At 43.5% G+C, this 72,089-nt stretch overlaps 1 protein-coding gene across 2 annotated transcripts; it reads right to left on the reverse strand.

The window, feature by feature from the left end:
* Positions 1 to 12,889: 12,889 nt before the first annotated feature.
* On the reverse strand, positions 12,890 to 56,680 carry JCAD (junctional cadherin 5 associated). Of its 2 annotated transcripts, XM_090266673.1 has the most exons (4): positions 56,603 to 56,680; positions 39,454 to 39,792; positions 20,571 to 24,340; positions 12,890 to 12,960 (listed from the first exon to the last, which is right to left on the reverse strand). In XM_090266673.1, exons 2-4 carry the CDS (start codon positions 39,732 to 39,734, stop codon positions 12,926 to 12,928), a joined length of 4,086 nt encoding a protein of 1,361 aa, XP_090122799.1. In that variant the 5' UTR covers positions 39,735 to 39,792; positions 56,603 to 56,680; the 3' UTR covers positions 12,890 to 12,925. The 2 variants fall into 2 exon arrangements, with proteins under 2 accessions (XP_090122799.1, XP_090122800.1); XM_090266674.1 differs by lacking the exon at positions 39,454 to 39,792.
* Between the last annotated feature and the right edge of the window lie 15,409 nt (positions 56,681 to 72,089).

The following is a 72,089-nucleotide window of genomic DNA, read 5'->3' on the forward strand; positions in this document are numbered from 1 at the left end:
CTGTGATGCTCTGTATCAGGAACCACAAACTTATCAGGGACAGCACAATAGCATGTGTTTTTTTCACTGATGTCTGTGAGTCACCATGGGTGTCAAGCTACGGGTCTTCAGGTTGACTGAGGTGGCTCTCTGGGTGTTTCCTATTTTTCCGGAAAAGTGGGAATGCCTCGGGCACAGCCTCATGGTAACAGGAGAAGCACAAGAGGGAAAGTACATGTGAGCACATTTCAAGCCTTTGCTCAGATCACATCTGCTACTTTGTTCAACAGTAATCCAATCAGAGAAGGAAAACTCTGACTCCAAAAAACCTCCGCTGCCTTGCGGCATACCTCTTCAGGGGAAAGGCTAAGGGAGTAAACCCTGACAGAAAATCTGGAGCCGGAGTCCCTAAGGCGGTTTGACATTGTAGTCAACACCGGCAACTCCTGCGGCGCACCTGAAGCCAAGCTGTATTGACTTCGTCTTTCCCTTGGACCCTTCAGCTGCGAAGAGAGGGGGGGTCTGCTGCTTGGGCAACAGCAGACCCTCCATATCACCCTGCCCAGGCTCTGTAGCTTCAGCTTCACTGGAGAGGACACTCCAGCGTCATCGTAAGATGTCGATTCAACACGGGAGGAGACAGATACCGTGTCACTCCCGAGTCGGACTGCACAACCATTCTCGGCGGTGCAGATAGACACTTAAGAAGATACACCATCGTCTCTCGAGACGGACGGCTGCCGACGAATCCAATCACAAGCACCTTTAGACCCCAATTACCTTTGACCTAATCCGTGGCTGGGACACACAGAGCCACATGGAGGCCCATGCTGGGCTTCCTCTCAGGTGAGTGACTTATTGCCATGCCCAGTTTTAAACTGCAGGAGTTCTATTCATGCCTCAGAAAAATAATCAGTTGCTACTATTCATAAAGATCATTCAAAAACAAACAAAACTATGCAGGCCGACCTGGCAAAGGCTGCAGATGGTCCAGTTTCCTGGAGCCCAGAGCTTCATGCAGGCAGGGGCTCAGCATTGTCACTGTGAGGTTTCCTGTGGAGGTGGGTGCTCTGCGCTTAGGATCCAGAACTCCCTCCAGGAAGTGGAGGCCCAGAAGAGATTCTTCAATGTGCCATGATCACAGCCTGTTGCAGAAACCTGCCCTGAGCAACCACCTGTGATTTTCATAGGATGTACTTTCTCTAGCGTATGTGAAACCAGGATCTATGCAAAGATTCTGTGACTTGAAACTTCTCTGAATTAAGAAAAAAACGACGCCCTTCACAGGCACCACCCACTAGAGGTACTCAGACTTAACAAACTATTATAAATGAAATCAGTTTGGCAAACTTTAGCTTGTTTTTCTTCCTGGCACAATCATATGTATGTGGAATGGGTCTGAACCAGCTATAATATGGGTACAATTATCATTCTAACGGAAACCCTCTGAGAGTACTAGACTTTTATAATAAAGACATTTATTTAACAATAGTGATATAAACTGTGCGGCACCACATTGGCTTGATGCAGACACAGTATTCTTTCCACATTCATGCATGTAGGGCTTTGCAAAGGCAGAAATAGAGCTCTGGATAGTTTCTACTTGTTGTCCCAGAGTTGAAGACAGAAAGGACAGACCTTGTGGCAAATTTATGAAGCTGCCAAAATGAATGCTTCCAGGCTCCAGTCCTATATTTCTTCTTTTCCAATAGAAATCACAAAATTCCCTTTTGCTTTCTAACTTCCTTCTCAGTTTAAGTTCAAACACCCAGATAAAGTTTCCTATTTCTGCAAAATAAATCACCTCTAAACACAGCAGTTTAAAAGTACAATAAACATTGATTACTTCTCTTTGTTTCTATCAGCATGTAGGAGCAGCTGCGCTGGGGCGGAACGGTCCACTTCCAAGGTGGCCCACTCCCATGGCCAGCAAGCTGATGCTGGCTGCTGGAGGGAGGCCTCAGCTCCCCACCATGGGAACCTCTGCACGGCCGCTTGAGGGTCCTTCTGACATGGCAGCTGACTTCCTTCAAAGCAAAGTATCCAATCAGCAAGCTAAAAGCCAGTGTTTTTTTATGACCTAGTTTCAGAATTCACAAACCATAATTTTTGCAATATGCTCCATGGTTATAAAGTGCAGGCTTACTGAATGTGGGAGGAGACTCCACAAGGATATGAATATCTTAGAGTGAAGATTATGGGCTCATTTTGGAAGCTGGCTACCACAAATCCGGCTCACTTTCAGAGGCCCTTTTAAAAGAACCTCCTCTCTCCTATTAAAAAGAAAAATAACCTGATATCAACAGTTGAGTGAAGAGTCACATGAAACATCATGGGATTTTATCCTTAATAAAAGGCATTGTCCCATATTGAAAGGATGGTAGGCATGAGCCAGTAGGAATGGGCACCTCTGAAGTCACTTCGTGCTGACTTACATAAGGTGGGATTTGAGGGTGAAACTGGACTGGACCTGGTGAGAGTGAATGCATTAGAAGAGGCTGTATGTGCTCTGCTGGCTGTCTCCAGTGGTGGGGTACTTCCTATGACCAGTCCACATGGTCCATGTGTCAAGCCTGTGAGGGCCCAGCTCAGGCTGGATGGTTAAGAAAGAAAGTGTCTGCCAACCAGAGACGCTACAGGGTGCGTCCTGCCCTCTTCCTTCCCAAGCCCTCGGCCCATCTTTCCTGATGCCTGATACTGGATCCTCTCTGCTTTGCCAGGGAGACCCCGAGTCTCCCTCCGCACAAGTGCCCTTTCCCCAGGAGAATGCCAAATACCCCATCTTAACCCATGCAGCTCCTACTGAATCTGCCTACCACCTGAGGATCCAGTTCAATTCACTGTCCATTTTTTTCTTTTCTCTTTTAATTTTTCTTTTTTTCCCCCTGCAATAGCTGTTTCTTATGGAAAATTCAGATAAACAACACACACATGCCCATAATCCCAATTCCAGTGAGAGAACGATTGTTAATACTTTGGTGTAAACACTTCCAGACTTGTAAATTTTTGTGGTACTATGGTGTTCTCTTCCTGCTTTACCAAAATAAAATAGAGGACCTGGCAGCCCCTACTTCCTCCTTTTGTTCAGCTTCTGAATGGCTGTGCTCTGGCTTTAAAAAACCATTTGATAACCTATACTGTCAGTATGTGCCAGAACTGTTAGGCCCAGTGGACTCACAAGACAGACACAACACAAACCTTCAGGATTCTCATTGCCTAGGGGAGGGGATAGTGACATTTAACACTTTAAATACCCTCCATCCAGTCAGTGCCATGCCATTCAGCAGGGGGAGCATCTCAGAACTACCTGAACTGTCTTACTGTGTTTGGGCTGCTGTAGCAAAATACCACACGCTTGGGGGCTTATGAACCGCAGACTTTGATTTCTCATAGTCTTAGAGGCTGGACATCTGAGGTCAGAGGGCCAGTATAGTGGGGTGGGAACCCCCTCTGTGTGTGGCCTGTCATGGTGGAAGGGTCTAGGGAGTTTACTAGGATGTCTTTTATAAAGGGCACTAATCCTATGCCTTAGAGCTCTACCTTCCTGACCTAATCACCTCCCGAAGGCCCCACCTTCTAATACCATCACCTTAGGAGTTAGGTTTCAACATGTGAATTTGGGAAGACACATTCAGACCTTAGCCCCAGGCTCACCTGGTTAGGTCAGGGATACTGTTGCACCATGTGAGGCTTAAGTGAGATGAAGGGACGTTGTCCAGGAAGAGGCCTGAGCCAGGAAGGACCAAGAGAAGCTCCTGTGGCTGCTCTGTTGAACCACTTCTGAAGACTCTGAGAATTTCCCCAAGTGTCTATGGGACTGAGTGCACTAAAATCATGTGATGTTCTAGTTTAAAAAAGAAGTGTCTTAGTTCCCTTGCCAGACATACTAAATCAGTCTCCTTTTCTCTTTTAACAAATTCCAGGCATTGGGATACACACCCAAGTTTGAAAGCCACAGCCCGAAAGTCCTCACTGCCTGTGCAGATGGCCAAGTGCTCCAGGATCACAGATCTTTCCAGAACCAGCCCAGCAGGGGCCCCACCGGGGAAGACATGTGTGTGTGGAACCCCAGAGAGGGAGGAATGGAGGTTAGTTATTGCATTTACCAACTGTACAGACACATCTCTTTTTCACATCATAACATCTCTGAAATTGAGATGCATTTATAACCCAAGGAAAGAAATCATTTAATTAACAGTATTTTCCTCCTTTTTAATGATGAAACAAATAATGGCATGTCTTGTAGGTTTGCTGAAACTCGATAGTCATCTTTCCCCACTCCTGGCCTCTCCTCCTGCTTAGCTCAGCACACCTCCCTAGTCAGAACTCAGCTCTTCTGCTCCCTCTCAGACAGACCCACCAGGAGGCGTAGTATTTGACACCATGTTAATTTATGTTGCGTGAACATGCCTTCCATGACAACTGTTTTCTCTCTGACATCTTTATTTATTTATTTATTTTTGAATATTCTAAGAAGTAGATTTTATTATCTTGGAACTTGCTATGCAGTGACTTATAGTTCATATCTTGCTCTTCTGAGTTGATTCTGACATCTTTAAATGTTTTCTTGTGGTTTCTGTTTCAATTTTGCCTCTAGTCATGAAGTCTGACAAAAAAAATCAAAAGGTGTTTCTGGGCTACATCTTTTTCCACAGAGATATCTCTACAAGCAAAAATCTCAAAAACCCAGGAAAGAAAGTTCAGAATTCTTCCATTGCAACTGAAATAGTTAGAAAGTCAGAATATTCAATGGTAATACCTGCTATTGGAACTGCTCCAGGTTAGCTTTGGTTCCCTGTGGTAAACTGCAGGGTCTTCAAGGCTAAAAGAGTCTGATCTCGGGCAGAAAGGCAGTGGCAGGGCATCTCCTGGGACTTTCTAGTGAGGACACAGGTGCTTGAGCTGCTCCAGCTGACTTCAAGGCCACGGGCCCTGCCCCCACCCTGAGAGCTTCTCCTGGAAACTGCTGGGCCCTTGACGTAGACAGCTCCGAGTCCACAGCTTCTGCCTTTGCAAGAGGTGTGATGAGTGTCCACAGGAGAGTAGATGAGGATGAACAGATCTGTTGTTCTCAGAACCCAAGAACTTGGCACTTAGACTCCCATGTTTGCTGTTCACCTCACACATTTTCTCTTTACCGGGGGCACTGATGTGGTACGTCAGTTCCTTCCCCTGGAGGTACATCTCCCAAGAAAGCAAAGGTTTGCATTGATAGACTCTAAGATTGGTCTGCAAAGGTGGCTGTTTATAGCTGGCCCTTTTGGCCTTGTGATTGCTCACTCCTTGGAAGGAAGGCACTATTAAATACTCTCCATTTGGGATATGTTTAGTCTTTGATAAGACAAAATCTTCAGTGCTGCTTGCAAGGCTCCTGTCACAAAGCTTTCCACAGAAACATGGGAGGCATATGAACTGCTCTGTATTGCTGGTTGGTGAGCATCCCCACCCTGGGGCTAATGGTAGAGACTGCTGGTTGCCAGTCAACAACTATCATTACTCTCTTCCTTAGTAATAGAAATCTGATTTTTATTCAGACCCACAATGGTGCCTAGTTTTAAAAACTACATTTCACAGCTTCCCTTGCAGCTAGTTTCATCATAGGATTAAGTTCTAGCAAATGAAATATAAGCAGAGAAGTGTAGGAATGCCTGGAAGTCTCATTAAAGAAAGCTAAGGAGAATTCTTCCTGCTGTTAGCTACCTAGAAAGTGTCTAAGATGGCTATCCCTCTGGTAGCTATCTTGGACCATGAGGTTACCTTAACCCTTTGAGTGCCAATGTCACTGTGAACGACAATGACAAATTTCCCCAAGAGTGCCAGCATCACTCCCAGGGACTTTTTTTTTTTTTTTTATGGCTATATGTAAATAACAACTGAATAATTCTTACTTTATGTTTTGTTCTCTTTTTGTACCTCAGGTTATATATTGATATAATTTTTTCTCATGTTATTCCAAATTTCGAATTACGCATGGCACTCAAAGGGTTAAGGATGGAAACCACTGTGTGAGGATGCTGGAACAGAAAGAGACAAGGAGCCTGGCTCTCCAATGGCCATGGAGCTAACCTGCTGGACTGCCTGCCTCTGGATTCCTTTGAAGTGTGAGGGAAATAAGCCTTCATCTTGTTTTAAGTCATGGTCATTTCCAATTTTCTGACATAAGCAGCTGAAACTGACACTAACAAATGCATTAAATATTATAAGCTGTTACCTTTGAATTTCCTGACTCAACGGGTGATCACTCTCTCATCCTCCTGGGGTGTGGCAATCCAAGGTAAACAGCATGGACTTTGGGGTATTGAAATAGGTTTGGATCCCTTTTGCTAATTGCTGCATGTGTAAGGAATTATTCATCTTCTCTGTACCTGTTGTCTTTTGTAAATGGTGTGTATTACATTAATCAATGCATATAACATACCAGGCACATAGCAGGGACCCAACAATGTTAGTGTTAGTGCCCTGGTCCTCCCCTCATCCCATGTTGAGCACTTGTTTTAAATATGCCAAAGAAACGATAAATGCATATTTGGATTTATTTCTCCACAAGCTGACCCTATCATACTCTGAGGAATATGCCAGTGTGGTAAGGCAAGGTAAAAACATTCACAATTAACGCAGCAGGACGCACAGAATAGAGAAAGGTAGTTGAGAGAAGAAACAGTCAGTGGAGCCTCCATGTGCTCAGGCACATACCTCCTATAGCTCAAAGCAGCACTGGGCTCTCCAGCTGAATTCAAACCAGAGGTCCACAGGGCCTGGGAGGGCTGTCACTCAGTTTTTCATGGAGCTGATATCCCCAGAATTCTAAGCAATGTGTTGACTCACAGCATTTCCAGTTTGTGAAATACATACAAACTGACCGACCACCTGGGGGAAGATTTATGTGTAGGGTACTTAGGTGGTGAGACCCAAATATCTCTGAACCTAAGTACATTTAAAAGGGCCCCACGCAGCCCAATTGTGAGAAAAGCAGTCTACACAGACACTGGATGAATGCCTTGGGCTGATTGTCAGGCTCATAAACACCCCAGTGCCCTGCACTAACCTAAGAAAAATATGTTGGGAGAATTCAAGATTGTCAGCCTCTTGGTTGCTCCATGGCTATGGCGCGAGGGAGAGAAGCGTGATAAGTCACTGGAACGGGGAGTGGACCACCCTGGTGAAGGAAATAGTGGCAGGGCTCCCTGCTCTGGAGATGACCCAGCCCTCAGTCCTGTACAGCCGTGGTTTTGAAATCATTACTCTTGGGCCCTCCAGGCAGGGCAAAAGACACTGTGGACTTCCAATTCTGACCCCAAATAGTTATATAATCTTAAAGTTGAAAGAAACCAGCTTAGTCCAATCTCTCTTCTCCACTTATGAAGTGTTCCAGAGAGAGTAAGGGAGGTGGCTGGTCACAGCTAGTTAACACAGAGCCAAACCCAGGATTGGATCCCCTGATTCCTAGGTTGTATATTTCATCTTACAGTTTTAATTCGGTCAAGAGACTTCTTTTTCAGTTATATTTTAATATATGGATTCAATTACCAATTAACTGGGTCTTATTTTAAAACTCACATCTCAAGGTGACCTGAGATTTCAGACCACTGCACGGGCCCTGAACACTTGCGCTTTGAGACCTGCACATGTGGAGCCAAGGGAAGGACAAGGACGCCAGAAAACAATTACTGGAAAAGAGAAGCTTAAGTGGAAAAGAAGGACCAAACTTTAAAATTCGGAAACAACAGCTTATGTTTATTGAGCTCTGGAAACAAATAGTGAGCATGTGCCCCTGCGTCCAGAAACATGATACTAGAAACGAGGAGATGGATCTCTGAACAAGGACCAAGGCCTTAAAACCTACAAGCTGCCAGACTCCGATTTGCTCACTCCCCATCAAGTACAGGTCCACATTCACTTTCCATGCACTGAATGTCCACAGTGCGCCAGGGGCTTTTCTATATATTAAATTCTTATATTCAAGGAGTGAGGTAGATGTGGAAATGGAATCTGGGGAAGAGACATGTGCAAAATTCAAACCCAGTCCCCAAATTGACCCCAGGCTTCTTTCCGCCCCTGCGAGAGACACAAAGAGGGGCTTCAGCACCCAGGAAATACTTGGTGGAGACCAAAGGTGCTGGAATGTCTTGGGCCACCTGTCCCTGGGTTATTGACACCACCTGAGCCACGCCCGTGCACTGGTTGCCCTCTGAGATCAGCCTTTAAGGCCCACAGGGCAGCCAAAGACGATGAACACAGGTACTTCCATGCAATGTCTTTATTTGGAACATGTGTGTCACTGAGCAGGTCAGCCTTCCTAAAACAGTGAGCCTTTATATCACGCAGAGCAATCCAGGAGCTCCTTCAGGACATTCAAATGCGTTGTGCTGATGCCACTCGTCTTCACCCACCTTCCTCTCTCGTCACCATAAGGTCTCTGGCTCTGCCTGCCCTGGGGGCAGGACAGCAGCTGGCCTCTGGCCATACTGCTTGTCTTTCCCGGAACCCTCCCCACCTGCCTTGGCACTGATGGTGCCCAAAGAGATGCTGTGCAACTATGAAGTTCCCGTGGGGTTACAGGGCCTTGTCTTCACTGCATTTTATAAGTTCTTGTTCTTTTTTTTTTTTTTTTTTTTTTTTTGAGATGCTTCTGCTCAGCTTTACTTGTCAGGTCTGCATTTAAGGGCTTGAATTTCAGCTGGTTCAGGTGAAGAATAAGTACCTCATTGAGTTTATAATCTGTAAGTTACTGCTTTTGTCCCTCGCTATGACATACAGTTTTTGTTTCTAATTTCTGCCATGTGCTTCTCAGTCTTTGTCTCCCTCTTGCTCTGTGATGGTAAGTTACACCGTCTAGGCCCGCCATGGGAAGGCAGGGGCAGCAGGAGAGAAGGGCTGCCCCTCTGGCTCAGATGCTGGCTTCTGCATGGGGAAGGGGTAATAGTTGGGGGAGTGCTCCTCCTCACCACCAGTTGAGGAACTGGGACAAATGGCCACACTTGTCTTTGAGTTCAAGTTTCAGTCAGAGGCCACAGTACAAGGACGTCCCTGTCCTCTGTAGTAAACACAACTGTGACGGGGGCTCTCAAAAGTCAAAGCCAGGAATCCTCAGGCGCCCTGCCCACCTTGTCACACTGCTAATAAACCCAAGGATTGTTCCAACGGGCAGTTGGCTAGGCCACACCGCCTTTCCAAGAGGCCTCCATCTGAATTAGTCTTAACCATTACTTATCCATTTGAATTAACAGTCTTAACCACTCCTTATCGTGTAGGCTGGGGACTACTCTATCTTTAATGTTACTTTATTGTCTTCCCTTGGTGGGTCTCAGAGTGGACCTACCCACTATCTAGGAAAAGGACCTCCCAGCATGCAGGCTCTTAAAGGTCACTTGGAATGTGTCTCTAAAGTCTGTCCTGAGTAGCAACTCTCCTCCCACAAACAGATGTACAGAATCTGTAGTGAAAAACAAAACAGAAAATGCAAAAAATCTCCCAGGCCTGCTCAAGAAACACACTCCCACCCCTCACTCCATCCCTGAAGCTGCATCCCCCCTGCACAGACAGATCTGGCAGAACAATGGTCCAAACACTAAAGTAACTGCTTACAAGAACTTAGAAAATTGGAAGTGTTTCTCTAAGCTCAGATATTTAGAGAGAATTCTGCTGTACTGATCACTTTCCAAGAGAGGCTAACCTGACACTTAACTGTGTATTATTTAATCATTTTAAACAAAACAAACAAAAGAGCCAAAACGCACAAACACCATGCTTAGGGGTCACAGAAGAAATGGCAGGTTAATCTTATCTTCCATCACTCCCTTCTGCTCAGAGCTGGGAAGTGGCTGTGTCAACAGTGGGTGGGCTCATCATTTTTCCTCAGAAGCCCTAACCAAGCTCCTATCAGAGTAAGTCATTTTGTTGCCACAAAAAAATGGTGAGGGTATAGCTTCAGAATCATTGGAGTTTAAGCACTTGAACTTCCACTAATGCCAACCTTTCACCAAGAGTCAGATGAACAGGGAAAGTTCTTAGAATTTCCACATGAATCAAAACCTCAAACTATACTTCTAGTACAGATACCAGGATCTCAGAGAGTACACATTTTTAAGTGACTTTAAAAAAAGAAATCCAAATGGAAAAGGATTCTGAAGCTGCAATCTGGTGCTGTGCTTCTATGAAGTTTTCTGTACTTTGCAGAAACATAAGGCTGAAAATGATAATAAAGGTATTTGGTTTCAATCATTAAGAATTTTTCTTCAAAGAGGTAATTAGAATGCTATTATCAACATTTTCCCCTTCTTTTGCAAATTAAATAATGCAAATACATTTCATATGTAATTCCTCATATAATTTTTAGTTCAAATGGCAAAAATTAGAATTTTTAATTTAATTTTATAAGCCCTAAATCAATAAACACCAAAAGTTAGTCATACATGAGAAAAACAATGACAAACATAAAATACAAAAAGTTTTTTTTTCAGATACAACTAATACCAAAGAGGTATGAATGTATGAGCAATAGAAATAATAACAGAATAATTAGCATTAAGTTCAATACCTCTGGGAAAACTATTTCTGATTAGACTGTATTATTTACCGTAGAATACGCAAGTTTAAAAGTAACATTTTCAAAGTTACCTTCCCTCCTCCCCCAAAAGATTTATATGCAAGCTGGAATCCAGAAATGAAGCTTAGAAGTATGTATATTGATAATTGCAACTAAATTCAGAATGGTCTCAGAAAGCTATAATACAACAATTTAGAATAAAACAAAACAAGAATATCATATTTTGGTTTGTTTGTGATATACATAAGGTACAATGAATTTTTCTCTTTACCCTTCTCTTTCTCTTGAGGAATAACCTAAAATTTAATTATTTTCATTAAAAGAAGTCTTTATATGGGATCAACAAAATTTAGAAGTCAAAACAGAGTTCAAATATACATATGTACATATGTATGTCTATATGTATATGTATATATACGTATACCTTCATTCGCTTGCATTTAAAGAGGGAAGCAGGACACCCACAAGACCTCCAGGTAAGCACCCTTATTAGTTCTACCAGATGACCTAAGTGATTCGCTGACTATCACACAGTTATAAACCTCTCACCCAATAAAGTTTTCCTCTCTTTGGGTTGTGAAAACAGGAGCCTACGATAACTTTTCACAAGAGTCAAGCATCTGGGAAGAAGTGACTATGAGTAATAGGTAAGAACCAAGACTGCAGATAAGTGTATTTGAAGAGATTTTTCAGAATTACTTCAATTCTGTGTTGTTTATTACAGTCCAAATACATAAAGTTCTTATGAAACAGAATCATATGCTACAGATAAAAACAGGCCGTGGAAGCCCAGTCAGAGCTGTTTTAGGGCCAAATTGCAGACCACCCAGCAGTTCACATTTTAGTAATTTGAAACGTCTAAAAATAGATAAGGTGGCTTCTCAAAAAAAAAAAAAAAAAAAAAGGCAGAAAAAAAGAAAGGAAAAAGAGAGAAGTAAAGAAGGAAGGAAAAAAATAAAAGAAAAAGAGGGAAGAGACAAGAACCCATTCAGGAAATGTTAGCTAACAAGAATACCTTACTTAGAAAGAATAGACAAATGTGTAAAAAAATGCATAAACTTTGTGCAGGTTAATGCAATAGTAAACACAGTAGAATACATAGGCCTCATAATACTTTTGTAATGACATATTTATAATGTCTCTAGCATTTTAAAAAATATGCAGAGACTAAGGATCATTCTAGATAAAAATACGTATTTCTTAAGGGAGCATGGGAAGAGGAGAGGAAAGTACGGTCTCAGGGCAGACCCCCATAGATACACAGAGATGAGATGATGCTTTTTGGTAATTCTAGTGGACATGGCAGCAAAAATTGTCATAGGGTATTGGCTGGCTTTGAGAAGGTTATATAACCTTATAGCTATATTTATAAAAAAATTTCTTTGTGAAAAGTTTATTTGACAAACCCTGTAAAATGTCTATATTGACATCTTTTTCTAAGATAAAATAATTATAGCAGAGTTGTGAATGGGTAAGGGATACATGCATTAAAGCAAACATGAACCCTCTCTGGGTCCCTCTCACACAAAGGGATACAGATTCTTAAATAAAATAATACTTCCTTAAAAATCTGCCACCTAACAACTGTTTACATCATAGAAAAATAGCATTTTTATAAAAAGAAATAGTCATTTTGTTAAAATGGTCTATTTTAAACCAGCAATTATTTTTCATATAAAGAATTTCTAAATGTCCATACAGGAAATAAAAATATAGATAATACTGAGTGCAAAGCAGATGATGGCATGTTTGCAAACGATCAAAGTATTTCATTATCAAATAATACTCTTAGTACATTATAGCAAGTTTTAATCCTTTTGAAACTTAGAAAGATATTGCTTTTAGTCTCTGATGGCAAGTTTCTTATAAGTTAAGTTACTTCCAGCAGCAGAAGGCCAAATTGAGTAGAAATGGATCAGACATACTCATTCACATTTCCCCTAAACTCAAAGTGCAGAAACACTGGGTAACAGCCTATGTCCCAAACTCTCTAACATGAGCATGGGCTGCAGGCCCTGGGGACATGACGGGGCATGCATGACATTCACAGTCCTTTCAAAATCATTCACTCTATCGTCCATGTTCAAATTGTCACAGAACCAGATTAACACCAAACTGTTTTCCAGCTTGGCTAAATCCATCCTTCAGGAGAGTCTGTGTGACTCTTCTAAATCGGTATTAACTCTTCATGTTATAAAAAGAGATGGTTTCAACAGACTACTCTTTTGTTTCCACAAAGCAATTCTGTAGGCATGATGAGTCCCCTGCTAGCAGTGGTAGTGGACGTCACAATGCACCGAGAGCCAGCAGTTTCCAGCAGATACACGGGCAGGCTGCCTGACGGACAAAGCCACAGGGCAATCAGCAAACACAGCGGGCCTGCACATCACTGCTGGCTCATCACACCCGCTCCACTCTGCTAGGGTCATATGAATCTGTAAAAAAAAACAAAGAAAAAGAAAATTAGTGGGAAATTCAACTGGTCTGTTTCCAGTTTAAGTCTCAGAGCAAAAATAAATATATTTAGGAAGCAAAATCCATTTCAACAATCTTGTTTTCACTGAGAAAGCTATCGTCAATAAGCTGTTTTAAAGGGACATGTATGATCTTTATCTAATCAGAGATGAAAAAAAATGTGAGTTGCTCTTAATATTTTGATGGTTTCTGCCTATTGTTCATAGTGAAACATAATTAGCATTAAACACGATGCCTGTTAAGCAGCAGAGGTGTGCTTGACTGGTGCTAAGGAGTATTTATTTATTTATTTATTTTTTGTAAATTATAACTCTAATGAAAGTTGGCTTTGCAACATGCATCTTTGTGATCCAGTGCTGTCACTGGGAAGCCTGAGGACCCTAAAATCCTGACTGCTGGGCCTCTGTCTATGAATGCCTCCAGCCAGCAGGCTGGACCAGGGCTGGACATGGGCCTGTTAGCACAGTCCTCTGGGCTTCCCCCCACACAGGAATGCCCGAGTCTGGGCCACCCACAGATCATTCTGTAGCCCACACTGAAAAATCCCAAACTGGGCCCAGATGTGATTCACGGACCAAGTGCCCATCAGGCTAAAGCCAGTGGAGTTCACGAGAGTTGGTGCCTGCTGATGTCTCTCACAGAACACCACCCAGTGGGGCAGCAGAGGATCTTGTTGGCTGAGCACCACACTTCTGTGCTCAATCAGCCTCACGGTGAGCTGATTCTGAGAGGGACTGCCCACTGGGAACGAGGTCCCTAATGGATGACTCTAGAAAGGGTACACTGCAGCTGTGAGAGGTTGGGGAGACCTAGAGCAGTAATTAAGCCTCAAATTGCACAGACACTGGCCACTGACTGGCCCACTCAGGGCCAGGTTCATGGGGACACCTCCAACGAACACAGCTGTACCCCACTGTTGAAGCTAAAGGCCCAGAGGCAGAGAACAGGAAAAGAATTCTGTAGAACATGGGCTCCTTCCTCAGATCATGGAGGGCCTAGGTCCATTAAAAATGGGCTACATAACATTATTTTACATTTTCTAGTAGCCGTGCTAAAGCAACTAAAAGGAAACAGGTGAAATTAATTTTAACGATGTATTTTATTTCACCAAATAAATCCAAAATAGCATTTCAACAGGTAATCAACATAAAAATTGAAACGTTTTTGATTATTTCTGTACGCTCTGAACTCCACAGTGCGCTTTACACTCATCTTGATTTGGATGAGCCACATTTCAAGTGCTCAGCAGCCACATGTGACGGACTGCTCCCCTGGTGAGCCCAGATTCAGGCCACCGAGGATTTGGAATCCTGGCTCCTGTGGGCAATAGTTCAGGTGAAGAGAAGTCTGCCACAGTGGATTTTTTGTATAAGAACACCTCCTTAAAGACATGCTGACGTCTAGCCTTCTTTCACGTGGCATCGTGAAACCTCCCCAGATTTGTCCACTGAGCCCTGAGGCAGAGTCTCTCCTCATTCTCCTGCCGCATTGCATTAAAAGAGTATATGGAAGTTGATGGAACCAGAAGGTTCTGAACCAGTGGAGATGGGCTTCCATTCCATGAATTAGTTTTGAGCCACTGATTTCTTAGCCAGAGCCCAAAAAGTCCCTTGAAAGATGTTAGCTGAAGGGCCCATCACCAGGCAGAATAAAAACACTTTAGGAAGCTAAGTACCACAACACAACACAGATAATCAAGCTCTGCAAGGGCATGTGTGTGTGTGTGTGTGCCGGGGGGTGGGGGGGGCATCATTTACAAATAAACTTGGAGTATTCTTGGTCTGAATTCTATAACAAAACCTAAATGTATGTGGGCTGTGCATTCTGGAACAGTGAAGTGCATCTGACATATTGGGGGTGGTAGAGGAGGGGCTGGAGTGAGGATTCTTGTGTTTAAAAATATGGCAAAAGGAAAATGAAGTCCAAAAGTTTATCAGCAACAAAGCAACAAGGATTTATCCTAATTTGTAAAGCAATAAGGAGGAGAAACTTTAACATATGTCAAAAGTTCTACTCCTGCAGTCTTAGGACCTCTTTAAAGAATTAATTGGAATAGTGCAGCCTGGGGCCATCACATGAAAGGCTGATGGAGCTTCATCTAGGTGTGTCCTGCTATGCAATTACTTAGGAATGCTTGAGGTAGCTGTCACCATCATAAGTAGCTCTCTGCTTTCAGATTTTTTGGTCATTTTACTGTCTATTAACAAATGCATCAGAAGACAAGAAGAAAAATAATATTTCTATTTGTTCGTAACTATGATTTTAAAAAATAAGGTCACAGATATGGTGTTTTTAATGGCTAAAATTAAAATTGGCATTATCAAGGTGTTTTCAGATACCTATCCCATCCCGTTCATATGCCAAATGATCAAGCTAAAAATTGAGGGAATGCTTCAGTCAACTAGAAATTTTATGTTACAAAATACTGCCTGGGGACTTCCGGCCAAGATGGAGGCATAGACAGACACGCTGCGTCTCCCTCCACAACTAAGAAGGAACACAATTACCTCAGAACTAGAGACAACCAGAAGTTCCAGAAAATCGAGCTGCATGGAAGTCCAACAAACAAAAATATAAAGAAGAAATACTCATCTAGACAGGTAGGAGGAGCAGAGCCAGGGCAGAGAGGATGCAGTGTGGTGGCAGCGGCAGTGGCAGCAGCGGCAGCAGCAGCAGGGCAGGCCGGCGGGAAACACAGTCGCACGTTTTAAAAAGTTGGAGGGACACCTGGGGAGCGTTCCCAGTGCCAGACCAGGCCACGCAGCTCATGGTCCCAGCGCCGGGGACAATAAAGCCTCATTGCTTCTGACTGAGCAAACCAGTGGGGGGTGGGGCGGAGGCAGAAATTGCCAGTCTCTCAGTAGAGTCCGCTTGTTTAAAGGGCCCCCATGGTCCTAGAATGTCTGCAGACCCACCCACTCTGGGAACAACGGCCAGGGCAATAGCTAGAGAGGTGCCAGTCCCATACGAAGGTGGCAGAGGTACCTGGAAGAGGCGCGAGTGCTGAGCTGCTGGCATTGTTCCCTCTTGGACCCCCTCCCCAACAGCACCAAAAAGTGGTGAAATGGGTCGCCCTGTATCGACGAATACCTAAGGCTCCACAACTTACAACTTAACAGGTGCAACAGCTCTACCTAAGACACAGAGGCAAACAAACACAGGAACCTGGCAACATGAGGAGACAGAGGAGTATGGCCCAAAAAAGGGAACAGATCAAGGTTCCAGTGGGAGAACTAAGTGATGAGAAGATAGCCAACCTAACAGATGAAGAGTTCAAAACACTGGTGATAAAGATGCTCACAGGACTGACAGATATGCTTGAGTATGGCAAACACATAAGGGAAGAAGCTAAGGCTATGCTAAATGAAACGAAGGAAAATCCACACAAAACCAATGGCAAAGAGAAGAAAACTGGGCTTCAAATCGATGATTTGGAACATAAGGGAGAAAAAATCAGTCAACCAGTACAGAATGAGGAAACAAGAATTGAAAAAAATGAGGAGAGGCTCAGGAACCTCTGGGACAACTTTAAATGTGCCAACATCTAAATCATGGGAGTGCCAGAAGGAGAAGAGGAAGAGCAAGAAATTGAAAACTTATGGGAAAAAATAATGGAGGAAAACTTCCCAAATTTGGTGAAGGAAATAAACATACAAGTTCAGGAAGCACAGAGAGTCCCAAAGAAGCTAGACCCAAAGAGGACCACACCAAGACACATCATAATTAAAACACCAAAGGTGAAAGATAAAGAAAGAATCTTAAAAGCAACAAGAGAAAAGCAGAGAGTTACCTACAAAGGGGTGTCTATAAGATTGTCAGATGATTTCTCATAAGAAACTTTGTAGGCAAGAAGGGACTGGCAAGAAGTATTCAATGTGATGAAAAGCAAGGACCTACAACCAAGACTACTCTATCCAGCAAAGATATCATTTAGAATGAAAGGGCAGAGAAAGTGCTTCCCAGACAAGGTAAAGCTAAAAGAGTTCATCATCACCAAGCCATTATTATATGAAATGTAAAAGGGACTTACTTAAGAAAAAGAAGATCAAAACGATGAACACTAAAATGACAACAAACTCACAACTATCAACAACTGAATCTAAAAATAAGAACAAAATCCAACTAAGCAAATCAGAATAGTATCAGAATCATAGGGATGGGGATCATTTGCAGGGTTATCAACTGGGAGGGGGAAGGGGGAGAAATGGGGAAATGGCGCAGGGATTAAGAAGCATAATTGGTTGGTACAAAATAGACAGGGGGAAGTTAAGAATAGTATAGGAAAGGGTGAAGCCAAAGAACTTACATGCATGACCCATGGACATGAACTAAGGGGGGGTGGGACTGCTGGAGGGAAGGGGGGTACTGGGTAGAGGCGAGCAAAGGGAAAAGAAATTGGGATTACTGTAACAACATAATCAATAAAATATACTTAAAAAATAAAATAAAATAAAATAAAATACTGCCTGAAATATGTGGCCATGGACTGGGACACACAAATCTTTACAAATTAGTGCTTTATTTTAATAGGATATGTCTTATCTTATTTTAAAGTTCTTATAATTCTCAGGATGAGATAGAATTAATAACATCATCCTGATTTTATAGATAAAAAAAACTCACTTTAAAAGCCTACAATATCTTTTTAACTAGCACTTAAAAGTGAGGGAGCAAAAAAAAAGTGAGGGAGCATATTTTGGGGGGAGTAGGAGAGGAGGAATCATGCCGAAGACTAATAAATTACCATAGCTCAAAAAACAGAACGTGAAACACTTTTTCCATGTTCTTTGTATTCTCATCCTCAGCAGAAACCCAATTTGTCAAATGAAGTGATCCAAGAGGGCCCTGAAAAGTCAGTTATTTCAATAATGTAGTATTCCACATAAGGAACAGAGCAACATTGGCTAACAGACCTAAGAATCATACTGCATTTCTGGGAAAATTTAAGAAGTGCCAAGTAGACTTTTTTAACAAAAATTTCTGGATTCTTGTAGCGGAAACAAGTGATCTTTTCCATCTACTTTTAAATTCTTGGATTTCATCCTCACTGATATGTTCAATTAATCTGCGACAAAGGAGGCAACGATATACAATGGGGTAAGGACAGTCTCTTCCATAAGTGATGTTGGAAACACTGGGCAGGAACATGCAAAAATAAAATTGGATCACTTTCTTACACCGCATGCAAAAATAAACTCAAAATGATTTAAAGACTTAAACGTAAGACTTGAAACCGTAAAACTAAAGAAAACAGGCAGTAAACTCTCTAACGTTTCTCTTAGTAATATTTTTTCTGGTATATCTCCTACGGCAAGTAAGGGAAACAAAAGAAAAAGTAAACATATTAGACTACATTAACCTAAAAAGGTTTTGTGTAGCAAAGAAAACCATCAACAAGAGGAAAAGGCAACCTACCAAATGGGAGAAGATATTCGCCAATGATACATTTGATAAGGGGCTAATATGCAAAATACAAAGAAACTCATATAACTTAACACCAAAAAAAAAAATTTTTTTTAAACAATCTAATTAAATAATGAGCAGAGGACCTGAATAGACACTTCTCCAAAGAGGACATACAGATGGCCAACAGACATATGAAAAGAGCTCAGTATCACTTACCACCAGAGAAATTCAAATTAAAACCACAATGAAATATCACCTCACACTGGTCAGAATGATTGTCATTAAAAAACTGACAAACAGGAAGTATTGATGAGGATGTAGAGAAAAGGGAACCCTAGTGCACTGTTGGTGGGAATGCAGGCTGGGGCAGGCACTATGGAAAACAGTATGAAAGTTCTTCAAAAAATTAAAATTAAAGCTGCTATATGATCTAGCAATTCTACGTCTGAGTATTTATTCAAAGAAAACAAAAACACTGATTCAAAAAGGTATATGCAACTCTATGTTAACTGCAGCATTATTTACAATAGCCAAGTGTCCATCAGTAGAGACAAGTGGATAAAAAAAGATGTGGTACATATATATATATAATGAGATATTATTCAGCAATAAACAAGAATGAAATCTTGCCACTGTCACAGCATGGATGGACCTAGAGGGTGTTATGCTAATTGAAATAAGTCAGATAGTGAAAGACAAATAACGTATGTTTTCAGTTATATGTGGAATCTAAAAAAACAAACATGAATAAAGAAAACAAAATAGAAACAGTCCCACAGACACAGAGAACAAGCTGACAGTTGCCAAAGGGGATGGGAGGTGAAGGAAATGGGTAAAATAAATAAATAAATAAACAAATCAATTAAGAATTACCACAGAGATCAAACCTATTTCAAAGCAAGGAAGAGGAAGCCAGAAAAAATATTGCCATTCTGAACTCTAAAAATGGAGATGTTTAGATGATGTCTGTCCTTATGGAAAAGTAAATAAACAAATAAATCCATCCTTGGATTTCAAAATAGAAAACAGAGGAGCAGGGCGAGGACCCACCTGCTGGGGCAGCACAGGCAGCCAGAAGGGCCTGGCTCCGAGGCCAGGCTGGGTCTGCGGTGCGGTGCTGGAACACTCTCCCAGGGCGGGCTGTCCCTCACTGTGAGAGGGTCTGAATTAATGACTTAAGGTCCCTTCCAGCCTGTGGTTTATGACGCAGACCTTTTGATAGCTACCTCAACTCTTCTTCTGATCATTTTTGGATATGTAATTACTAATCTCCAGCCCCTGACAAAGCATCTGAAACAAAGATGCCAGGAGTTCTCCTGGCCGCTGGGACGATGAAACTGTGCTTGAGGACAATCACAGTTACTGTCATCAGGAACCTGCCTGGTGGCTTCAGGAAACAGAGAAGGCTCTCAAGACACCCTAAGGTGAAAGGATGGAGAGGCCCAAAGGCCTGCAAGATGCTGTTGCCTAAACCATCTCACCGGGGATTTCAAAATCAGAACTTAGGGGCTTTTAAGAAACAGAGTTGATGAGTAAACTTTTTAGGGGTGAGGTGCTGAGGACAGGAAAACTTATTTTTTGTCTACTAAAGTTTCATAAACGGTGTGGTAGTGGAAACATAAAATTGGGCGGGGGGGGGGAGCAAAGGAATTTGGAAGGTGAAATGTGAGTCACAGCATCATAGGGCAAGTAGTTTATTTAAATCAACCTGTATGTCTTAGGTTAATAAAGAGCAATGAGGGTTGGCTGGGTGAATGCCAATATCTGGGAGAGAGTACAGAGCACAAAACGCTATGGTGTCCTTACAAGAGGCACCAAGGTGTCTGCACCAAAGTTAGAATACTTTACTGATTCATCTCATCCCAGTAAGGGGCCCCAAAAGTTGTTTGTATGGATACTTTTATTTAGTAATCTATGCAAATAACTTCGATAAAGACATAATCATTTAAAATATACTCCAAGATCTTGATTTTAAAGAAAAGCTTCTGGATAATTCTTTGTAAAATGAAAAATCTTTTGGTATAATAAGTCACAGGATTAATTCAATCTTTTCTGAATATTCAAATTTTCATTATATATCAACCTGCTATTTTTTATGCCCAAGGACACCAAATTAACACTGAACCCCTGCCGCTTGACCCCCGCCGCTTGCCGGACTCCTCACCTGGGCACCAGAAGTCCTGATACAAGTTCTGCTCCCTTCCCGCTGCCAGATGCCTGCTTTCTTCCAGGGAGCGGGCGCCCTTGGAGACAGAGAGTGCATTTCCCACCTTCCAGGCCAGGTCCCCAGTGGTCAGAGACACCAGGCCTCCTTGCTGAGCCCCTGGGCCGCTCTCCACCTCCGGCCCCTCAGCATACTCCATGGAGTCAGCGCTCCGGGAGCTCAGGAGCCGCATCCGAGACATGGAGCTCACCTCTTTCATCCTCATCAAGCGGTCAGAGTCAGCTCTCCTCGTGGGGGAAGCCAGTTTCTCTTGTAAACTTTCAATCACTTTGGAAGTGCTTCTGAGCCTCTTTTCTGAGCCTGCCACACTTGAAGTCCTTTCTATAAAGTGGAACAGGGTGGACCTGAAGGGCGGTTTTGCCCCCGTGTCCTTGTCATTGAAGGGCTTGGACTCTGGGGCACTAGGCTGAGATTCGGGGTCAGGGGCCTGGCTGGGGGTGGTTCCATCCATATCTGAATGCTCAGAAGTCCAGGGAGCCCACTGGACACTGTCTCTTTCCCCTACAAAGAGAGGGCTTTTGGTCCAGCCACACTTCCTCCTGCCATAAAAGGCATCTGTGGATTCTGTGGGGTCATCTGGCTGTGCTGAGCTGGACACTGACTCCTCCTGAGGGGACATCGACCTGTGGGCACTGCCGTCACGCTCCAGGTGCTGGTTATGACCTGTTGCCCTGGCACCTGGCAGCAGGGACTCCATGGCCACCTCGATGCCCAGGATCCTTGCAGCCCTCGCTTGAAGGGACTCATTTGGGGGGATTTCTATTGCACTCGCTTCACCTGAAGACCAATCTAACTCACTGGCACTCTGCTCTTGTGCTGGGGTCAGCCCTACAGACCTCAAGTCTGGGGCCGAGAGTCCTCGAGGTTTGTCGGCAAGAGAGAGAGGGACCACTGTGCCCCTCTGTTCCCCACCACCAGGCTTCGGAGGAGTTGCTTTGCTCAGCTCCACAGACCTTAAAACACTGGGGAGTTCCTGCCTTTCCTGGGGCTCTCTCAGTTCAGCTGGATCAGATGAGGACACTGTGTCACTTGGCCTAGAAGACATCATTCTTTTCACAGGACCCGGGCTGACTGCTAGCTCCTTCATTCTTTTCACAACCTCCTGGTTTCTGTTCTGTGTAATCAAGCTGCCCTGTGCAGACAGCAATGCTTCACCTCTGCTGTCTTCCACCTGCCAGGGGCCCAGGTATTGAGGACAAGCACGCTGGTGACAGGTGGCAGGCTTCTGCTCCTCACTCCAACTCTCAGACTTACTCTTCACTCTTCCTGACCCAAACCCAGGCTCCTCAAGCACCAGCCTCCTTGGTGGCTCCTCCGCCCTCCTTTCCTGGCTGTCTTCACCGAAGTCCAAGTTCTTGGCTGTGCAGTCAGCATGGCCTTTTGGCTGCCATTCAGTCTCACTGTCCTCACTGCCACTGCTGCTATGACTGCTCTCTTCCTCTTCCTGAAGCTCCTTATTAAAACTTTCTAACTGACTTATCAAATCCCAGGGACGACGACTAACTGGCTTTAAAAGAAACTGACCAAACAGCTGCTGACTATTACAAGGACCTGTGGTTGCCCCCTTTACCACCTCGCCTCTGGACACAGGGCTGGCTCCATCACCATGGCCATCTATGCACGACTGACCCTGGCCCACTTTTGGCACAGGGGCCTGGTCTGTGAATAAGGAAGTCCTTGAAAAAGCACTGTAGCTAGAAGGGTTGAGGGACAGTTGACCTTTTAGGTGATGAACATTTGGCCTCTGGTACTGGTCACTGGAAGTTAATGCCGCATGCACCTGAGCTTTGGAGGCAGTAGGGTCTGGAAATTTTGGAGTCGGCACTGCATGAGATAACCCTTCTGACTTTTCAGCAGGGAGCAGCTGTGGGTTTTTGGATTCTTCTGTGAAAGTGGTTTGTGTTTGCTGATCTCTGTACTGGTGCCCTGGCCAGGAGCCAGAATACTGGAGTTCTCTGTGTTTCGTGGGGTGAATGAATCTGAGCTCATCTGTTTGTCTGTCTTCTTCTGGTTCCCCCAGACCTTGCTTTGGGAACTCTGCTCTCCTGGCCATGCTTCCTGTGAGAGCCTGCAGCTCCAGGTCAGTGGAAGACATGCTCAGCAGACTCTGTTCTTGCAGAGCCATGCTCTTATCAGGCCCATGCTTTTTATCAGTACTCTGTTTTAAGTCATTGTTGTTCGTATCTGTATCTGGCAGATGTGATTCTGATTTCACTGGGATGGAAACCAAACAAAATATCGTCTCGTTCATTTTTTTCTTTGAACTTTTCTTGGTCTGAATCCCAGCTTCAAACTTTTTGAGCTTGGTTCGGGTTTCGCAGGTACTCTCGCCCTGTGGGTTTGGGGAGGAGACTTGGCTTTCTGCTTGTCCATGTTGGCTGCCTCTCATGTCAGGCCACTGTCCTCTCGTGACACAGTGGTCTCTTTCGTCAGGAAGGCCACCATTTTCTCCATCCCTGGGTAGCTGGCCCCACAGCCACCGGGGGCCAGGACTGGCAAGGGCAGGGTCTCTCTCCCTCCCCGATGGGGGCATGATGCTCTGTGGGTGCAAAACAGCACCACCAGGGTGCATATTTCCACGACCTGGCTCAGGGACAGCGACCTGACCAGAGTTGAGCAATTTTTCATCCACCTTTGTTTTTTCACAGAAACCCTGGGGTCGGGCCAGTTTAATATGTCGTATCCGTGGATCATCAAAGGGAATATAGAGAACAGAGCCATCGCAAGCAGTGATGGGATGGGGCTGTTGCGGGAACCTCTGAGGAGAGCGTGGGCTCACACCGTCCTCGTTCCCAGTCCCAAGGGAACCAGAAGGAAGCTGACAGCTGGCAGCAGCCTCCTCGGTCGCGTGACGGCGACCATCACACACACGCCCGGATGCCGCATCCTCCAGGTAGGGGTTTGTGATGTGCTGGGGTGGCGACCTGTACGATGGCGGAGGCACATACATGGGTGGCTCCAGACCAGCGTCAGGCAGCCCCAGCTCCTGCCGGGAGTTATTAGTTCTGGTCAAGTAGGAAACACTTGGGTCTGTCTGCTGGCTTTCCAGACAGTCACTGTTTTCCAGTCCTCCCCTGGAGTGTTGGTGGGAGTCATAGGATGGAGGCTTCAGGGGTCTCCCGAACCTCGGCCATGGTACAGGGGCCGAGGAGCCACCCTTCTCGGGGTTCCCTGTGGATTCCAAGTTTGGTGCACAATTGGGAGGGTAAGATGGCATTTTAGGGACACCTGGTAAATGCCCATGGCTTAATGGAATTTCCATGCAACTCAGGCTCTTGGGGGAGAGAACTCGCGGCAACGACCGGGATTTTCTTTTGCTTTGGGAATTCAACACATATTCTCCTTGCATGAATGGGTACAGCTCTTGAAACAGTTTCTTCCCATCACCATCAGACATCTGCCTTCCTAACTTCCTTGGCTGGTTCCAGGTTTCCATGCTTACGTTCTGCCATTTGGCAGGACCCACCACTCTCAGCTCTTCTTCCCAAACTGCCTTCTTCGTCACTTTCTCTGTCCTTCCTCCAACTTCCCATGGACCCTCCCTCATGTGGACAGGCAGACTGTGAGCTTGGGCCATTCCTCTGACCTCCAGGTCTTCTCGGTCCCTGGAACCCAACAAGCCACTGGCCTCCTGTCCTCTTCTCCAATAGGCGTGGTTGTGACCACTCTGGTGCTGTGAGGACCACGCTGGCATGGATGGATGATAAAACCTGCAAAACAAAGAGGCACAAGTTAAACCAAGGGAGGAAGCACACGCTGCTTCTGTGACTGGTGCTCCAAGTCATACGTGGGCCGATACTTTGAAAAACTAGATTCCTAACCAGAGTACTTGTCGACTTTAAAGAAAACACATCCCACTAATTATGGCTGGAAGGCAATCATGTGCTTTGCCATCCAAGGGCCCAGGAGTGGCAGCAACAGGCTGCCCACAGACATCAGGACACTGGTTATACTTGAGAGATGTCAAGGCCCTTATAACTTTGAATGCCCACTGGGACAAGGGTGAACCCGAGAGCAATGATTCTCAAGCGTGGTCTTGGGCCACTGGGAGTTTCTTCTCAGCTCAGTCCAAACCACTCACTGAGTTCTCAAGGAGCAAGTCCCATCCTATAGCAATGGTTCTTAAACTCCAACATGTGCTGGAATCACAAGAGGGTTCCCTAAGGCACAGACTTCTGGGTCCAATACCCAGTTTCTGGTTCAGCAGGCCTGGTGGGGCTCCATAATGCACATTTTTAATTATTATCTAAGTTTCAGGTATATAACATTATAATTTGATATCTGTATACACTACAAAGTGATCATCCCCAAAAGTCTAATTACTGTCCATCATCATAAAAGTGATCCCCTTCCCACCTTTGGCCCACTGCCAACACTCTTCCCTTCTGGCAACTACAGATCTGTTCTCTGTATCTGTGACTTATAAAAACAATGATATACTACTCAGCCAAAAAATAAATAAATAAAATCTTGCCATTTGCAACAACATAAATGAACCTTGAGGGCATAATGCTAAGTGAAGTTAGTCAGAGAAAGACAAACACTGCATGATCGCCCTCATATGCGGAGCATAATGAGCATTTCTAACAGGTCCCCAAATGAAGCTGATGCTGCTGGTCCCAGCACCCCACTCTGGAAACCATGACTGCCCGTGGTTGTCAACCATGACTGTGCATTAGTATCCGGAGGGACTGCATAGCTCCCGATGTTCAGGCAGTATCCCAGCTCCATCACGTTAGAACTGGGGAGGCAGGAGGGGGACCAGGCACCAGCATCTTTCCAAGCTCTCCAGGAATTCCCAGTGTGTAGCTGAGACAGAGCAGCCCCAGCGGAGTTCCCACACTTCCCTCATGGTGAGAATCATCAGTGGGCTCATTAGAGATACATTACCAAGTCTCTCCCCTGGAAGTCAGCTTCAGGTACAGGTTAGGGGTGTAGTTGCATTTTAACAAGTGCCCTAGGGGAATCTTCCCCTTCAGACAATGTGGGAAGTGCTTCTAAGGCTGACTCTGAGTCTGACCAGAGGAAGAGGGGCTCTGTTCATGCGCAGAGCTCTCTGCCAGGCAGGAAATGGCGCAGAGCACAGTTCAAGTGCCAGCCAGTTCCAAGCTGCTGTTCACCACCTAGCTGCACATTAGAATCTCCTTTGAGCCTTTGGAAAATTCCAGTACGGGATGGGGGGAGAGAGGGATGGGATGAAAGAGGATGAAGGAAATTAGTCAAAGAACATATATGCATGACCCATGGACACGCACAACAGTGTGGTGATGGCCTGTGGGTGACCCAGGAGCTGGGTGGAGGTGGGCAAAAGGGGGAAGGGAGACAACTGTAATAGCGTAAACAATAAAAAATAAATTAAAAAATTCTAATGCCTGGGGCCAATTGCCTTATATTTGGATCCAATCAGGCTAGGGGGGATCCCAACACCAGTATATTTCAATAGCTCCTCAAATGAGTCCAGTATGCATCCAAAGTTTAAAATCACTGTTCATATGCAGCTGAAGAAAAAATCTCAATAACACTGTTACAGTGTACAAAAATATTAAGCAACTGCTTACAAATCACCAGAGATTAGGACTTTTAACACAGAAAAACCATTAACTGAAAGGAAGCTTGGGGCACTCAATTATTTTGATTAACTATGGGCCAAGCAAAAAAAAGTTAACTCTAAAACTGTTGTTTGCTTTTTAAATTATAAAAGTAATATGTATTCATTGCAGAAAAACTGGAAAAATGTAGGAAAGTAAAAAACCAAACATCATTTTTCAGAGACAGTGACTTTGACACCTTCTAGTCTGTATGTGTGCAAGGATGTGGATTTTCAAATAGCCTTAGTATTCTACTAGGTGCCTGTTTTACATGAAAATTTCCTACCATCTGTAGTACCAACAGGAGGCACGTAGCTGTTACCGTGTACTAGATCCATACTAAGTGTGTTCTAGACATAAATTCACTTAAGCTTTACCAGCACTCCTTGGGTAAGACTACTCTCATTCCTATTTTAAAAAGGAGGAAATTGAGGCACAAAATGTAACTTGTTTAACACTAACATTATTGGGTACCTATGCTGTGTCAAGCACTATGCAAAGCATGCCAAATGAATTTTGTCATTCACTTTACAACCACCATTATTTGTCTATTTTCTAAATAAGGAAACTGAGGCACAGAGAGGTTAAACAACCCTCTCAAGTCACACAGCTTTTAAATAGTGGTAGGGAAAGAATTCAAACCCAAGAAGTGGGGCCATAAAGTGCATTCAATTAGCCACTCTGTTTTACTTCTTCCAATGTAATAAAAAATTCCTCAAATGGATTTAGTATTCTATCATATGTACATGATCTACTTAACCATTATTGGGCATCTGTGTACATTACATTCTAAAACACTTTGAGAAACATCACTGTTCACAAACACTAACTATGTCTTAGATCAGCGGTTCTCAACCTGTGGGTCGCGGCCCCTTTGGGGGTTGAACGACCCTTTCACAGGGGTTGCCTAAAACCATCGGAAAACACATATATAATTACATATTGTTTTTGTGATTAATCACTATGCTTTAATTATGTTCAATTTGTAACAATGAAAATACATCCTGCATATGAGATATTTACATTACGATTCATAACGGTAGCAAAATTACAGTTATGAAGTAGCAACAAAAATAATTTTTTGGTTGGGGATCACCACAACATGAGGAACTGTAGTATTAAAGGGTCGCGGCATTAGGAAGGTTGAGAACCACTGTCTTAGATTATTATTTAGAATAAATTCTTAGAAAAGGAATTAGTAGATCAGGAGCATTATGTTACTCACATTGTTAAATCTGACCTTAGATCAGCCATTCCATATGGGGTCGTATAGAGGAGAGGTATCTTGCTGAACCTTTCACATCTCTGGTTATTACAATCTTGTTTTTTCTTATTAGATGAGTGAAAATAACTTCTCAATGGTTTTAATTTACATTTCTTTAATCACTAGTAAGGTTAATTTTTTTCATGTGTCTACATGTCATTTGTGGCTTCAAATAATTTCTACAACACAGTCTGCTTTTCAACTGATAGGAAAGTAGAGTGGAGATGACAGGGGACAGGGAGAGGCTCCTGGGCCACCAGTTCTGTGCAATCACAGCATATAAAGCCTGGGAATGAAGCAGCTGCTGGGACTGGGCTGGAACAGGACCATTCCCAGCACATAGGCAGAAGGCTGCTGTTCTACTGGAGCCCAGATGGTAAATGAATAGCAAAAATCTATTATTATTATTATTATTATTATTTTGAAATTACTTCTTCAAATCCTGCCTCCACCCCCCACACCTGATAATTTGTTAAGCAGCCACTTAAAGCAAAACTGAATTATGCATTGAAAAAGCAGAAAATATTGTACTTAAAATCAACTTGAGGTAAAGCATCTGCCACTGAGCATCCTAATGGTTTCTGCATTTACTACTTAATCATGGTGCAAGCTGTCTTAACACTAGGCCTGGTTGAAGGTCAATTTCTTTGTTACTTTTGTTGTCATCAAAATCAGGTTTTGAACATTTGGGCTTTGAATGCTTAGCAGAGCACTTAGTGGGCCGGGTTCCATAAGGATTAGTCATTGCTTCACGAGGGGGACTTGCACATCTCCCTCCCTCCCACCCACCCAGGTGAGCTGGCAAATCACAGTCCAGAGCTCTGGAAGCCACAGTCCCTTCTCTTATAAAATCCTCTGTGACTCCCAGCCACAGCCTGAGAAACACTGTAGAAGAGGACCCATTTAAAAGTCCTCAGCACTTACTGGATATAGGGTCTTAGGTTTTATGCAAAGTCCAAGGGTAAGACAAAAATTAGAACTTAACAAGAAGTTTCAATTATCACAGATACAATTAAGAGAGGTCTAAATAAATCATTAGGTAGTGTGTGGTTGATGCCCTGCATCAGAGACTACTTTCTTGCTACCTCTGTTCTTCAGCTCATGGTGAGTGGGCTTTGTATACCACATAGCTTTAAGAAGCACCATACTTACTCCTCACAGTCTTACAAACATTTTCCTGCAGTGCATGACTTTGTGGAAGAAACCACACATGTGGCTTCTGCTCATTTTCTCAATGGATAATCTGTTTTCTTGGTAAATACATGGTGTACCTAAATGCCAAAGGTGGCTGAAATCCCAGGGTGCTACCTGTCTCTATGTACCATGAGCAAAATCAGAAGGAAAAAAAAAAGACATAAATAGGACAAGAATATAAACAGACTGAAACTACCTACACAAGTAATGTGGTCAGTTTTCTACCCCTCCCCAAAATGTTACATTATCACTTTGTCAAAACTGCCAACCATAACTAATGAAAAAGGCTAAGCATTCTAGGTTAAACTTTTTCTATTTGAACAATGCACCTAAATCCCAATTTAAGGAAAACACAGGTCATCTGGAAATTTTTAAAGAATTTATTTTAAAAATAGTCTACATTGACATAGAAAACTATAAAGCAATTATTGGGTTGGGCAAAAAGTCTGTTTCATTTTTTTCTATAAAATAAAAGACACATTTTTCATTTTTACCAATAACTATGGATTTGGATATTTTGAGTATGTTGGCTATCTCCTACTATTGGCTTCTAGTGGGTAGAGGCTGAGGTGCTGCTCAATATCTTCCAATGCATAAGACAGCCCCACAGCAAAGAATTATTTGGCCAAAATGTCAATAGTACCAAGAAACTTTGCAGACCACTTCTGACATGCTTGATCAGTCACAGCACCTTCTCCATACACTGCACAAATCTTTTTTTGCATTTCAGTTGTATTTTTACCTTTCTTGAAATAATAAAGCATAATATGCCAAAAATGTTGAGTATTTTCTTCCATCTTCAATACCAAAATGGTTACACAAAAATTCACCAATTTTGACGTTTTTCTTTTTTAAAAATGCATGCTGATATGACAGCTGTCACAATACAATCTAACAAAATTGTTTTGAATGAAGTTAAAGATAACTAAGCACTACTAGAGCAATTGTATGGAAAAAACTAAACAAACTTTTTGGTCAACCCAATATTTAATAATCATCTATTTTGAACCTAGTATGAGCCTCGCTTTTACAGACACAAGTGGGCCCCACAGGTGATAGTTCTGGTAAATTTCTCCTTCGGACAAGTTATCAAGAGTAGATATGTACTGGCTTTGATATGTGATATCTATTACCAGCTACCTCAGATGGCTTCAAAGCCAAGAACATATTTTCTAATACCTTTGAGGAAATAAGATGAAATGAATATTTTCTTCCTAAAAAATAAGACTAATAATTTACATTTTAAAAATGTTAACAATGGCACATTTTACAAAAACATGCTGAACACATTAATACAGGGTGGGAAAAAGATAAGGAAAGCAAAGCGGAATGCGATAGCCCAAATAAATTGTGTTGAAAAGTTCAATGAGACAAGCAGGGTCTTTATACAGAATTCCTGGGAGAACAGGACAGAGATGAGACAGAAGTTACACTTGCTAACAGCTTCGTGCTTTATCACAGAAAAGAGACATGATGCCAACAAAACAAATGATAAAAATTGTTTGGAAAAATATCTGAAACATAAACATATGAAAAACAACAATTTCAAAGAAAAACAGGTGAACCTAGGCACTGATTATATAAAAGCTATTGAAAAAATTTAGGAAGCTTGGTTAGTTCACATGACTCATTTTCAACCACAATACTGCCTTTCTTCTCAAAGTAAAAGCCTACTTAGAATGGCAATATTTGAAAACCTTTAAGTACGGGTTCACATGCTCCAGGATTACCTTTCTCAGGGGACTCCAAGATCTTTCATTGCCACACCAACTTATTACCATCTAGTTATATTCCTGACTGCCGATGGTCATGGGATAGATGCCCTCCCTCCTCCAGGAACAGAATCCTGAGTGTGGTCCTTGTGGGCAGCCCCCAAAGCCTAGTCAGCTGTGCTTCCCTGTGAGGTCTGGGTGGAGGGTGGGAGGCCCCACTAAAGTGGTCCCAGGCCCAGTGACTTCTTCCAAGTGCAGGTCTGCCAGCCTAGCAGAAGCTGGCACTGCCACTGCCTACAAACTCTGGCATCACTCCGGGACCAGGGTAGGCTGCAGCACTTTACTGCAGTCATTCCTCCACAAGTCACTCCCTTCCAAATGGGCCAGCCAGTCTTAGCCAGATGCACAGTCCAAGCACAAAGGTGGTGTGTGTCACCTAAAGAACCTCGCACTCCTCAGAGGAGAAGCTCCCTTCCTCTAGGTGGGCAGAGGTATAAAGGCATCTCTTTAGAGTGACTCATGTTCACCAGCCCCATGTTTGATGTCTGACATGTTTCTGTGATGGGTCAGATACCTATGTGTACAGAACATGCTCTAAATGGGCCCCGAGCCTGCAATTTGATCCTTCAGCATGCCTTGGTATAGTCAATATATGACACTATGTAAATCCTCTATATAAAACACCATCTGTGTACCATCACGATGGAGGGGCCTCCTGAGCCTGCGGAGAAACTGACCCCAGCGGGGGCCACATCAGACTGAGGGCCGAGGGCAGTGGAGATCCCTGGACTTGAGTTCACTTCAGGTAAAACCCAGGTGAAGGTCAGGGCAAGTGCCTTTCCTCCCTCCTTCAAGATGTGGGCCTCCCCATCTGAGTGGCTGTACCTGCATTTACCACAGGTTACTAATCACCTTCTGATAAATCCCCAAGCTTTAGGGAGAAAGGGTCGAGACAGATAAGAGTGGAATGAGAAGACTGTGCCTGCGGTCAGTCTGGGGGTGGAGAGAACCAGTGAGCATGCAGCCAACCCTCAGGGTCAACAGAATGGCCAAGGCTATGACACCTGCACAGGGCTATGAGACCGTGGGTGGCCTCAGGCTCCTCACGGCACCAGCAGAGAGCAGTGTGGCAACATTGCCGGAGAGTGTGGGCATCTGCCCTGGGTGCTGGTCAGACTGTGTGGGTTCAAATGCCAACACATGACTTCCTAACTGCATGCCTCCTGCATTTGATTCCTCATTTATATTAAGGGGATGGTAATAATTCCTTCCTTTTGAAGTCTGTTGAGAGGATTAATGAGATAATACATTTAAATTGTTCAGCAAAGTGTCTAACATAATAAACTCTTGTTTTTAGTTATTGTCACTATTGTTAACTCAGTTAAACAATTCAGAGTACATAATTCTGAAACTTTTCCTCACATCATCCAAGGAAGAGGGTGAGGGGCACAAAGGAAAGAAGGAGAAGAACTGTTTGTCTCAACCTGGTGATTATTTTAGATCTGTACTTTGTCTAAATCGTAACCTATAGGCCTTCACAATCACAGGAAGCAATGATATAGCTGACTGTCATAACAAGACTCTGCCCCTCCGGTGCCAGCTGGTCTCTAAGGAAGAAGCTACACCCGTTTCCATAATGATGATGTAGAACAAACCAATATTTAGTTTATGAAAACAAAGCAGGAAGTGCAAGCTACAATCCACGTTCTCTTGCATAAAGCCAACAGGTAAGGCAGATTATTTCTCTATTTTCCTATTTTCTCTTAAATAGGGTACATTATATTTTTACCAAGTTAAAATATCTTTACCAGTGTAGTCTGTACACTGTCACCATAGAAAATGAAAAAAAAAAAAAATCCTAGTTATCACTTCCACCCCTCACTTTTATAATTCATTCATTTATTCAACAAACATTCATGGAATGTTCTCTGTGCCTCTGTGCCTCTGTCCCTCTGCTCTTTGGAAGAAAGCTTAGAGCAGGGAAGAGTAGGGGTGGCAGCCACCAGGAATGAGTAAACCGGAAAGCCAGTCGTCCACTCTCTTCATAGACAGACAAGGACGCTGTGTCCTAGGGGAGCTAACTAAAGCCCTGAGTCCCCACAGCTGGTACATGTCAGTATGTCTGCTAAACTCTAGCCTAGGCTCTTTGCACTTTGTTAAGAACTCACAGAGATATAGTTGACCCATGAACAACACAGGGTTTGGGGTGCCAACCCCTGCACAGTCAAAAACCTAAGTATGACTTTGAGTCCCCAGTCATTCTTTGGTATCTACTGGGGGGCTGTTTCCAAGAACCCTGTGGTTACCAAAGCCCACAGATAGGTGAATTCCTTATATACAATGGTGTAGAATGATGCCTACATTAGACCTTCTGCATCTAGAGATTCCCAATCACTGATCAAAAATACTGTTTTCCATCATGGTTGAACCCACAATTCAAACCCACGTTGTACAATGGTCAACTGTAGTCATCTTTGAAACAAAATGAGTGGAACTGAAGACCCACTCAGCTCATTGTTAGATCCATGATTCATGTTCTTACTATTCAGTGTCTCTCCCTTGGGTATTTCCCAGCTGGCTAACTAATCCAATTCTCTAGCTAAAGAAGAAATGCAACACTACAACCCTCCTCTCACAGCTGACACAGCTACCTACATAACCGGAGTTCTCGGCTGTGCTGCTGAAGTCTTCCCGTTCTAGAAGTACTTCCTCATCACTGCTCTTCCAGGAGTCTCATGTTCAAAGGCTCCAACCTGCTTCATGTTGGGAAAAACATGACAACAAAGCAACAGAGAGTGTGTACAAGAGAGAGAAATGGAATTCGGGCACTTAGAGAAGGTTACAGTGCTCATGAGCAAGAGAAGAAGAAGGGTTTACAAAAAGACAGTGAGAAAAATAGGAGGTCTGAATCTTCATGTGCGTACATGAGCGAGCGTAACAGCTCAAACAATTCAGCCTTTACTCTGTGACAAGGTCAAAATAGCGACACCTAACACTTAGGATATGAAGCAAGCGGCTGAAAGTAGTGTTTGTGGAAGTATGGTTTTGGAAAGAGAACGAGCTACATAGAAACAGATGTTAAGCTTGAAGCATTCCTTTTTTGGAAAACCATTATAAGCAGGATATGATTTGAGAGAAGCTTAAAAAGCCTCTGAAAATTAACTGTTTACCATATCCAGTAGCACTATCTAGAATGGATGTTTGCTGATCAAATATAAACCTCCCAAGATGAGGCTCCAGATCACCGCCACATCAAAGACTCTCCTAGATTGCTAAGTCTCTAATTAGTTACAACTGCCACTGATGACAAGAGATAATTACAAGCCATTCTCATGGTTAACTAACAAAAATTTTTACCAGAATTCCTGGGGCTAAGCAGAGACAACCTATTATGGTGTCACTTTTAGATGCAAACCTTTGCTGTGTTACTTTATTTTACAGTTTCCTCTGATTATAATATTTCAAAAGAAACACATGAAGGAAACCGTGAATGCCTGATAACAGGGTTTTACACAGTTGAATGGTAGCTAAGTATTATTCAGTTACAGCTACTTCGTTTTAAGCAGCAGTTTCCTACATATTTAGATAACAGCTAGCTTTTCCCCTTTGTCTCCTCTTTTGCCCCTTAATCTATGTGTGTGTGTGTGTGTGTGTGTGTGTGTGTGTGTGTGTGTGTGTGTGTGTATGCTGGCAAGCAAGGCTTGGAACAAGATAGTATGTGCATAAATGGTTAAACTTAGTGCAAACTGATGAACTAAAATAATACTTCTCATTATAATCTTGAACACAGATATAAATAGAAGCTTTCAGGAGCCTCCTTTTCGTATTGCCAGAGAGCCAGAGAGAGGACAGAGATGTCACATATAAGATGCATTCACATTCAGTAAGTATCTGTTGTTGATTATATGCCAAAAATTCAGACATAAGAAAAATCTAGCATTAAATAATTTCATCTATAGAATGCTGGCTAACTGTCTGCTATTTTACAGACATTCTTGTTTCCAGCTCTGCACCTGTGATTGCTATAGTAACATCTGACATGGTCAATGAGGTTTTTTTGTAGCTAGCATGTGAGGGACTTCCATGCAAAGCCTTCAGCCAGTCTCAGCATCTCAACCTGTTCACAGACCACTTAGGGTCTAGATGAGCTCTGTGGAGTCAATGACTCAAAGGGGAAATGCCATGTTTTTAGAGTTACTAAATGAATGGTCTGTGAAGAGAACAGGTTTGGGGTGCATGGTCAGCACCCTCACCCAGCCTGGAGACTGCCCTCATCCAGAGCCCCTTTACCCACAGTGGATAAAGCTCGGACATCAATGTCCAGTCCTTCTCTCCCCCTGTCCAACTTCCCTTCCGCTTTCCAGCCCTACCCATGCACCCACTGCCTGCCACAGCACCCACTGGCTCTGCCAAACTATCCAGTCTTTCTCTCAAAAATCTAAGAAAAATGGGCAGTGGTCATCAGGGGGCTCTGGATTTAAACCATAACATAGTGGCAAGAGGAGAACAAAAGTTACCAACCATGAGCCCAAGTTCCTGGGGGGAGTAACTGTCCATGAAGGGCAGAAGCTGGTAAGCAAAGGGGGAAGCAGAAGTGCAGGGAGATGCAGAGAGAAAGACAATGTGGGACAGAGACCCAAAGAGTCACCCGGGGGAACAACCTCCAACCCAGAGAGACAGCAATGGAGAGGCCAATCTTGGCTCCCGGCTTCCTCATCCCCACATGGGGTGAGGCCTGTGAGTCTATGTTTTGTACCTGTGGATGGTCCATGAGATTCCCCATTAGAGTCTCACAGCTGCCCCCTGTTCACTCAGGTGAGCTCAGCTTCCTGCACCCACACACTCCTCAGAGGAGGGACACTTTACCACCAGGACTAGCTGGCCTCCTGGGAGTTTTTCGGAATCTGTTACTGTGAATTTCCTCACCCCTACTGCCTTGCTCAGCCTCCAAGAGTTAGTGTGTCTGAATGAAGCCATCAGCACTGCCACTTGAACGGTCCAAAAGAGAAAGTCAAGACTTTTTACTACGGAACCTCCCCAAAGTAGCCTCACGCAGGTCCTTTCACTGGCAAAACCTTGTCCACCTCCCATCTTACAGCAGCCAATGATCTGAGCACTTACACAACTGCCTTGCCATAAAGCAACTAGGGATGAGCCAAGGTAATGATTTCTGAAAGATGTTTGAGTGTTCAATAAATGCAAAATTCTTCAACAGGAACGAGCAAAATCAGAGATGAACGCAAAATGGTGTCAGGCTTCAGGAAGCTGACAGTCCTGGGGACGAGGAGAACGTGCTGGAAGAACATGTGGGAGAGAGTAACTTTAACTGGGGAAAGCTGAAAAAGTCCAACTGGTAAGGTGTGTTTCCCAAGGAGATGGGGAGGAGAGGGTTCTGGGTGCTGCTGGGCAGGGCTTAGGAAGTGGGGAGCACCCAGGAAATGAGAGAGGACATAGGAAAGGCAGGTGTGGCCCAAAGGAGGCCTGCAGGGCCCGCGAATGAGCCAGGGGCTGACGACGCAGGCAGTGGGGCCCAGGAAGGCCCCTGAGCAGGGAGTCTCACAATGCGGGTCAGAGTCCTTCATCTGTACTTGAAATGCTTGTGAAGTTACCAGCCCTGACACAGCCAGTGCCACACACTGAAAGTAGCTTTGGAAAAACAATCGCTCTCTAGGCATCAGTTTGGATAAACAACTATGTAAGGCAAGAGTGGACTCTTGGTCCTGAGTTCACTGCTTGAGCATAAGAGCTTTCTAGTATGTTCAGCTGGTCTTTCACCTCTCCTCACAACAGAACTGTCCTTCTCATCTCATCTTGGGTGCCCGGTACCACTTGCTCTAAGGACAGTGGGAGCTCAAAGCACAGCCTCTTCAGCAAGTTAAGAAACACATATCCTAAATGCTTAGAAATCTGGTCAAATCTTCATTATCTGTATTCCTTTTTCTTTTTTTTTTTTAAGTTTTATTCACTATAACCAGCCCTTACATAAATTCTGTTCTAAGCTGATGTTAATTATCAGAGGGAAAGAAATAATCCTGATCATGCACCCCAGCTTACGAACACCACCACCTTCCTTTACGTAGCCCTGAGCAATGTCACACAGAAGCAGTGTGACGTGAATGTATCTGATTGAGGTGTGACAGGATGAGTTCCTCTCGCAGCTCCCAGACAGGAAAGGGACGCAGCTGGGCCCGGAAGGCAGTTACACATCCATGTGAGCAGAGGACCAGGAAGTGCAGAAGTGCAGTCCAGCACTGAACAACTGTGAAAGGTGCTCAGAGGCTTGAGCGCCCTTTCCAAATTGGGCCAGGCCTCGCATGGGACAGTGTGGCCAGAGCCTGTGTTGCGTCAGAGTGTCAGCCACTGCAGGCCTGGCAGCCCAGGGCTCCTCTCCACTGCCTCAGTGGCCCTTGCCAAGTCACCGACATTCTCTGGGTTTCACATGCTTTGGCTATGAAATAAAAACATTGCCTGCATGCCTACAACTCCGCCATCCTGCCAGAATAAAATAGACCGCCTCTGCTGAGCCCCTGTGGCTTTCCAAATGACTGGAAGTCAGTGGAGCACTGAGGACTGGCCCGTGGTGTAGGGACACACTCTAGGGTAGACCTCAACCCACCAGAGAAACTGCAGGAAGAGGGAGCCTTTGTGACACATCCCAGTCACCCTGATGGCTTGGAGTCACACAGGGCCATCCTGAGCCCCACCTTCCCCCCACACACCTGGAGGCCAGCCCAGCAGGGTCACTGCAGGGCAGGCCAGGCTGCAGGACCATCACAGCACTCATCCAGTGACTGAAGGCTGGCACCTGCCATGGTACCACTTGTTTATCCAGATTCAGAATTTCCAGAAGCCAGAGTATTGTTGGTTTAATTTTTCCTTTTCCTTGCTTTTAATTTTGAAGCTGTTAACCATCAGCACCTATTTGCTTTCTCCAAAAACACATTTTTTTTCTGAGAAAAAATAATCCTCCTCCTGCCCACCTTTCTGTTTACCTCCTGTTTTCAGTTCTCTATTGGCTGCTAAGAAAACAACAAACAAACAAACAAAAAATCATTTAATTACAACACAACTCAGCCAGTCTCTGAGGCTTTGGGCACTCACATGGATCTCTGCAAGCATGTACTATGCATTTTCTTTTTCAACCCTACCAGGCAACCTTCAATCCAAAAGCTAGTATACACTTCCCAAGTTAATCAGCCAACCACAGAAATGTGGAAGAGGCCTGATCTGCCAAGATCTCTCTCATCTGTATAAAGACATCCCAGAACTATGCAAAGCAGTTATTCATGACAGAGGGAAAGGTTTCTGGCAGACAGGCTGACACCCACCTACCTGGAGGGTGGGTTGGTGGGCCCTGTGGTCCTCAGGAAGCTGTTACCACATAGGGGCTAGAAGGTTCTGAGCGAGCTGTGGACGAGGTCGGGAGCCATGCTGCCCATGCAGAATTCTAAAGGAGATTCTATCACCTCCCACTTGGGGACCCACCGCTCGCTTCCGATCCAGACCTTCCAGATGGAGGGAGACCCCACACAGCCGACATGGCATGTTCGCATGGGTCCCACAGCCACTGTCAGCACCTCATTAGAAACTGAGCCTCCTGCTTCCCAACAGTTGTTAGAATGGTGGGAAGAATGAATGGCATCCATGAACATACAATAAACTCCCCGTATGCCTGTCACTGTAACAAGCTCTTAGGACCCTACAATTTAAGGTGGAAAGTACAGATATACTTGGCACAAAACTAGAAGCAGCAGAAGGCAGGATAAAATCAAGCACAGGCCTGTGTCAAAATAACTCCGCTGTCCTAATTCTGAGCCAACTCATCCATCCATAAGCACCCTCTTCCAAAGTCCATGGTGGGTGTGTTTTTCAGGGAACATGGCTCCAAAGAGACTTAAGCCCAAGGCAGCAGTGAACGCAGGTGTGATTTGTGAAGGGCAAGGTTATAGAAAAACAGCTTAAAGTTATTTTCCATCCTCGTTCCCCATCTGAACCTGGCTCCATCAATGAAACTCTTCCTCACCAGAGAAATGGTCTGACTTGTCCACACAAACCCACTTTCACTACACTGGGCATGAAGATGGGCGATCGCCTTTGTTTTTAATCCATAACCAAGGTGTCAGATGCTCTGAATTATGAGAGAGAATCCCTCCCGTTTTTTGCCTGAAAACTGCCAATGAACAAAAAAGATCCTTTCTGTAAAAAGGTGACTTCTAAGCATTAAAGGCTATTTCAGCCCCTTTAGGCTTAATCCACTTGCCTTTCTATGTGCTTTTTTGCTTCCCTTAAAGACAGGTCTATTTCTTGCTGGTTCCACACAGTTTCACGACATGCTCAATACGGGCAAAGTCCTCCTTCCCTGGTCTGAGCCTGGTCCCGACACAGCATTAAAGACAAACAGTTTTATGAAGTGATGACAAAGGTTTCCTCAAGGTCAAAGTGGCCTGGATGAGATTGCAGGGCTCCTCTCCCATGGGGGCCCTGTTCCCCCAGGAGCCACCCTCCTCTGTAATCGAAGCAAACACCCGCAGCTGCAGCTGCATTCAGATGGAGACCCCCTGGGCCTGGGGTGTGTGCAAGGAAAACATGGGTTGGGAGCCAGTGGAATTATATGAATACACAAGAAGAAAGGTGTTCTTCCTCACAAATGGAGGGGAATACAAACCTCTTTCAACTCAGTTAATGTACCTAATACTGAAACACATTAATAAGAAAGCCTAATGTACTAGGAATGTGTGCCTGCCACAAACTAGCTTTTACAGAGTTTTTAAATGGTTTCTAGTTGAGGAAGTATCGAGAGATTGTAAGGGAAGAGAGAAGCTGAGTACTGAAATGCAGTGTTTAGCAGGACAGAGTTCGTTTCCTCACCACTGTTTATTGATGGCTTACTGGGGCCCAGCCCTGTGCTCAGTGCTCCTGGAACATCCCAATACCTCAATGGACAGCAGCATTCTTGTCCCTCATCCACCTCCCAGATCCCAGCCAATTATAAGGAGTAGGAGGATTTTATTCCACAGTCACTGCCAAACCCCCAAGTCAAAAGAAAAGAGTGGGCGCACACTTACCCCTCCTCAGACATTCTGGCCACAGAGGTGCTCAGGGGCTCTCCGCGGGTTCTCAGTGCACGGCGGCCATTGTCAGAATCACTCCCGGGTCCTGTCCCCACGTACGCCTCACTGTGTGGGAAGGCAGCAGGGCCATCCTCACACCCGTTCAGCAGGCCATGGCCCCCTCTCGCTCTGGTCCTTGCTGGCTGGCGCTCCTCATAGTGAGCCTCCTGTGGTGCCTGAGCATCTCTTGACAGCTTGTATCCATGAGAAATCAGGAGGTCTTCTACACTGTACATAATGCACCAGCCTCATCAAAGCTCAGCTGCTGGGACGATCTCTGTGGCAGGACCCACACTGAGGGGACAACAGAGAGCATTCATGAGGACTCACCAATTCTCCCTGCAGCTGCGTCCAAACTAGTCCCTGGTTATGGACACAGCACAGCACCTGTACAGAGAGTGAAGACATGGATCGCTGGCTGAAATGACTCTCCATCTCACGCAAGCAGAGCGCGTGGGTGCAGTGGCACTCTGTAGGATGTGGTGACTATTCTGGGGCCCCACCCTCGGATGACTGCCTCTTGTCGAAGAGTCTGGAATGGTGTTTAAGCAATGAAATGATCAACAGTGTCCACCATCCCTTGCCCCAGTCATCTGAAAACAACAGGGATAAGGAGAGAGGCCAAAAAACAAACACAGGCTCAGGAGCTGCAATTACTACTCGGTATTTCTAAAAAGAGAAACTACCAGTGTCCAGTTTAATCTTATTATACTTCCCTGATTTCATCTTGTAGGCATACCATTCACTCTAAAAGGGCAGAACGAGATCCATAATCAACACAGAGCCAGCACATACTTCAGTACAGTACGCTGAGCAAAAGCAGCCACAACGGGAGGTCAGTCTCTGAAAACAGACCTTCAGTTTTTAGGCTCATCCTGAGAAAACGCACGGCACACTGATGAAGGATTTCACGCCCAACCCACTGCAGAATCCAAGACTTCTCCTTCCCACGTGAAACTTTGAAGAGTAAAATTTCCCCCCGATAGACCTTGGGGAGACATTCTGCATCTCTGGGCCAAGGGTATCCACCTCCAAATCCTGCTATGGTACACGAATTCACCGACAGCTACTTCCCCAAGCTAACTGTTCTCAGGCCACAATACAAAAAAAAAAAAAGATGGACAGGAACTTGCTTGAGAGCATATGTGTGAAAGCAGGTGGGGCTGCCACATGTATTTTTACACAAGAGAATCTTCTTTCCTATGTCTTCTCATTGTTAATAGGATGCCAGGCAGTTTGGTCAGCCCGGCCTGGTTCCCCAGAGGCTGTGGCACAGGCCTGGGCAAGAAGCACACCAACACCAGGCCGGTTAGAGCTGGCCAGCCCCAGTCCCGCTCTGCTGGTGGACGGAAATAGCGCCACAGCAGCCCCACGAACAATGGCCAGGAAATGCCTGCTGCCCGTGTGCAGGTGAAAGGGGACACATGTGCTTCCTATCAGTGGGTGTTTCTACCAGGGCTCACAATTCTCTGACTGCGCATGTCCTTCCTCCTCATCAAGAGCTAGATAACAGCAGCAGCAAAGGCTCAGTTATCAGCATGGAGAGTATCAGACTCTGGAAGGCTCCAATTTTCCCTTAGGTTCCTTCATATTATGTGAGGCTGAAAACTCTGGCAGCTGCTGGACTAGAGGAGAAATCTCCGTAGCAATTCTGCCATCCTTGACACGCCTGCTGTGTGCCTTTTAGGGAGTCCACTTAGACGAAAGTGAAAGGACCAAAGAGGCAAGTATTTGTTCTTGGATTTAGTTGAGCAGCCACAGAGCTATATACTACAGAGGAAAGAGGGTCCATTACAGACACAGGGCTTGGGGACAGCGAGGCAAGACTAGGAAGGCAGGGTCTGTGTTTGATGCCATATCTCCCAATCTGGCACATAGTAGGTTCTCAAAATACCTTGAGTGAATTTGCAGGTGAAAGGGACATTTGAGCTAGGTTTTGAAGAATGATTAGGAGTCACTAGATAAACAGCATGTTCACATGTATGAGATGGGGAACTGACATTTAAACAAGATTTTGGGGACATTATGCCAGTAGTAAAGAAATATCGTAACAGAATCCTGGTAGCCTAGACCAGGGTCCCTAGGCTCCCTGGCTCAATGTCACACATCCAATCAGTACCACAGTTAAAGTTAGAGTTTAGGTCTTGTGACACTCAGTTTCTCACTCTTGCTAAGTCAGGCTCTTTACAAGCAAAATGCACTGTACTCCAACTAGTGGTTCCACACACTGAGGAACAGGTCAGTGTCCACCACAGAGCTGGTTATGTTATGTCCATTATTGGACTGGTAAGCAATGACCCTCACCAAACATGTAAGTGCCTTATTTTTCATCTGGGGTTAGGTAAGTTGGTCCATTATGGCTAAGTCTGCAGCGTAATTATATTTAGCAAACCCTTAAGTCCTTAAGTGGCAAGACAACCCAGGCCAAGCCATAAATATTTTTCAAAAAAGATTCAAACCCCTAAGAGCCATAACCTGACCTGTAGGTCTGAGGTCAAAAGCATATTGATTACTGGAGACTCCTAACTTTTTCATCTTACAGAGACCAGAGCCTGTAGGGCGCCAGAGTATGAAGCATGCCAGCTTCAACACGCAGGACTTGAAGCCAGCAGGAGAAAAGAGAGCAAGTGTGACCTACAGACCCCAAAACCCAAACAAATGTTCCCAGCCACCATCTAATATTTGCCTCACACTCTTTACCTTCTCAGTCCCAAGTCAGAGCCTGGGCTTCTACCTCATCTCCACCCCCAAGCTAAACATCACCTCCCCCTTACATAGACTGCGAACAGCCACACGGTTTTTCTAATCCCTGTCGTGGTCAGCTTACTTTCTCCAGCATTCAAACCTCCCTAAAATAGAATGGGCTGTCTCACTGACATGTCCATTACAGCAGTCACCAGGAGGGGACACTGGGGGCTGAGGAGAAACCTGGCCCTTCTAAAGTTTCTTTCCAATCCCAAGACACCAGCACTCAACATCAATAGTGTTTAATCTCATCACCCACCTACACCTCAAAGGATTTCTGAAAAAGACAGACACTGAAAATGATCAATGCCAGTTATTATAATAGTAGGTTTCACAACTTGGCAGATACGTGTGCAGCTCAAGTAAGCCCTTTTAATCCCAACATTCATGCAGATACACAGTTCCAGCTGTGATCTTTGCAGCAAGTCATTAACCACACCAAAAGTCAGTTTTCTGGTCTGCAAAAGGGCAGTGTCGCTATCTTCCTGTCTCACCAGATTGCTTTGGGAGTCAAATATGAATATGTAGGGCTTCCAGTTCAAATGGCGGCATAGGTAAACTTGGCTCGCCTCCTTGTATAACCGCATCAAAATTACAACTGCATTATAGAACAACCATCACTCAGAACCATCAGAAATTGAATTGAATGCAAGTCCGACAACTGTGGAATTAAGGAATTCACAGCCATCTAGAGTGGTAGGGTGTCAGGGATGTGGATAAAAATTTAGGAGGAATATCTTGGGATCGAAAAGTCCCAACCCCATACAAGGGCCCCCTGCCCAGGAGATAAATTCCCATGACTTCTGGCTGCAAAAACCAGTGGGGACTGAGTCAGTGGAAGAAACTAATGGAGTCCCAAGCAGTTCCTCTTAAAGAACCCACACGCGTACTCTCTCAGACTCACTCCCTCTGAGCTCCAGCACTGGAGCAGCAGCTTGAAAGACACCAGAGGCATACAGGGAGAAACTGAAGTGTCTGGCATCAAGGCAAGAGCTAGGGGACAGCTTTCACCAAAACAGAAGGGTGGGCAGAGACTACTGTCCCTTTTTGAACCTGCCCCCCTGCCCCCAGAGCCACAGAGCCAGCATGCAGGTGCCATATCTGAGGTTCCAACAACTTGCTAACACTGTTCGCCCAACCCTGGAGATCCCCTGAGCCTCAGTCCCACCCAACTTATAGGCCCGCCCAAACTGTTAATGGTGACTTTTCTGTATGAATGGCTGATCTTAGTTCATGCTTCACAACTTCCTAAATCTTCTCAAACAAGCAACAGTTAGCCTCAATGAGCCCCCAGCCCCTGTAACTCTTGCTAAGTGACCCCAGGCCCACACTAGTAGCAACCAGCCTAGATTCACAGTTTGGCTTCGTCTGGGAATCTTCGAGCCCAGGACAAGTAGCAGCCATCTCAGACTGCTTTATAGCTCATGCAGGGTGGCCCCAGGCAGAACACAGGGGGGGATTGTCCTTGGCCTGCACCACCAGGGAAACCCCGGGGTCTGTACAATCAGTGGACAGCTACCGACCACATCGGAACACCACCACCCTGTCCCTACACAGCTGATCCTCTGTGGAGGGCAGAGGTTGGTGGTAGGTGGTCACTTACCTAGCAATGGCCTGGGTAAATCCTTTCCATTGACCTGCCAATACCAACCAAGGCTCAACTACAAGAGAAGGGCATACTCATCCCACATGAAGCGTGCACCTCCAGTACCCAGCTGGATGATAGGGGAGGCTATGCCACCGGACCCTACAGGACACCTACTACATTAGGCCATGCTACCAAGACAGGGAGTCATAGCAGCTCTACCCAATACACAGGAACAAATACAAGGAGGCTGCCAAAATTAGGAAACAAAGAAACATGGCCCAAATGAAAGAACAGATCAAAATGCCAGAAAAAGAACTAAACAAAATGGAGATAAGCAATCCATTAGATGCAGAGTTCAAAACACTAGTTATAAGGATGCTCAAGGAACTTAGGGAGGACCTCAATAACATAAAAAAAGATCCAGTCAGGCCCTGGCTGCTGTGGCTCAGTGGACTGAGCATCGGCCTGCGAGCCAAGTGTTGCTGGTTCGATTCCCAGTCAGCTCCCCAGTTGGAGGTGCGAGTGAGAGGCAACCACACTGATGTTTCTCTCCCTCTCTTTCTCCTTTCCCTTCTCTCTAAAAATAAAATAAATAAATAAACAAATTAATTAATTTAAAAAAAACAGTCAGAAACAAAGGATTCACTAATTGAAAAAAAGAACAATTTACAGGGAAACAACAGTAGAGTGGATGAAGCCAAGAATCAAATCAATTATTTGGAACATAAAGAAGCAAAAACAACCAATCAGAACAATAGGACAAAAGAATTAAAAAAACAAAACAAAACAGCCTCTGGGACAACTTCAAGTGTTCCAACATTTGCATCATGGGGGTGCCAGAAGGAGAAGAGAAAGAGCAAGAAATTGGAAACCTTTTTTGAAAAAATAATGAAAGAAAACTTCCCTAATTTGGTGAAGGCAATAGACATGCAAGTCCAGGAAGCACAGGGAGTTCCAAACAAGATGGATGCAAAGAGGCCCACTCCAAGACACATCATAATTAAAATGCCAAAGGTTAAAGATAAAGAATCTTAAAAGCGGCAAAAGAAAAGCAGTTAGTTGCCTACATGGGAGTTCCCATAGACTGTCAGCAGATTTCTGAAAAGAAATTTTGTAGGCTAGAAGGGATTAGCAAGAAATATTCAAAGTCACGATAAGCGGGGACCTACAGCCAAGATTGCTTTATACAGCAAAACTATCATTTAAAATCAAAAGGCAGATAACGAGCTTCCCAGACAAGAAAAAAACTAAAGGAATTCATCATCACCAAACCATTATTATATGAAATGTTAAAGGGAATTATTTTTAAAAAGAATAGGGTCAAAGCTATGAACAATAAAATGGCAATAAATACATGTCTATCAACAATTGAATTTATAAAACAACCTAAGCAAACTAGAAGAACAGAGACAGAATCATGGATACAGAGAGCATTTTGATGTTTGTCAGATGGGAGCAGGGTGTGGGGGGATGGGTGAAGAGGTGAGGGGATTAAGAAGCACAAATAGGTAGTTACAGAATAGCCATGGGGATGTAAAGTACAGTATAGGAAATGAAGTAGCCAAAAAACTTATATGAATGACTCATGGACATGAACAATTGGGGGGGATTCCCTAAGGGAGTGGGGGGTGCTGGGTAGAGAGGGGTAAAGGGGGAAAAATTGGGACAATTATAACAGCATAATCAATAAAAATAATTTTAAAAGAATATGTAAAAGTGGAAATCATACAATTATAAGATTGTGGATTTATTATGTTACAATGGCTCTGGTTTGTCTCTAAAGAGTTAGTTGCCTTATGGAAATATTTTGCATTAGTTATTAATTTTCAACATTCAGTTTGGACCATTGCCTAATTACTTTGGTATCATTTGGTATCATTTGGGATGTCACTCTTTATTTCCAAAGTCGAGACTGCTTTATAACACCCACATCCCTTGTCTTCAATGAATGAAGACTTCAATTTCCATCCAGCTTAGAACAGTAAGTTATTCTATGTATTCCAAAACATTAACACACAATTCCTGAGTGCCTGTAATGCATCAAGCACTAAAATTATAATAATGAATAAGACATGTTCTTTGCCCTTAAGAATCTCACAGCCTTGCTGTGGAGACAGTTGGAAAACAAACAATCAAAACATGGCATATGCATGTTATCAGTGACAGGAGCTAGCTACCTCTCCAGTGTTGTAGCACTGTGACAGAGATAAGAACAGGATGATGCAGAAGGAACCCTTACCCAATTTCGAGGGGTCAGGAAGGCTTCTGGAAGATTGCTTCTAGGCTGAAAAAATCCTCTACTTCAGGGTAGATGTGCACCATAAGATCACCCTGTAGGGATGGTTTTCCAGCCAGTTCACTTAAGACATTGTTCCCTTCACTACTTTTGTTTGTTACCTCATATCAAATACTCATTGTGGGACATCTAGGAAGAGCGGGTAGGGCAGTGAAGGTGCCTAGACAAAGTCTAAGGTAAGGAAGGGACTTCTGGCCTTGGATGGGCCAGGTAGCAAGGACAATGAGCACACTGTAAATATCATTTCCATGCTATGAATATTTAATTACATTAATGCAGGAAAAACATTTAACCTAAGAACAAACAGGAGGGCAGCGCTGCCTCTGAAAGTGGGGAATTCTTGCTGGGAGGTTCTCAAGCAGAGGTCGAGGTGACTGAAGATACGTGCATGCACATCAATAAAGACTGTAAAGGAAACATATTTACCTTCACATTCCAACATGTACAGTAACATTTTCTATTCTATTTCACTTTTTAATGATGATGCCACTAAACAAACCACGAAATTTCATGGTGCCTAATGAGTCACAACCTACAGTTTGAAAAGCACTATCACAGAAATCATTCTTGCACTGGTCAGGGTGCTGAACTGGATGACCTCTGAACTTTTAGCAAGTTCAAAGACCCTATCAAATCTATGAGAAATTCCTTGATCTAATAAGTTCGTTGCTCTGTTCTCAACAGCAAATACAGCTGTTTTATCCTACCAGAAATGTTTTTTTTTTTCCCAAGAAAAAGCATAGCTACTAAGTGAAGCTACTTTCCTATTCTTATGAACAGAAAGTGAAAAAGAAATCAATCTTCTTAAGGGAAATACTGTCCTCTGCTTCCTTCCTCACTCCACCCATGACCTACCAGGGGCTTGATACCTGAGGTCTGGGAACACTGTGTCACTGGCAGAAGCAGAGGGAGCCGTGGGGCCCTAGAAACAAGTGGACGTGCGATGCTGCCACCTTTACTCTCCCTCTCTTTTGTTTCTTCTGATTTCACTTTCGCTCTTCTCGTGTTTGCCTACTATTCTCTGGCCCCTATATTCCTAAAGTAAGTCCATCATTTCAAAGACAAAACTTATAAAGTAGTTTAAAAACCCTAGCACCACAAGAAAACTGACAGCCTAGTCAAAGGGACACTTACACTAATGGATCTAGTTCTGTGGGTAGCGTGAGCTCAGCTGTGTGTTCTCATCTTGGTGGAAGGTGATTGTGGACTTTCTCCTACACCAGCAATTTTCAACTTTTTTCATCTCAGGGCACACATAAACTAATGACTAAAATTGTGTGGCACACCAAAAAATATATTTTTGCCCATCTGACAAAAAAATAGGCATAATTTAGATTCACTCACACCGACAGCTATTGTTGTGTTGGCTGTTGTCATTTCTTTTACAACCTAAGGGAAAAGAGGTCCGTGCCCCTAACTAAACAGTCAGATGTTGCATGTTTGGAAAATTCTTGCGGCACGGTGGTTGAAAATCGCTGTCCTACACAAGTGCAGAGAGGGCAGCAGAGCACAGCAGGAACAGGCACGCACTCTGATGTCAGAGTGACCTAGGTTTCCATCTTGGCTTTCACTTCATAAGTGACCTTTATCGAGTTACTTAACTTTCAAGTCTCAGTTTTCTCAAGGGTAAAATAGATGGGTCTGCCACTTATTTCAAGTAAAAGTATGGGACTCCTTGGAGCTTTAGGATATTTAGGATAGTAATTTCTAATTACATAGAGGATTTTGTAGTATTGCTCAAAATTTAACCAGAGAAAAATCAGAGCTAGGTACAGCCACCCACACAGAGAACATCTAGCCTGGTGGTACAGCTTGCATTGAGCAAAACAAACTATTTGATTAAAACAAACTTTGTAGGATCTTGCAGTTGACCCTTGAACAATATGGGTATGAACTGCACAGGTCCACTTAATATGTGGATTTTTTTCAATAAATATTATAAATATATTTTCTCTTTCTTATGACTTTCTTAACATTTTCTTTTCTCTAGATTATTATATTATAAAAATACAGTATATAATACACATAATATACCAATTATATCTTAATCAACTTTTTATATTATCAATAAATCTTATAGTCAACAGTAGGTTATCAGTAGCCTTTGAGGAGCCAAAAGTTATATCTGGATTTTCAACTGCATTGGGGAGTAAGCACCCCAACCCCTACGTTGTTTCAAGGGTCAACTATATATAGAAAGAAGAAAACAGGATTTATAAAAATTCTCTTTTTATGGAAGAAAGATTTTGTGCTGTGCACAACACACACACACACACACAAGCAAAAGATAAATACAAACATTTGTTTTCCTATCTCTGTTATTATAATGCTACTTATAAGCTTAGAAATTTATGACATAATTGAAGACTGTGAAAGAAACAAAAAACAAGTAACACTGAGCAGTGTGGGAAGACAGGTCTCAAAGCACAATTCTCTTGTTCATCTCTATGAGGCTGGTTTAAATTAAATTAAATTCATAAGATGACACTGAAAGAGAAATGCTTATTGCATGCAGTCTCTAATTTAGGTGGTTTGAAGGGGACACAGTGGAGGAATAACGGTGTTGAACAGCCAGGTTTGCCTGCGGTAGGTTTTCAGTTTTCAGATTGATTCATGACATCAGCAGGTTTATATTCTATTACTTTTGCCCCCCCTGAGGATCCTTATGATAGGTGGTAAAATGCTCAAAAAACTCTCCAGTAGATGCCTAACAAATTCATCAAGAATATCTTCCAATTGGTGGTTAATTTACTCTCCCTTGCCTCAATAAACTCTATATACAAAGCAGAAGGAAGAGGGTGCTTTATAAGCTCAAAATAGCAGCACACATGAAAGATAATAACACCAACCATCCATTGAGCATCTGCAAGGTGCCAGATACTATGTTAGTTTCCTGGCACACTCTATTTCATGTTCTACTACAGCACCATTCCTGATTTATATAAATGTCTCCATTTCACAGAGAAGAAAGCTGAGGTTGACTGAATCCAAGGTTACACAGCTTCTAAGTGCAGATACAAAGTCAAACCAAGGCCAACTAACTTCAAAAGCCATGCTACTATTTTAGGCTCACCCATCTATATAGCAACAAACGTTTCTTAATTTACAAAAAAAAAAATAGAATGCATAAACAAGAAGAGGCAGAAGTCATGGTGACATTAAGGTGCAAAACTGTATATTTAAAAAGAAAAAAAAACTTTTATTCTCTAGGATTAGGATGGCTCTTCTAGATGCTTCCTTCCTTATACACACCAAACACATGCATCTGCATACAGCTGATGCCTCACTTGACTGCAATGTCTTGATGGCAATAACAGTATTAATTTCTGAACACATAGTAATATGATTCATGCACAAGTACACCACACGATTGCTGCGGGACCTTCAGCAGACCTATTACATCCTTCGAGGTTTCAGGCTCCTAATCAGTAACACAGAGCTATCATAAAACTTGTGTGAAACTGAAAAGCAGACAAACTACATCTATGCTAAATGGAAGAGTAGTGAAAAAAGTGAATTCTAAAATAAAAAATATATCTGTATAGAAACAGCCATTCTTACCTGCATCATTAATAGATTCTGGACTTATTTTGAGCAAATAGTGGAAAACCATTAAGGCATTAAGGGTTTGGGCAAGGGTAAGGCTGCTCCACAAAGAACCTAGCAGGAAAGTGGACTGAAGTGGCCAGACCACAGACAGATGTGCAGACCAGTTGTTACAAATCCCTTCTATAGTAACACACAGTGGTGCTAGCAGACAGGATAAGAAAAAGAACTAAGAAGAGTAATTTTCAAGAGAAGAAGTACAATGAATTTGAGTCTTGGTCACTAAGATAACTGTCTTCTCATTAAGAGAAATACGGAAGTCAGAAATAATTATTGGTTGGAGAAGATAACAAGTAATTTGACTTTGACTTAACCAACCAATTCTGACAAATGTTTCTTTTCCCAAAATCACTTTCAAATGGATTTTCATCACAGTATTTGTCCCTCCCAAAGACCTGAATGAGACCACTTAGAGTAATACTTCCTGTGCTAGATTTCTAAATTCTTTAAATATTAGCCATATTGTTCATATTCACACAGAAGGGATGATAAAGTTAGGAAAACGTTGTGAACAATTCATCAGTATTTAAGCAGAGAATTCAGTTGTCCACCCCCTCACTGTAGACATAACTTTCTATTTCTCCATGTTGCTCAATACATATATGTTGTGTTGAACAGATCCTGAGACACTGCACATGAGAAAAGGGGAAAACCTGTTTAGGCTTCAGTCTTCCCCTGAAAAAGTGAAATAAGAAGGTTGAACAAGAGGTTCTTCAGGGTCTTCTAGCTCTAGAAACCTGCCCTCCTCTAACCTGCTCTCCCTTGTGACCAACAGCGCACATTTCTATGTCAGCCAGCCACAGCTTGTGGCCATGACACAGAACAAAGCTAAATAGGTCATATAAAGATAGAACCTCTGACCTTGGCCTCATTAGGCCCCATATAGAAGCCAACCAAGAGAGCAGAGCTAAATGGCCACACACTGAGATGAGGAGGAGATGGGTCTTTGGGGACTGGGGAGTGGGGGACAGTGGCGAGAGGCCACAGAGTACACCATCTAGCAAGTTCCAGAGCACAGGAGTTGCAAACTTATTCCAACTTAAATAAGACACTTGTTTCGCACTGGATGTGCCAGGCACAGGGCTCTGTGCTGGAAACATAAAGACACATAAGACACATTAACACCCTCCCTTGCAGATGCCATAGCCTAGGTGGTGTTATTTCAATTATGGGCAGTCTCATCATTAGAGGTTGAAACTCGCAAATGGTACCATTTCCTCCTCCCTTTCCATTTACAAAAATTAAAATATTTTTGTTTTCATATTTACAGTTATGACTCCCCAAGACCATGAAATAAAACAAAATATGAATAAGTTAATTAAATCAACCAGAACTTGTCTTCCTTTTAAAAATTTGCCTAGAACAGAAAATGAAAATTAATAAAGGAGAGACAAATACATCATTAAAAATATGAAAAAAAATGTTCACCCTCACCTGTAATCAAAGATATACAAATTAAACCAAAATGCCATTTTTTCACTTATCAAATTATTATCTTTTAAAAACTAATATTTGTTGGTCAGGGCATGGTGACTTATAAGTGTTCTCCTATTTGTGGGTGTATAAATGTTTATAAATAGGAATTTCCTTTCTTAAAAGTGACTAATACGTTATAAAATCTTTAAAAATCTGAAACTCTGGACAAATCTCACTACTTAGGATCCATCCTAATGAAATAACCAGAGATACACACAAAGTTTTATATAAGGGTATTTATCCAAGTGTTAATCATGATACTAAAAAACAGGCTAAATGTCTATTTAACAGATGGTTAAAAATTCTGAAACATCCACATGATAGACTGTAATATGTATACACACATGTAAGATTATATTTTCAGATATATAATAGCACAGAGGAACACTTATGTAACCAAGTTAGGTAATAAAGACAAACCCTAGATTCAGTGTAATACAATTTCATTTATAAACATATGCACAAGGAGGGACAAACACTGAAAGGAAAACTACCAAAAATACCAACAGTGGAATTGGATCCTGGGTTTTTCCGACGTCTTATCTATATTTTACTGTATTTTATGAGGTTCTGTTATGAAATGAACTTTATGAAGTACCACTTTGCAGATAAAAAATGGTCAAATGATGACACTTCCATATACTTCAACTTACTGTTTCATCAACAGAAAAAAATTTAAAGAGTTGCTTAGGTAGGATTAAGAAAATGTATGTTTGATAATGTATTACTTATTGGAAAGATTCAATGAGAATAAAACAAGAAAAGAATAAATCACATAAGGTTCTAAGAGTCTAGTATAGGGTGCCTGTGCCTTATCTGCTACAGCGATTCTTAACCTGTTTCCAGTGAGCCTAAAATTACATGTTTTGCTGATAAAATCTAAACAGCTCTCTAAAGCTCTTGATTAGACATTGTTACTTCCCTAGAGAACCTAAAACTTAGCTGTATTCATTGACATTCCGTACTTAAGATGTAATTAGTCCCCCAAACTGTTGGCAATTCACTGTAAATATTTCTTCAACTGACAACTTTTTGGTCTAATGTTATGACTAATACATAACAAAGTACTTTCTTTAAACAAGAGGTAAATAGTCAGACATAAACCAGCATGGAGCATGTTGCTTATGATATGTGGATTTTTTAATACTTTCTATAGCTTTTTTTTTTAATGGTAGAACTATGTATTTTATTATGAGCAATAGGATTGACATTTCCCTTTTCATCTTAATAAATAAAGAACTCAACAGTTCCAGTTTAAGTTCTGGAACAGTAAGTTCTCACACAATGTTGTTAACAAACTACACAGTGTGATGGCCAGCTCTGCCAGGGCCCTCAAGTTGTTAAAAATCTCCTAAGACATAAAAAGCATATTTAATCTATGAAGTAATAATTTTAGTAAGGCAACCATTACTGAGTTGTTTCAGTAAGGTGACCAAAAAAAGAGGGGGCCGGGAGGAGACTTGGGTCTAAGATCAAAAAAGATCCTGGAACCCAGTCTTGCTGGGTTGGGTCAGTGTTAAGGCATTGATCCAAAAAAAGAGAGAAAGAAGATTACTCACTTCATTTTTTCACAAATATTATCTCCTCGAACTTCTCTTAATTTTTTCTTTTCCCCACTTGTGTGAACACACACACACACACACACTCCTGTCTTCTCTTTCACCTTTAAATTCTGTCACACAATTACACTTTGAGGACCTCACCACATTTTCTTGAGACCCTAAGTACATCATTAACATGTCTGAAAGATTCGTAGTTATTAAGAAAAGAACTGAATGAAATTAGATATTTTAAATCTTCTAAAAATTCTGGCTATTTGAAAAAATAACTGTGAAACTTAAAATAAACTAAAATTTAGTTCTAGTATCAAATATGTCAAACTTCACATGTAAAGATACCTAAAATAGTCTATTAAACTTAAAATACACTTATTTTGATTTCAAATATCTTTAGGATAAAAGAGCCAAGTTTAAATGATTTCATATAACTCTTACATTTTTGCTTATTTTTTTTTTACCCTCACCAGAGGGTATGTTTATTGGTTAGAAAGAGAGAGACATCGATGGGTAGCCTCCCCTATGTGTTACAATGGGGAATCGAAAGAGCAATCTAGGTATGTGCCCTGACCGGGGATCAAACCCGCAACCTTTTGGTGTACCACACAACACTGACCAACTGAGGTATCCAGCTGGGAGTGCTTATTTTCTAATTACAAAGATCATTTAAAGTTATTCGAGAAGTAAATACTACATAATTTAGTGTTTAAGAAAAAGTAAAAGTTCCCAGTGAAGCCACTGTGCCAAAAGATAACCAGCAGTAACTGGTTTCTACTTCTCCAACTCTTCTTCCTAAACACACAGTTGCTATCTATCTCTCCTTTTCTTCTCTGTGAAATATATCTCGGTATCTCTTCATAAGAGTATCTAAATTCTTTCATTTACATAGAGAAGAAACAAGCTTAAGCTATCAAGAGATAACCAATAGGCAGCAAACTATAAGGATATATAGTAGTCTGATCATCTTTGCCAGTGTGGGCAAGCTGTTCGCAATGATATTATCTATAGATAATTTTTGGAAATATATTTAAAGGAATCCAAATTTTAAATAAGATACCACAAATTCAAACTAAGACAATTGAGGTTTTAGCATTGGGGCAGTTCCTCTCTATTTTTTACGTGTTTAAAGCACTGGAGACTGATCTAGCCTTTCCTGGGCTGCTGGCCTTGGCCAGTGAGCGCTCCTTCAGCATTGCTTAAGTCAGCTGGCCCTTGAAACGAAGCACAATAGCAAGGTTTTAATGAGTGATATAACCCTTCCCATTCAAAAGGTAAAAAACAACATCTGTTTAAAAAGCAAAGCAAACCGAAGGAATGGATTCAGCAACAGGCCTGGAGGATTTCAGAGACACAGTCCTTGCTTATCAAAATAAAAACCACAACAGAACAATTGTTTCAGTCCTACACTCTGATCTAAACTATTCTAAACTCTCTCCAGATTAATTGGCATGGAGTCCCACCAAGCTCATTAAAAGATAAACTTCTGGTCTCCTACCGCGCAGTTGGTGTTCGCTGTCCTCCCAAACTCAAGGGCTCTCCCAGCAAGGACAAGGAGGACTTGGCAGACCCACAGACTCCTGGGCTTTCTTTACTTTTAAACTGCATTGTAAAAATCAGACCCCAGGGATCTTCCCATATTTGCTATTTTTCAACTGAAAAGTTGAACCTTATTTATTCTCTTTGTGGTACCACCCCAGTCTAGTTACATTTTATAGCTACTGAACAATACACCATCCACCCTGGAATCTGTGACTACTCAGACAGGTTATTAGATAACTCTGATGAACTTGTCAAGCGAATCATGTGGATACTCAGGCATTTTAAGTTATGTTCCAAGGAGGTGGAAAGACAAAACTCCCCTTTTTTTTCTGGCACAGGCTTCTTCCACCCACCCAACCCCCCTAAATCTCTTGGGCCTGCCAAGGTCCTAACCTTCCAGTCTCCGCAGCAGAGGGTGAAGTTTGGCTGCAGAAAGACCCAGCAGATTAAGGCCTCCCTGTTCAACAAATATTTGCTCACCCACTCCAAGGGGAGTGAAACAGTTTGCTACATGCTGCCTGCCAGGATTAACATTTAGCACCCTTAAGGAAGCTTACTCAGCTGATAGCTAAGAATTAGACACCTCCTATCAAGGTAAATAGAAAGTCCAAACTCACAGAACATCACAGAAACACAGATGAATTTACCAAACTCCCAACTTCACCTGAAAACCAACACAAGTCCCATGAAATAGAATCTGAGTGTGATCTGCTTTAAAAAAAAACTACACCCACTTGTGTTGTTGGATGGTCTTAATCTGGTTATCTTAAATTCAAAAACTATCTGACATAAAGCGTCCTTTTCCTGAAGTTTTACCTGTACAGACTGCGATCACTGAGTTTTGACTATTGAATCTACCATTTCTGTCAAGAAAATTTCTGGCTGCCCAAATCCAATTTCCCACTCCCTTCCCCTAACCAGAATCCCCTCCCCAACCCTCACCTCAAATCACTGGGATATCTGCAAATCTGCAAAGACAAAAAGCCAGCGAAAGGGAGGCGTAAAGTTGTGTGGTCCACACTACTTCGCCCTCATCCCCTAGGGGAGGGGAACGGGCGGATTAGTAAGGGAGGGGATGCACAGGGTGGGAGAGTGGGTGGCAGGGTGAGTGCGTGGTGGGGAAGAGGGGGAGGTGATCCGTCGGCTAAGCTAATTCCCCAAAGTCCTCGGCTCCTAGAAAGCGTGAATGAGCAGGGCTAGGGCATGTCCAGGTTGCGCTGGCACGAAGTTCCGGTTTTATTATTTTCTTCAGTAGTGAAGTCACAGCTTCTTTTTCAAACCCTCAGAAGAGCCCCAGTCGCCCGGCTGCTACTGCCGGTGACAAGGGACAAGAGAGGCGTTTTCAGCTTTAGGTGCCGAGCTTCGCTGCAGTCCAGGCACCCAGGGAAACCCGGGCGTTCTGGGCGACTTGACAGCGCCCTGGGGTGGGGAGCTAAGCGGGTCGCGGTGACCCGAGCGCGGCGACCCCGGCGGGCGGGCAGCTCCAGATCCCGTAAACCAGCGGGCTGACGAGATTTACAGCACTCAGGCGGTGCTCTCTCCTTTCTCCCACCCCACCCCACCCCCTTTCTTTTTCTTTTCTTTTTTGCGTGACCACCAGCAGTTGGGGCCACCCAGGGACTTGCGGGGAGCAACGGAGTTTAGCGCCCTAATCCCCAGCCCTGACCCGAGGGGCGGGGGCGCCAGGCCGGGCGGGGACCAGAGCGGGGAGCGGGGGACGCGGCGGCGGCCCGCTCCCAACGTCCGGCGGGCAGGTCCGGCAGCAGTGGGAAGCGTGGGAACCCGGGAACTCGGTGCTCTGAGCAGCGGCTGGCAGTTCCGTAGGTGGGGATGTCCACCAACTCGGGGCGCGGGGGAGAGGAAGGCTGTGGCTGGGCGAGGGCTGTGGCGGGACGACGCCGAAAGGGGAACAGCGACCCCCGCCCGCCGGGCCCTCCCCACGTGAACCCTAACGCCAGCCGCGGCCTTCGGCGACACCGGGGAGCCCCGTGCTCCACGTCCCGCGCCCCACGCCCCGCGCCAGGGCTGAGCACCTGACGGGTGGGGACTCCCCCTCCTGGCGAAGCGGGAGACCACCCCCCCACCCCCACCTCCAGGCTGCGGTGCTGGGCGTCGCCGGGGACGCTCCGGGCGGGATGAGACGACCCCAAGGCTGGAAGAGACTCGGACCCAAGCAACGACCGTCTGGAGAAGTTGGGGGCCGAGCAGGAGAGGCTGGGGACGAGGCCCACGAAGCACCGTGGAAACGGGCCACATGCACGGTGGGAGACAGGAGTGGGGAGAATCGCCGGTACTTACCGGGCGGCTCCCTCATGCTGACCCGCGCCGCCGCCGCCGCTACGGCCGGCAGGGCACCAGCGCAACCAGCCCGCTTGCAGGCGCGGCGGCCGAGCATGCCCCGAGCCGCAGCAGCCGCGCCGCCCCGCCCGTCACTTGCCCCGCCCCGTTACTCGCCCCGCCCATTGCCCCGCCCCGCCCGCGTGTCCTCCAGGCTCTGGCTGTATCGGTGGGACGACTGCGCCCAGGCATAGAACCCGGCGTGGGCCTCGTGTCGCTGTCTGGGTGGGTCGTGCTGAAGCCACAGGTGGGCTGCCTACCCTTCCCTGTCTTTTCCAGACACTTGGGTTTGGGCAGCTTCAGCCCTGTGCAAATGGACACACACACACAGATATAAACAAAACACAAAAATACCCATGTACAGCCACACAAATGTACACACACTCACATACAGTCACACACAAAAACACATACACAAAGACATATAACAGACACACATGAACATCTCTATATACAGCACACACAGAAACACAATGACGGCATGAAGGGCAGAAAACAATGATGGTGACAACAGCTTAGGGCTTGAGATATCCTTCTTTAAAAGAAAAGATATCAAAGAGTCTTAGCTGTAGGCTGGAAGAGACTTCAGAGGTGAGCTCTGACAGATGAGGAAACTAAGGCCAGGTGTAGCATTTACCTAAAGCCAAGAGTTGGAGGTCAGTGGGGAGTTCAGACCAGAATGAATATTTACAGTCTGCCAACCACTCCAAGTTTCTCTTGCAGCAGAAATGAGACTGCTGCCAGGTCTGTTCAGGGGCAAAAGTCCTTGTACTTTGGAGGGCAGAAAAAAGACATAAAATGTACAACTTTGTTGACAAGCTGGGGAGAGGGAGAGAATGTTGGCTAAGTCCAGTCCATGGAGGCAAAAATGGATGGCAAAGTAGACTGGAGTCATCACAGAACAAACTTTCAGAAAAATCATTTAACCACACCATGGATTTAGGACTGTGCTTGCTGCCATAACACCAATAATATCTAAAATTGTTTTCACTGTCACCCAGTCTGAGCCCTTCAAATGAGTTATTTTCTTTGAATCCTCACCACAGTCCTTTGAGGTGGGCGCCTCTGGAAAGCGGGGCTCAGGGAGGCACATAGTTAGCATGTTGCAGAATCTGGCCTTGTTCTGAATCCTAACCATGTGGAGTATGCAGTCTAAGAGGGCAAGAAAGCCAAACACCCTAGAGATGGGAGGGTGAGGGGGTGCTGTGGCTTTAATCAGGTGCTGTGCTGTGAATTACCCATTGTACATCTGAGGATGAGAGTGAACAGCATAGCATGATCAGGTGCTCAAGAGGCAGAAGACTTGGGTCCCAATCTTGGGGGCTTCTGCCACTTCCTACATGTGTTCCTTTACTTTTGTTAGACTCAATTTCCTCTAGCACAAAATAGGGATAATGACAATGCTAACTTCATAGGAAAGCCATGAAAATGAAATGAGATGATGCCTTTTAAGCACTCAGCCCAGTATTGGCATGTTGTGAGAAGGAAGGAAAAGTTGACTGCTACCACTAATGTTTGTACTAATAGTACTCCGTACACTGGAGCCACCCCAGAAGACTTGATGGGAAGTACCTTAAAGGGATGTGGCTCAGCAGAGACAAAGGGTATCATCTCCAGCTTGGGGGATTCGAATGGGGAAAAAGAAAGAAAAGGAAGTGCTGCAGCTTTTCTGAGAAATTGCAGTTATTAACAGTGGTCACATTACTTCTTGTCATAAGAGCATCTTTTGGGGATAGATTGTTTCAGTGACATAAAATTGCCACTTGTCCTCAATTTGTCAACTCAATGAAGTACCTTTTTGTTGTTGTGGAGCACCTACATGTGCCCAGCACAATGCAGACACATACGGAGCCAAATGTTTCCACAAAATCATTAATCAGCCAGCAAACTGAGATCAGGATGTGTTTTCCCCACAGAGTAATGTTACGTTGCTGGCTTTCTGGGTCACCCTCACAGAAGTTTTACAATGTAACTGAAATGCTGTGTAGTTGCTGTAGGAAACAACACTGAAGCAATGCTAGAAACGAAGCTAAAGCAACCCAAGTAAAGCTTAATAAGAAATTGTGATTTAACTGAATGGCTGGTAAGGAAGGTAACGAGATTGAAATACCAGATTCTATAAAAGACAACTTCACAATTTTAAAGATTTATGTGGTTTCTTGACACTGGCTCTTAATCATGACGACCTCATTTCAAAATGTTTGGCTTCTTTCTTTCTTCAGTACTGATATATCACTAGCCCTGCTCTAATGCTTTCCAGCCATGATGAAGACCATTTCAAGGGAACACACAGAATGAAAAAAATGAGGAGAGAAGGAGGTGGTGGTGCTGGGAGCAGAGAGGAAGGTGGGAGATTTTATGAAGATTTGGGAGAATTACTGACAGGAAGCTGGGCAAGGTTGAAAAGATACATCAGTAAGAGTGGGTGATTGTCTGAATTATAATGTAAGAAGACAAAGGCAAAGGGGAGTGTGGTGTTTTCCCAATGAAGATAAAATTTGGTGAGGAAATCCATGGGGCCCTTTCCCCACACAAATTGCCAGTACATGGACATGAAATGGTGGACATAAAATGTGAGAAACTAGCCATATATATATAATATAGACATATATATATATATATATATATATAATCTTATGCGTTTTTATATATACATACATACAAATACACACACGTATATTCTTATTATGTTTCCTCATAAAAAGACATTTCTTCCTAAGTCAGGTCTTTGTAACTCAGGAAGGACATGTGTAAGTTTTATCTTGACCATTAGAAGAATCACATTCCTTCTCCTAATCACCACCCATGCCCACTTTCATGTAACATCAATCCCTTTCTCCCACCTACTTGATTTGGGGAGATTTAAACACAGGAAAACATATCTACTACCTATGCGACATACAACATAATGTAAGACAGCTTTTTGCATGATGCTGTTAGAAATCCAGTGCTCCTGGGAGTGTGGGTTAATGCCCAGCCCAGGTGCCCAAATGTCCCTGCCTTTCTCTGAGGCCTGGAGAAGGGATTTCACAGACTCAGGAAGGAACTTTGACTACTGAGTCATGGGGGCAGATGTGCAAAGACCAGAAAAAGAAGGCTTAATAGCCATCTTAAAAAAAAAAAAAAAAAAGACAAAAACCCTTGTTTCTTTAACTGGCTGTCTTTTCAAGGACCTTAGAATGACCCTCCTCCTTCCTTGTTCTAGGGCTCTTTTGTGATGGCCTACTAGAAGGTTTCCTTTAGTTGACTTGGATTGTCTTTGATGTTTTTCTCAGTCTGGAAAACACTACCAGTTCTCATTTTTTAAAAGATTAATGTTCTTGATAAAACCTTGAAGTTCCTCTTGTTGGCTTGTTCAAGAAAGTCAAACAATAAATATAGAAAACTCAGAGGGAAAGTTTTACATCAACAGGTGCTAATAAAATGTTGTTAGATATCAACATGCTATATATTAATTCAGAGGTTGTACTGCATCATTATTTTTAACCCTGAAAACTGTTTTTCAAAGTGTGCTCCATGGACCACCTATTTCAGGACCAACTGCACGGCTTCCTGGGCCTCATCAACAATGGGCACAATCAGAATTTAATTTCTAATTCCTACAGTTGAAACCCTGAAATCTGGACTTGAAGTACATGCCCAGCTCAAGAAATACAAATATTGTGTCGAGAGCCTAACAAAATGATTGGTATGTAATAAACAAACAAACAAACAAACAAAACAAAACAAAAAAAAACAGTAGCCATGGACATCACCGTGTGATGATGAAGCATAGCACATCTATGTCCCTGGGGAATAAAGTGCAAGAGGTGTTTGTTAACTGCTGCATAGAAGCTTTGACACTTCCCAAACAGAAAACTTTACACCCCTAGGGGTGAAGAAAAGGATAACAAACATTTTTCAATCATATGCCTTCACTCCAAGGAGAATGAATCTGTAATTATTTGCTGTCTCTCTGTCTGCTTTTTCCTCCCTAAGGCTGCACGTTAATGGAAACCAGCCTCCCTGCCTCTCTCCCGAGCCCTGTCGCCACTCAACCGAGCAAAGGGTTGCTGTTTACTAGTGGCTGACAGAGCATTCCGAACATCCCCCTGCCTGAAATCTACAGTTCTTTGCCAAATTCATAAGGAAAGCCCTGCTTTCCTGTCCTCCAGGGAATGACAGTGGCTGGCTGGAGTCCCACTGGTGCAAAGGTGATGCAGATGTGGCTTCAAGAAGACAATGATGTGGCAAAGATGGGCACCAGTCTGCTCTCAGCCGTCCACACCAGCTAATCAAGAATCAACCCAAATTAACTTGGGTATTTTCTTTACCTCTCTGTGACTTTTTATTTTCTTCTTCGGCAGCCGTCCGTCTTGAGAGACGATGGTGTAGCTTCTTAAGAGTCTATCTGCACCGCCGAGAATGGCTGTGCAGTCCGACTCGGGAGTGACACGGTATCTGTCTCCTCCCGTGTTGAATCGACATCTTGCGATGACGCTGGAGTGTCCTCTCCAGTGAAGCTGAAGCTACAGAGCCTGGGCAGGGTGATATGGAGGGTCTGCTGTTGCCCATGCAGCAGACCCCCCTCTCTTCGCAGCTGAAGGATCCAAGGGAAAGACGGAGTCAATACAGCTTGGCTTCAGGTGCGCCGCAGGAGTTGCCGGTGTTGACTACAACATCAAACCGCCTTAGGGACTCCGGCTCCGGATTTTCTGTCGGGGTTTACTCCCTTAGCCTTGCCCCTGAAGGGGTATGCCGCAAGGCAGCGGAGGTTTTTTGGAGTCAGAGTTTTCCTTCTCTGATGTGCCCTGACTGGAAGATTGAACCAGCGACACTTAGCTCGCAGGCCGACGCTCAATCCACTGAGCCAAACCAGCCAGGGGTGACTTTTTATTTTAAAAACTGGGGAATATGTGAACACCTGTGAAACAAGTTAGTTACCAACATTAATTGCAAAAAAAAAAAAAAGTTTTCATTTCAGGAGAGAATGGCATATAAGAGTGTCATTATGTAGGTAATAACACAAACTAGAGTAACACAAAAATGACACTAGGTTGGAATGAAGAAGCAAGAACTATCTTTCATGCAACATTTTTTATGCATCAGACACTTGGCTAGGCCTTCACTTATGTTCTTCCATGCATATAAGGGTAGCATTTATTACCAGGATTGCATGATTTGAAGTGGTGATCATAGTTGAGCATTGAAGAGGCTGTAAATCTTACATATGAAATATTCGCTTTCCATGTCTTTGCTTGTTTGCTTCCATAAAAGTCCCATAGCATTTTGTATTAAGCTGCTAGCATAGCATTGATTCTGGTATACCTTGGATCTGCTTTATTGGCATACATAATTAGTTCAGATAAAAGATTCTGAGTTCTGGTGGAAGAGACTGTTCATCCCTGCTCTGTGTTGTGTTAGATTCTGCCTTTGTCTACTTGGCATCCATTAATTGCAGGGCCAAACGAAAAACTACAGCTGTTTACAGCTCCCCTGAAATCTAGAGCCGTACTCTGAACCACGTCCTTACCTAATTACTGCACACTAAGCCAATATTTTCCCCGCCCTAAATAGGGACAGCCCTGAGGCTCCAAAGCCCACCAGAGTTATTCAAACCAGCCAGTCCTGAGCTGCTTTCCCAGCCTTGCCTTGCCTTTCCCATGGAAACCCCAATAAAGGCTGAGGTTTATGCTTTGCCCTTGTTCCTAGCTGCCTCCGGACACTGGTGCCTTCCCCTGTGGCCCCACGTGGTGTTCCATGCCTCCTGTTTCTAGGGAAACCATGAGTTTAAACTTTTCTTTCAATGCCATTGACTCCTCCGTGTTGTCACTTAGTCACTTTTATAAATTAAGACCCAGGAACAAATCAATCCCCTCTGTTTTCCACAACCTAGCATCATAGCTGTGGTCAGGGAGATAAAATGACTATCTACTGAATTGCATTGCTGAACATCTCCAAAGTAAAACAAAATAATAATCATAAATAAATAAATAAAGTCATTTAAACTCACATTTTGCAAATCCTGAGTTTTAAATCCTCACTGTATGAACAGGGTCAAAATGTCAACTGAGGGTTTAGGGTTGCCATATAACGAAATGGCCAGTGTTTTTAGAAAACCTATAGGTTTTCTTAAAATTTTGGTCCATTTCTTTTAGAACTGTTTTAAGTTTTGTTTTTCTTGTGTTCTGTCTTAAACTCAGATTATTGTCCTCATATTCTGTTTATGAGCCTCCTAAGTATCTCAAACAGATTGGGTGCTATTTATTTGGTTGGTTTAATCCAACAAAGATTAAACTTTCTAAAAGCAAATAACATAAAAAATCCATGTAAGAGAAGCCAAGGAGAATTATTAGTGATTTACAGTAAGGCAACTAATAAACATGAAATGTAAGTCTGAGAAAGAAAATAAATCATTTGTGGCATGTCAGCTTTTTATCAGCGGTAGTTAAAAAATAACAATAAAAGTCCAAGCCCGGTGTTGTTTGGCTGGAACAATTAACTGCTAACTAGCTGAGCAACTGCTGCAATGTTTCTTTTGTCACCCACCTCCCCTGACAACTCAGTCCGTTTTTCCCAGTCGTCACTGATAAGACCCAGCAGGACTCCCTACTTCTGCATGTGCTATCACTACACCCTCTGTCCCTGTGTGGGAACCCACAGGCCACTTCGTCCAGAGATGATGAACTGAGAGCAGTTTAAAGGCAGCAGGAAACTGCATGTACTTTCTAGTCTTCTCAGACCAGTGAGTGTATTAATTCTTCGTCTAAATATTTTTACAGTCTTCCCAATGGTTCTTGATGCCTGGAATGTGTATTAGAACTTTTGCTGAAACCACTAAATACCTGAAAGTTACCATACCTAACTAGTCACAGCTGTAGTATTAAATCCACCCTAACTTTTTCCCCTCCCTGTACAGCATTCACTGGAGCCATAATATTGTACATTCTTGGAACAGATGCTATTCATAAATAGAATGAATATCTTTTCCAGAGAACCTTGCCTTATTCGTGGTCAGGGGCCACCTGTTTATCAAAAGGCAAATCTACATATGAGGTTTTGATGGGTTTTGTATGTTGATTAATTTAAAATGTAGAAGAATAGTTCCTAGTTCCTAACTCTTTGCTGCTTCTTACCATAAACTGTCTCAATATCATTATCGTTATTAATGTTTTTGTTTTTCCCAGATTTTCTATGAGCAGAGCACTAGTGCAAGCGAGACGGAGATGGCTATAGACTGAGGAATGTGAGGACAAAATGCTCTAATATTGAAGCAATCGCAGGACTGTAAACCTGACTTTCAGCCATCTCATGTAAAATGTTAAGGTCTCAATAACTATGTTTAAGGAAATATATTTAAAAGTTAAAAGATAGGTAGGTTATATTAGATATAGATTTGAAACACTTACTTAAAAGCAATAAGAAGGAACCCTACAGACACCAACGTATCACTGCTTTGGGAAAACAAAATACTCTTCGATTTCTCTTAAAGACGGTGACCAGAGGTTAGTATCATAAAAGCTTACCTGGCATTTAAATTAAAGGCCTTGAAGCATCTTTAATGCACAGTTAATTCCCACTGCTACTTAGTGAAATATATTCATTTAACATTCCTGTTTTCAGGTTACATGCTGTGTTTTGTGTTTCATGCTACAGTAGATTCTACTTCTAATATCTCATAGGAAGTGCAGGCCTTCCTGAAGCATTCTCACAGGCACCAAGGCCTCAGCCATCACACCAGACTGGACGTTTCTGATGACAGCTGCCATTCACATCATCAACACTTAAGACTAGAAATGCCATTGTCTGAATCTACTCAAGTATGAATGGTCTATTTATGGACCTTTGGGAAAAAAAATTAGTATTTAGCTGGTTCAGATATCTGCATTTTAAACAAGTTTCCTGATTCTAATGAGCACCAAAGTTTGAGAGCCACAGCTTGGGGCCTATCCTGGTATTAACTTGGTACTGACAGGCTCTCTTAGAAATACCTCCTTTCTGGCTCCATAGGACTCATTGACTCCAAAGCAATTTCCTGCCCCCTTTTGGGAAGCTGAATGCATTCACAATAAAGTGCTTCCCAATGCCCCTGCTTGCCTGAAGGAAGAAGTACTGAGGCCCTAAAGTCAGGCAGATCTGGGTCCGATCTCCATGCTGCCATTTGTGAATTGCATGTCTTTGGGCAAATCTCTTCAGTTCTCTGAGCCTCAGTTTCTTCATAGGATAACAAAGCACAGCCTGATTATGAGGATTAAATGAGATATTTTGTGAAAGCGTTCAGTACAGAGTCCACATTCCACAGAGGTTAGCTGTGCTATGCTGCACCCTTCGTGGGGCTCGTGTGAGAATGCATGAAAGAAATGCAAAGCACTTGGCACATCACCGCACTGTGCAAACCACAGCCATTAGTATCTTCAGTTTCTGGGGACTAAATATAACCTATGAGCACAGTTCTCTCATTTGTTGAAAACCAAGAGAGGAAACTATTTCTATATTCATTTGCTTTTCATAGGAAAAATGTTATAGAGAGTCTAGATGATTACCAAATTTTAAGAAAGACTGTTCCACTTAGCTTTTCAATCGAAAAGCAAGATTGTGGTTTCCTCCCTCCCTCCCCCTCCCTGCCCTTCCCTTCTGCCCTCCCCATCATCTTTCCTCCCTCACTCCATCCCTTCCTCCCACCTCTCCTTCCCTCCCCTCCCTTCCTTTACCCTCCCCTCTTCTGCCCTCCCCATCATCCCTCCCTCCCTCCCTTCCTTCCTTTCTTCTTCTCTTCTTTTTTTTCCTTCCAGACAAGAGCATGGTATTACAAAGAGCATGTGCATTTTCAGGTTAAGAAAAACTGCTAGAGCTCCTTAAAACTATTGAAATATCATAGAGTTTAGTTAAGATACTGTTTAAGGCAGGATATTTAAAGAAACTTTCATTTTTTCCATGGTTTCCAGATATCACAAGATTCCAAGAGAACACTTTAATATGAGAGGACTTGCATTTAATGTGAGATGTAAAGTTTCAGAGCTTAGCATAAGCATATGGTTCTGTGTGTGTGTGTGTGTATGTGTGTGTGTGTGTTGTATGCGAGAGAGAGGGTGAGGAAGAGAGAGAAAGAGAGAGAGAGAGAGAGAGAGAGAGAGAGAGAAGAGATAAAGCAGTAAAGAACTAGCTTTCAGGATTTGGAAGAGTAGTTTTGGCCCAGCAACAAGAGAATGAATAAGTGTATTAGAAATCTTGACAAAAGTACTACGGACAAATAGCCATTTGATACTAAATCAAGGATATTCTTTGAAGCACACATGAGCAGGATAAATTGGCAGGACTCTTCCTTCAGATATTAACACATATTCTAACAGATGCTGGGACATTTTTTCACTGTCTTTTACCCTTTTCTTCCAAAGTTAATGGGACGGTGCAAAGCTAGGCAACTGACGGAAGTCAAGTAATGCGACCACATCATTAACTCACAGAAAGTTTCAGTGATTTCACGTTTAAATACTCCTTTATTATTGTAAGCCCAACTCCGGCCTGAACATTCAGTAAGAGCCAGCCTGGCCATTGGGGCCTGGCTTCCACGTGTCCCCAGGCAGGTTATGTATCCACAGGGCAGAGCGGGGCAGTGCGAGTCTGCCCTGCTCAGCATTCAGCCAAACGCAACGATTTCCAGCGGCTCGGCTCTCACCTCCAGCTGCCAGCGGTCCCCACATGGCAGCAGAATCTAAAAGGGTGGAGAAGCCCTGACCACAACCCTCTGAGCTGGGCGTGGCGGCGCGGGTCAGCAATCGATGTCACCTATGGCACCCCGCCCCCCGCCCCGTTCCCCTTACTATGTCTGTGACATCTGATGCAGGACAGTCCTTTCTCATTGAAGAAGCAATACCTGCTTAGTCTTAGACAGCAGTCCCCCAGCTTCCCATTTCTCACGCCAAACTCGTTTTTAAAGGCTCTAATTATTTTATTTAAATTCTGATTTCACAAACAGGAAATCTATATAGACTGGTAGGAACCATCTTACTCTTCCAGGAGCAAGGGCCTTGGGAGCCATGTGCCATGGGCCAGAATCCTTATCTCTGCAGGGAAGCACCCCAATGCATTCATAGCTCCCCTCCGCTACTCTAAAAAAGCCTGCGTAGCAGACTCTGCTACACGTTGCTTTCAATATGTTTTTGGTAGGATTCTTTAGGAACAACATGCTCTTCTCATTGAACCTGTCAGTTTGGTGACATTTCACAAGACTTTAGCCCAACTCCATGGAATGGCCTAATTGATTTAACATCCTGTTGGCACCAATGGCACTGGGTAATTGTTACATAAGGGAGCTGATGGCCAGCTGAGGACAGAACAGCCGCATTTTGAAGAGAAGATGTACTCTTAACCCGCTCTAGGAGTTTATGCTCATGCTGGCTAAAAATTACTGCAGAAAGTGAAGCTGATGTCACATCTGAAATGCCAAACACCGGCAGATGCCAACCTGTCAGAATCATGCCATCAGTTTATGGAGCAGCGCAGTGGAAAAATCTGGAGTAGGAAGGGAAAATACACTCAGAATCAGGGCAGGTCGTTTTTGTTTCACTAATGTATCTGCAAAAAGGGAGAAGTGCCTCTGCGTCTCCACTGTTTGCACAGCCTGCCACTATTGTGCCTTCCTCATGTTTGACACTCATTTCCAAGCACTGTTTGTTCTGAACCTTCACGGCCAAGATGACAAACGCAGTTAGCCTGACGCTTCCTGAAGCACACGTGTTTTCACTCCTAATTTATAAATGGTTCACATAGGAACTTTCTGAGCATTGGCTGCCCACCCAGAAGTCTGACAGAGTTCTCTCTTTCTGGAGTTCAGTTGCCAATGTTTTTATTTTATCAAAATAGTTACACTGTACAGGTGTTTGCTGACTGCAGAAACCACAGCTGGAGCTGAGCTTCAAAGTCCTAGTCCTCTGAGACTGTGGGTGTCACTCAGCCAGATTGAGAAAGAGCATTGCCTGTTTCAGCAAGGGACAGCACCCCAGCGCTATCCCATTATCTCTTGTAATTTCTCAGTGAAATTGTGAAGGGCCTTCTACGTGGAGTTCAGACACCATAAGAACACACGTGCAGTCCGGGGTAGCAAGGCATTACCAATCATTAGAGTCTAAATTAAGCTCTGGTGTGATGGGACCAACGTACAGCCTGTTATCCCCAACTTCACGGGAGGAAAAGTCAGCATGAGAGCAAAGCCATCAGGTCTGTCAAGGGCAGAAGAAAACAAAATACATGCCATAAGCTGGTGAGAACCTGCTGTGAAGGCTGAATTGCTCAGGTCCATGTTTTATTCATTTTAAAGTGTTTCTCAGGGAGAAGAGAAGGCAGGCATATTCCCCAGTAGAACTTGCTTGCCCAGAATGTCAGGCAGGAAAATGGAAATGCATTTGATTGAACTTGGAAAAATATAAGAAGACATTTCAAACTGCGGACAATATGTACGATGCCGCTGCAAGCCTGCCAGGATGGTCCAGTGAAAGCTGCCTGCCAGAGTCAGAGCTTCCAGTCTCCTTTGAGGCTGGATTACATGCTGGCTGTGGACCTCCTTTGCAAACCCTGGGCAGAAGATGGTTGAGGAACCCAGCTGCCTACACCCTTGGCAAGGGCTTGAACGAAAGAAACTCACTTTTCCATAATTTTAAAAAACATTTTAACCATTTTTATGCATATAATTCGGTGGCATTAAGTACATTCATAATGTTATGTAACCAATATCACTATCCATTTCCAGAGCTCTGTCCCCATTAAACAATAACTCACCATGCCCGCCTCCTTCATCCCCTATTTTCTGTCTATAAAGCTACCTAGGTTATTTCAATAGAAGTAGAATCATATAATATTTCTCATTTTGTTACTGACGTATTTCACCTGGCATTATGTCGTCAAGGTTCATCCATGTTCCAGCATGTATCAGAATGTCCTTCCTCTTTAAGGCTAAATAATATTCCATTATATGTATAGACCACATCTTATTTATCTATTTGTCTACTGATAGACATATAGGTTGTTTTCACCTTTTGGCATTTGTGAATAATGCAGCTGTGAACATTGATGCAGAAATACCCATCTAAGTTCCTGCTTTCAATTCTTTTGAATATATACCTATGAGTGGAATTGCATATCATATGGTAATTCTATGTTTCAATTTTTGAGGAATTGCCAAAATGTTTTCCACAATGGCTGCACCATTTTACACTCCCACCTGCAGTAAAGGAAGGTTCTCATGTCTCCACATCAACACCTACAATCGTTACGTTCAATTTTCTTTTTCAAAACAGTCATCCTAATGCATGTGCAGTGGTATCTCATTGTGGTTTTGATTTACTTTCCATACTTTCAATAATTTAGTCACCAAAAACAGATAAACCATTTCCTTTGAAATTCCAGCAGCTCTGCCTGGTCAACCAAACAGTGTGTGTGAGTGTGAAGCCGCTTTGCAAACAAATCTCAGAACCACGCTGCAGGGATCCATGTTGTAACTGCCACAACCACATAGCACAAAGAGACTGATAAGTATTGTAGAAAGGCAAACATCTGAGTCAAGCAGAGCACTTTGCCCTGGCTGGTGTGGCTCACTTGGTGGGAGTATCATCTCATAACTGAAAGGTTGCAGGTTTGATTCCTGGTCAGGGCACATACCTAGGTGGTGGGTTCAATCCCTGGTCTAGCAGTGTATGATCCCTAGTCTGGGGACACGTGTGGTCCCCAGTACTGGGCCATATGGGAGGCCTGGGGGCATATGAAAAACAACCAACTGATGTTTCTCTCTTGCAACAGTGTTTCTCTCCCTTCTTCTCTCTCTCTCTGAAAAGAAAAAAAAGGCAATCAAAAATGTCCTCAGGTGAGGATTTTTTTTTTTAAGGCACTTTGCACTCCCAGCAGGCTAGATGAAGGGTTTCTTTCTTTTTTTAATATAACAGCATCAGAGAACTGTCATTTAGTGTAAACTGAGCGATTCACCCACTAAACCTGTGAAAATAGTTGAAATAGATGCTCTGAAGGCTGAAGGCTGGACAAAGGTGACCATGGTAGGGCTTGCTGCTTTTGATGGATGAAGCTGATTGTTCTGACCCAACAGCAAGACCAGTACATTATACCTGCAATAATTAGAAAGAGCTAGGTCTGAAATGATCCATCAGAGAAGTCGCTTCTCCAGTGACTGACTGGCCTGTGGCACCAGGCCCTTTGTACTACTACATAGAGAGGCCACAGGACAATGGTGTGTTCCCCTTTGGAACTAGATATGTTAGAACTGCTGCAGGCATTTCTCCTTGATGACAGTTAGGAGGATAGTGCCCTGACATAAGGACTGATGCTGCCAACATTTGGGACAGAAGGGGTGTGGCCAGAGACCTTAAATACATCTTGGTAATGGGTGGTTGTATGTCATTGTTGACTTCTATCACGTGCTTTTGAAATGGGAAGCTCTATAGGCTGTCGTGGAGATGGAGGTTGGGGCCAATAAATCTGGGGGTAGGTAGGCTGTAGTTGTCAGACTCCCATGAGGCTCTCCCTGTCAAGGTCAGTGGGACTCGCGTCTGCTGGTAGTGCTGGTCTAGGGATCTGCCTCACTTTGTTAGTGGGTCAAGAAGAATAGTAATTATAGGAATTCCTGTTAACTGGCAGAGTTCAGGAAGGTACAAATGAACTTCAGAGTGATAGAGAGATTATTGTTTTAGACTGGTTCTTTGAGTTACTAAGGAGCAAAATTTCTGAAAGAATCTGATTAGTCTTCTTTACCATCATTTTCCCCAGGGAAAGCTCTTTGACAAACTTCCTCCTGGATTTCAGGCCATGAATTGGCTATGCTTGGGTCGGCTTATTAACCAGGAGCCAATCAGCTGTGGCTCGGAGGGTTGTGTCACATGATAAGCAGCATGGCTGTGCCTATCTTAAGACCAGATGGCAGTGGGCAAAAGAGTTTCTGGAGTCAGAGACTGAATCATGCCTATGGTTGATGGGTCTCAGACATTGATTCTTCACTCTGTGCTCACAAAAACCAGACACTAGGACTTCATGTTTGTCTCCCCTGCTTAAACCTTAGAGCAGTTCCTGCAGCTTATGAGAATAAGTTTTAAAAAGAATTAGCTCAGGCCTTATTTGTGCAGTTACTTCTAACAGTTATTCATCATTTATTTAATTTTTGAAATGATTCCTTCTTCCTAAAGGAAAAACAAGAATGAAAAAGAATACCCATATAAATCTCTTGGCAGAAAAAAAATCTATAAGAGGGTTTCTTTATTGAGCTGCTTGAGTTGAATAGTTGTTTCCTAGAGTAAGTACAGATGGAATTAATCTTCTCACTGTCCAATGGTTTGATCTAATGTTCAATGAGCGAGAAAAAAAAATCTTTCCTCTCTTTCAGAACTCTCATCTTAGAAGAATCACCAGGTTTTGAAGCATCACTTGTGTCTTTTTTCTTAAAGATTCAGTGTTGTTTTCGCTTTCTCCATCTTCCCTCCATTCCCACCTTCAAATAACTGCATTAACGGCACTCTCCTCTTAGTGCCTGCAGTTTCATGGCTTTGAGTTGATTTATGTCCCTCCCTCCTGTTCTCTTTTTTCCCAACAGTAAGTCATCATTGAGCTCTGTCTTCCTGTGCTTTCAACCCACTCCTTCCAATCTATTCTTGCAATTTTGGCAACAGTGTCCCATCTGGGGATCTTCCATGAACCTTCCTCTAGTCCTCAGATCTCCTGCACAGAACCTGAAGAACAGTCTGGAACAGTCTGTCATAAATCTTGATTGGATCACCCCACTCCTCTTGCAAAACTGTGATAAAGACTCTCAAATTCAAATCCTATATCACACACTTCCTAATCACATGCTTCATAGATTATCAACCAGCCCTGCCTCCCATGTCCTCTTATCCAAGTCTGTTGCCCAGTTGATTCCCTCACATATGAGACCAGGAGTCCACCAAGACTTGTCCTCAGTTTATAGAAAAAGGAGGAAAAAAGTCTCTTTTCACAAAGCAGTTCTATTTTGGAGTTCTTTCAGGTACTGTTTGTATTCCAAGTTCAGTGAAGAACAGTGGTATATACCCTTACCCTGGGCAAAGTCTACTACTACTTTGAGTGGTTCTCCAAGGGAAGACAAATGTTAAGTTCAAGAAGCATCTATCTCACCTGGGAGTGATAAGGTGTTATTGGCTTCTAGTGAACTCATACGCTGGACTAGTTTACCAGATTAGCTAGAGTATAAGAAATAAAGGATTAGAAAAGAGGACCACTATATATTAATATTTCATGTATCAGTCAGCAATCATTTTGGTTAAAATGACAAAAACCCAGTTTGAGGTAGTTTGATTATATAGGGATATTTAATTGAATCACAGAATTGAAGAAAGGATTGAATACTGAAGTTGGTATGTTAAGGTGTGGAGTTTAATCATAACCTGGAATTCAGATGCCAGCAGCTACTACAGTAGTACCAGGATGCTTCTGACTAAAA

Source organism: Furipterus horrens, unplaced genomic scaffold, assembly GCF_987537825.1.
Source record: "Furipterus horrens unplaced genomic scaffold, mFurHor1.1.pri manual_scaffold_2, whole genome shotgun sequence".
Taxonomy (NCBI): domain Eukaryota; kingdom Metazoa; phylum Chordata; class Mammalia; order Chiroptera; family Furipteridae; genus Furipterus; species Furipterus horrens.

Excerpts from the sequence above, each read along its gene's own strand:
- JCAD (XM_090266673.1), bottom strand. The coding sequence starts at position 39,734 with ATGTACAGTGTAGAAGACCTCCTGATTTCTCATGGATACAAGCTGTCA. Across the intron at positions 24,341-39,453 it reads GCCAGAATGTCTGAGGAGGG|GTTTTATCATCCATCCATGC; the intron begins GTAAGTGTGCGC and ends TTTGTTTTGCAG. Across the intron at positions 12,961-20,570 it reads TCAGGACTTCTGGTGCCCAG|ATTCATATGACCCTAGCAGA; the intron begins GTGAGGAGTCCG and ends TTTTTTTTACAG.